General features: G+C 49.8%; 1 protein-coding gene, 1 long non-coding RNA gene and 1 pseudogene across 4 annotated transcripts; 2 read left to right on the top strand and 1 right to left on the bottom strand.

The window, feature by feature from the left end:
* The window catches only part of LOC142024661 (early activation antigen CD69-like), a 12,538-nt pseudogene extending 3,860 nt beyond the window's left edge, over positions 1 to 8,678 (bottom strand).
* Positions 8,679 to 21,259: 12,581 nt separating this feature from the next.
* On the top strand, positions 21,260 to 32,199 carry LOC142025012 (uncharacterized). The gene is made up of 3 exons (XR_012648576.1): positions 21,260 to 21,310; positions 28,881 to 28,997; positions 30,432 to 32,199. It is a non-coding gene; the product is annotated as an uncharacterized LOC142025012 (long non-coding RNA).
* A 3,682-nt stretch (positions 32,200 to 35,881) lies between these two features.
* Positions 35,882 to 64,586, top strand: LOC142024770 (uncharacterized). Of its 3 annotated transcripts, none has more exons than XM_075016974.1 (10): positions 35,882 to 35,971; positions 39,495 to 41,529; positions 43,483 to 43,781; positions 50,964 to 51,152; positions 51,261 to 51,436; positions 51,767 to 51,891; positions 57,067 to 57,372; positions 58,926 to 59,003; positions 59,876 to 59,948; positions 63,358 to 64,586. In XM_075016974.1, exons 2-3 carry the CDS (start codon positions 39,587 to 39,589, stop codon positions 43,613 to 43,615), a joined length of 2,076 nt encoding a protein of 691 aa, XP_074873075.1. In that variant the 5' UTR covers positions 35,882 to 35,971; positions 39,495 to 39,586; the 3' UTR covers positions 43,616 to 43,781; positions 50,964 to 51,152; positions 51,261 to 51,436; positions 51,767 to 51,891; positions 57,067 to 57,372; positions 58,926 to 59,003; positions 59,876 to 59,948; positions 63,358 to 64,586. The 3 variants fall into 3 exon arrangements, with proteins under 3 accessions (XP_074873075.1, XP_074873074.1, XP_074873076.1); XM_075016973.1 differs by having other exon boundaries at positions 59,876 to 60,064; XM_075016975.1 differs by lacking the exon at positions 63,358 to 64,586 and having other exon boundaries at positions 39,495 to 41,495; positions 59,876 to 60,574.
* Positions 64,587 to 70,644: the final 6,058 nt, after the last annotated feature.

The following is a 70,644-nucleotide window of genomic DNA, read 5'->3' as shown; positions in this document are numbered from 1 at the left end:
TTCCCCGTGCAGGGCACCGTTGTTTAGGCTGTGCAGTTTGCCGGGCAAACCCTCCGGATAAAAGAACCGGAGCCTTACTAGTGATTTTTTTCTCTTTGTAGACTGGAGCTTTTCTGGTCTTCTGGCTGGAGCTCTTGTGTTCTTCGTCGGCCCACGGCGGCTAGCGAGCGATGACTGACACGCAGGTCAGCTTCGGCTCTTCCGCCAGCGATGTTCAGCTACAGGCTCAGTCCAGCTCTTAGCTCAATCCTTCTCTGTAGTCTTCTTTCTTCTTCTCCTGCTCTCCTCCGAGGTCTGGTCTGGAATGCCCCAAGCAGCGCTGCTCTCCTGAATATATGCTGCCTGGGTGGACCTGTTTGACAACTTCGCCTGCTAGGTCCTCCTCAGTGCCACAATGTATCAAGGGGCATTTGACTATTACATATGTATAAGGATTCTAAATTGACCAATCTGTTTGAAACCTTTCAAACCATAACTTCGTACATATTCATAGCCCGCCGAATATTAATTACAACTGTCATTTTCTAACTGTCATTTTCCAGCGGCCATTTTGTGTATCTAAACACCATTTTAACAGTAAATATATTTTTTAATTTATTTAATTTTGATGTGGTTTGTGAGGGAAATATGTCACCACTGCTGGTAAAGCAGATTATAAAATTTAAATGCTTAGCTTAAGGGCTGTTTGGTCAGGATGCAGGGCAACCACACAGACACCACGGCTCATGGACAGGGACATATAAATCACCTCAGAAGAGGATTTTTCTACACCGTAAAACAGGGAAGACCCAAACTTGACATTCCTGTATTTCTGGAGAAAAAAAAATCTTTACTTTTCCCCACATACATCCCCCCACCCCCGACTTTTCAGGCACTTCCTTATCCTTAAAGGGATTTTTTTTAAAAAAAAAGAGCACAAGGCCAACTTTATTTCCCAACCCTTTGCCTGTTAGCATTAAGAACATGGTAAGTCCCTGAAGAATACGCCCATCAATAGCTATTAGCCAGGATGGTCAGGGATGCAATCGACGTTCCCTCTATTTTTTTTTCTACCCAAGGGTAGAAGAAATTTTGGATGTGCACCAGCTGTAGAAACACAGGCTGCCCACCAGGGGTGCGCTGCTAATCAGCTGGGCGGCACCTGCATCGCTCCTGGGTGGCCACCCATGTGCTCGGCTTCCAGAGACCATTGGACGCAACCCCTGGTTTGCACCCTAAGCCTCTGTTGGCGAGAAGGTGGGAGGGGTGGAAGAGAGGAGAGTGGATCACTCAAGAACTGCCCTGTTCTGCACACTCACTCAAAACTCTGGTATGGGTCACCATCCGAGACAAGATACTAGATGACACGGCCCATTGATCTGGTCCAATATGGCCGTTCTTCTGCACACTGATGGATTTTTTTTTTAATATGAATAATTGCATCTGTCTAAGGTTTGGCTAGTGCTGCCAGAGCTTTTGTTCCATCTGATCTTCACTCACACCAGCACGGGAAGGAGCCCTGAGATAAGATCATGCCCCCATGCTACTGGGTCCCTCTATCAGTCTTATTTTTCATTTTCTCTTACCAAATCTTTTTTGGTGTCGATCCCAGCCAGGGAGGCATTGTGTGAAAAGCAGAAGCTCTGGCTGGAGTCCCAGGTCCCTTCAGCCTCTGAGAAATAGTAGCATTTCCTGCCACACCCAACCCAGCCATTCGGGCAGCAGGGCATTCTGCATTTAGCTGGGCTGGTGCAGAGACATTGGACAGCTGGGATTCTGGCGGGGATCTTGCTGAAGTGAAGAGAGTTACAATAATAATTGGACATACACACACCTGTACACATCTCCTAGAACTGGAAGGGACCTTTGGAGGTCATCTAGTCCAGTCCCCTGCCCTCTTGGCAGGACCAAGCACCATCCCTGGCATCTGTTTGCCCCAATCCCTAAATGGCCTCTTCCAGGATTGAGCTCACACGCTTGGGCATAGCAGGCCAATGCTCAAACCACTGAGCTATCCCTGCCTGCATATAAAATATGGCAAGGAGGCACCTGGATTTGAACCAGGAACCTCTTGAGCTGCAATCAAATGCTCAGCTACTGAGCTATATCCCCAGTACAAAAACAAAAAGTCCTGCAGCCACTTAAAGACTAACAGATGTATTTGGTTATAAGTTTCATGGATAAAAACCCCCTTGGTCAGCTGCATGGCATGGAAATCACAGAGTAACAGGGAGAAGAAACCTTGTTCTTTTGCTTTCTCTAAAGCCAAGGGAGGAAGCCACTCAACATGCCACCCTCGGTAACATGAACCCTTGCCAACATGGTTGGCATGAACCCAACCCAACATGCCAACAAATCAACCAGGTTCATATGTGGGGTTGAGGTGGGCGTGGCGGAAATCTCTAGTATCTTTTCCTTCCTCTCTGCTGCACTGAGCAGAGGAAGGGCATGATGGGGTGAACGCAAGGCACCCTGGGAGCTGTAGTTGCTTAGTGCTCTCCCTGCCCAGAGCAGGGAAAGGACTACATTTCCCAGCATGCCCTGGGTTTCTAGTAACAGGAAAGAGACGGGGACAAGCGAATATTGTTTTTCACTTATAATACTACAGCAAGATAATTACAATAATAATTGTAATAATTAAGATACTTACAGAAGATAATTTCTATAAAACCTTTATCACTGTACAAATTTTAGTAGGTTGTAACAAAATCATTTTACCAGTCACTTTTTCTGCTCAAAGTTTTCATTAACCTCTCTTATGCAGTAACAGAGTGGTAGCCATGTTAGTCTGTACTCCGACAAAACAAAACAGCAGAAATGTAGCACTTCAAAGATGAACAAAACGATTTATTCAGTGATGAGCTTTTGTGGGGCAGACCTACTTCTTCAGATCAGTCAATGCACACTCCTTGGACGAATAGTGACAGAGAAAGAGCCATGTTAGTCTGTATCCTAACAAAACAAAAAAGCAGTCCTGTAGCACTTCAAAGACTAGGAAGGTAATGTATGAGGTGATGAGCTTTTGTGGGGCAGACCCTCTTCAGATATGGAGATCGTGCTGTACCAGAAATGGTGATGAAAGGGGACTGGCATGAAAACTATATAACAGAGGCATACAGACAAAAAAGAATTGAAATGAAAACTGACAAATTAGATACATACGACAGAAGTGGGGGCAAAGGGTGAGGAGGAGGTGGGAGAGAAAATTGCTAACTGCAAGTGTCTGTTAAGTATCCTGCCTGAGACCACTATGAATAAAGATGGGGAAGCTGTCTTTGTAATTCGTAAGGTAATTGCTGCCTCTATTAAAACCAAGTATCAAAGTATCAAATTCGAGCATAGACTCTAGTTCACACATCTCCCTTTCCAATCTGCTGTTAAAGTCTCTTTGTTGTAGGACACTTATTCTCAGGTCTTTAACAGAACGGCCCACTCCATTGAAACGCCCACTGACAGGTTCATGCATATTCAGATTCCTAATGTCCTCTCTGTGCCCATTCATTCATTGGCGAAGTGAATGTCCAGTCTGTCCAATATGCATAGCCGAGGGGCATTGCTGGCACAAGATGGCCTATATAACATTGGCTGAGGTGCAGGTGTCTCCAGAATAAATATGTGGACAAAGTTGGCATGACTATTTTGAACTCTTTTATTGTGAAAAAAACTGTGGTCCACGTTTATAAAAAAGGCACCACCACTCCACTGAAATTTCTGCATAGCCACTGACATGGAGATTGCTCACGGCAAGAGGAAAGACCAGATTTGCCTGTTTTAAAGGTGTTTTGGTTGTTTGCTCATTAGGAATGTAGGAATAATTAAAAAGAATAGAATGTTAGAACTCATTAAAAGAGAATAGAGAATAAAACAGAGAATATCTTATTGCCTCTGTATAAATCCACAGTCTGCCCACATCTTGAATACTGTGGCCAGAGGTGGTTGCACCATCTCAAAAATAAACTACCTTGGCACTGGAAAAAGTACAGAAAAGGTAAACAAGAATGACGAGGGGTTTACAAAGGCTGATGTATGAAGTGAGATTAAAAAGACTGGGACTTTTCATCTTAAAGAAGAGGAAACTAAGGGGGGATAGGATAGATGTCTATAAAATCATGACCAGTGTGGAAAAGGTAAATAAGGAAAAGTTATTTTATCTCTTCCCGTAACACAAAAACTCGGGGCCACCCAATGAAATGAATCGGTAGCAGGTTTAAAACCAACAAAAAGGAAGTATTTCTTCATACAATACATAGTCAACCTGTGGAACTCCTCGCCAGAGGATGTTGTGATGTCCAAGACTTTAACAGGGTTTGGAAAAGAACTAGATAAATACATGGAGGATATGTCCATCAATGGCTGTTTGTCAGAAGCTGAGAATGGGGATGGATCACTTGGGATGCATCTACCCTAGGAACTTACTTCAAAGTTAACGTCTAGGTTAGGTATCAGAAGGGTACCCAGGTTAGTCTGCATCGTCAAAAACAACAAGAAGTCCTGTGGCACCTTATAGAGTAACAGATATTTTGGAGCATGAGCTTTTGTGGGCAAAGACCCACTTCATCAGCTGCATGAGTGGGCAGGGTTCCAAAGAGGGGTTTAAAGAGGGAGTCTCAGTAAAGATAAGGGCCAGAGGTGGCAAAAGTCTGTTCAGTCACAGAGGATGTGGCCCATTATCAGCAGTTCATGTGGAGTTGTGAACATCAAGAGAGATCAGGTCAGTTCAGCCAGGCAGGATGTGGTTCATTATCATTAGCTAATGTGGAGGTGTGAACACCAAGAGCAGAGAGCGTGCTTTTGGAATGGGTCAGCCACTGCCAGTCTCTGTTCAAGCCTTGGTTGATGGTGTTAAATTTGCAAACAAATTGCAGCTCTGCAGTTTCTCTTTGGAGTTTATTTTTGAAGTTTTTTTATTGTGGGCCTGCTACTTTTAAATCTGTTACGGAGTGTCCAGGGAGATTGAAGTGTTCTCTTACGGGTTTTTTTATGTTACTGTTCCTGATGTCTGATTTATGTCCATTTATTCTTTTATGTAGAGAGTGTCCAGTTTAGCCAATATAAATTGCAGTGGGGCCTTCCTGGCACATGATGGCATATATTGTATTAATAGATGTGCAGGTAAAGGAGCCCCTGATGGTATGGTTGATGTTCGGTCCTGTGATGGTATTGCTGGTGTAAATATGTGAGCAGAGTTGGCAGCGAGGTTTGTTGCAAGGATTGGTTCCATGTTTAGTGTTACTGTGTTGTGGTCTATAGTTGCTGGTGAGAATTTGTTTAAGGTTGGCAGGCTGACTGTAGGTGAGGACTGGCTGCCTCCCAAGGTCTGCCTCCCATAAACCTGGGAATCCTGGATGCCCCATCATCTCATTGGCACTCTCACTACAGGATTGTCTGGATATGTAGACTCTCTACTCAGACCCTACACTTCCAGGGCTACCAGCTTTCTTCTAGATACCACTACGCTCCCTGGACACCACTGTACAAATAAGTGCTGGTCACATAAATACCACCCTATATTGGAAACCCATGGACCGCTATGCTTACCTCCAGCTTCCTTCCAGGGCACACGACACAATCCATTGTACACAACCAAGCACTAAGGTACAACCACATTCGCTCCAATCCCTCAGAGACAAACACCTACCAGAATGTTACCAAGCTTTCCTGAAACTACAATACCCACCTAAGGAAGTGAAGAAACAGATTGACAGAGCTCAAATTTATTTCATGATAACAGCGTTCAAGTACCTACGAGCAGGTTAGATAAACACCCATTAGGGATAAAACAAAGCAGCAGAAATGTAGCACATTAAGGACTAACAAAATGATTTATTCAGTGATGAGTTTTCATGGGACAGATCCACTTCATCAGATCAATTTCATTTCCAACACAGACTGACATTTATAAGTACAGAGGACCAAAAAAAAAAAAATTGCAATAAAAACTGACAAATCAAATAGGATTGAAGGACGGGGATGAGGTGTGGGGGAATGTTAATTGTCTCATCTGAGATAATTATGAGCATCAAAGGAAGGGAAGCAGTCCTTGTAATGCATGAGGTAGTTGATATCTCTGTTCATACCACGTGTTAATGTGTCAAATTTGAATATGTGCTCTAAATCTCTCGCTCTAATCTGTTGTTAAATTCTTTGTGTTTCAGGACACAAATTCTCAGGCCTTTAACAAAATGGCCTACTCCGTGGAAGTGTTCACTGACTGGCTTATGTGTATTGAGTTTCTTGATGTCTACTCTGAACCCATTTATTCTTTGGCGAAGGCTTTGCCCCATCTATCCAATGTATGTAGTGGCAGGGCATTGTTGGCACATAATGGCATACATAATGTTGCTGTGCATGAGAATGTGCCTTTGATCTTGTAACTAACATGGTTAGGTCCAGTGATGGCATCCCCAGAATAAACAGGTGGACAAAGTTGGCAGTGGGGTTTGCTGTAAGGAAAAGTTCCAGGAATAGTATTACTGTGGCGCAGCCTGTGATTGCTGGTGAGACTCTTTCTCAGGTTAGGAGGTTGTCTGTAGGAAAGGACAGGCCTGTCACCTAGAACCTTCTGGAGTGTAGCATCCTGATGCACTGTAGGTTCTAGATTTTTAATGATGCATTGCAGGGGTTTGAGCTGGGGGCTATAGGGGATGACAAGTGGTGTTCTGTTGTTGATATTCTTGGGCCTATCTTGAAGCAGCTGGTTTCTGGGCATTTGTCTGGCCCTGTCAATTTGGTTTTTCACTTCTCCCGGTGGGTCATTCACTTTTATAAATTCTTGGTAGAGGTCTTGTAGTTTTCGGTCTCTGTCAGTAGGATCAGAGCAGATGCGATTGTACCTAAGGGCTTGACTATAATTGATGGATTGTGTGGAGTAAGCTGGATGGAAGCTGGAGGCGTGTAGGTAAGTGTAGCCATCAGAAGAAGTGGGTCTGTCCCACGAAAGCTCATCATCGAATAAATAATTTTCTTAGTCTTTGAAGCGCTACAGTTCTGCTGCTTTGTTTTCTTGGAGTACAGACTAACCCGGCTACCCCTCTGTTACTATCTATCAGGGATAACCCCTTATGGACTGGAACCCCCCACTCATGCATCTAATGAGGCAGGTCTTTGCCCACGAAAGCTTATGCTCCAAAATATCTGGTAGTCGATAAAGTGCCACGGGACTCCTTGTTGTTTTTGAAGTTAAGGGCTACTTCAAAGTAGCCAGCAGAGCATCTGCACGTTTCCCCTCACTTTGAAGTCCCTTATTTACTTACCTTACCTCAAAGCTTCAAAAGCTTTCAGGGCCAGATTCCCACAAGCAGTCGGCTCTGCCCGGCCCCCCAAAATAAGCCCCAGGCTTACCGAAATGGCTCCACGCATTGGGTGCTGAACGTCTGGCCTGGAACAGTTTGAAATCAAGGGGGAATCAGCCTGGGGCAGCCAAGGCCGATAACTCACCAAGGAAAAGTATCAGGGGAACAGCAAACGTCAGCACAGCGGCTGTGACGACCACGCAGAAGCTGAGCCGGCCTTTCCTCCCAGCCGCTTCCCAGGGTTTGCCCTGAGGCAGGTTGCCTGAAGGAGAACAACACCTGGTCGCATTGTGGTACCCGATGGAGTCAGTCTGCATTTACCTTGTGAGCGGTCAGGCGTGCACGATTAGCCGGCATGTTACCATGACAACTGGCTTCCCAGGTGGAGAAGAGATGGTAAAGAATAGACTGTGGTGACTGGTGCAGATGGCTCTGGGGGGGGGGTGGGGGGGACCAGCCATCAGGCCTGCTGATGGGGGGGAAGGGAGCAACCGCCCGCAGGCATTCGCCATGGCTGAACCTCTGGGCCTCTCTGAAATGCCGCAGAGCCCTGGGAGCAGCTCAGAGGGACCGTGGGGGCGGAGCCAGGGCTGACTGCTCCAACCCCCCACCTTCTGCCCTTTGCAGAACTGAAGCCCCCCTCCCATCCTGCCTCCAGGCCCACGGCGCCTCCCGGTGCCATTGCTGGCCACGTGCATCCTCCTCCCGTAGCCTCTGTCTGCCTTTGCTCCGCCCACACACCGCCCTCCTCGTCCTTGCTCCGCCCCCAACCTGGCTCCGCCCCTGCCCCTTCCCGAAAGGTGGGAAAAGTACCCGAAAAGTTACTTGAGTAAAAGTGCAGCTGATTTCACTTGCGGATACTTGAGTACAATCAAGACCTGGCACGTGTATGTGCCCTTTTACTCAAGTAGTTTTCCAGAGGGACACCGGTGACTTGTACTCCCACTGCAAGCAGTTGTACTTTTACTCAAGTAACTTTTGGGGTACTTTTGCCACTTCTGCCTGCCCCTGCCTTCTGCTTCTGGCACGTGCAGGGGCAGTCTCCCCCTCCCTTGGAGTGGTACGGCCCGAGAGCAGATTTCGGACTGTGCTACTCTGAAGAAGGGACAGGACTGTCTCCATGCTGAATAGAAGTAGTGCTGATGATGAGTGTGGGGGAGGTGGGTGGGCATGGGGGGTGCATGTGGCCCCATCACTCCCTGAGGATTGACGCTGCGGGAGAGCTGAGAACACGCTCCCGGTACGGAGCCCCTCCCAGTGCGACGTGAGTGGGTCTGCACAACCGCACAGAGCACCAGGAATCAGGGTCATGAAAGGCAGCAGGAAGACAGGCAAACCCCAAGGAGTCTCTGGCTTTGCACTGCCACAGACCCCGTCCCTCCCGTGCTCCAGGTTCTCTGCCTCCATGGCGGTCGTTTGCACGCCCATGAGGCAGGCTCCTCACCCATGTTGCAGTTGGGGAAACTGAGGCAGACGAGCACTGCAGCCTTCCCTGGCTCCCTGCGAGTCAGCGGCAGAGAAGCAAATACACACCCATGAGCTCCTGACTCTGACTGTCCTGTGTTAGCCACAGGATGCTCCCATTTTGTTTCCTTTTAGCTTCCCAAGGCGCCTCCTCTGACTACTCCCTGAGTTACTTCCATCCAGACAAATAACAGAGGCACCAAAACTTCAGCAAGAAGAAAAAAGAGCATCGTCCTTCCCTTCACCAGTGCCCCCAGGACCTTCAGAAAGCAGGTGAGCCAGCTCCCAGCAGTCTAGCTGGATAGGGAGACCACAGCACCCTGTCCCAAATATGGGACAGGGAGATACGGTGGGAGTGGTGGCTCCACCAAGCCTGGGGGGAGCTGGGAAGGAGGCAGAAGCCCCTGGTGCTCCCCAGGAGCTGCAGGAAAGTGGCATCCGCCAGCGCTCCCTGAGCCTTGGGAAAGCAGCAGCGGGGAGCAGCCACCCACTCTCCCTCTAATTCTCTGAGGCTTTGGGGAGGGCCCAAATATGGGACAATTCATCCCATTTAAAACAAGAAGTGGGGATGGCTTCTTGGCATCCCATATATGGGACCATCCTGCCCAATATGGGACAGATGGTCACCTATGGCCTGGTCAAAACAGGACCAAGTTAGCCAGTCCAGCCCCGACTCCACCACAGACCCTGTGACACCTGAGGCAAAGCACTCAGGCTGGAATCACAGAACCCCAGGACTGGAAGGGACCTCGCGAGGTCATCGAGTCCAGCCCCCTGCCCTCACGGCAGGAGCAAGTGCGCCAGCTCTGAGGGACACAGGAATTTAAACCCCATTTAAAATAACTGCACTGGGAGATGAAGGAGCCTACGTTGTGTTGTGGGTGTATGTATGGGAGGGAGGGAAGGGGAAATCGATGGGATTTAGGCTTCTAAGGGTACGTCTACACTACCAGGAAGATTGACCCGGGCAGGGTCGATTGTTCAGAGTTTGACTTTGCGTGTCTGGGAGAGATGTGTGAAAATCAAACAGTCTGGGGTGGGCAGCTGACCCCTGTCACCCTCGGCATCACTATCGCTTCTTGTAGCATCCTTTCCGGTTCTTGAAAGCGGCTGTGTCCCCTCTCAGCCTTCTCTTTTCCAAACCAAACAAACCCAGTTCCTTTAATCTTCTCTCACAGGTCATATTTTCTAGACCTTTAATCCTTTTCGCTGCTCTTCTCTGGACCTTCTCCAGTTTCTCCACATCCTTCCTAAAACGCAGTGCTCAGAGCTCGACACAATACTCCAGATGAGACCTAATCAGTGCAGAGTAGAGCAGAAGAATGACTTCTCGTGTCTTGCTCACAACACTCCTGTTACAGCATCCCAGAGAGCCGCTTGGCTGTTCCTACTCAGTAACACACCAGTTACCTTGTTTTCCATTGAGTGGCTGCTCTGAATCCATGGGATCCACTCCTTTGCTGATCTCTCCTCTCTCCCTGTGCTGGGCTCTAAACAGTTCCTCTTCAACTAGCATCCAATTCCAGAGACCCCAATCCACTCACAGAGACCCCCAGCGCCAGATCCTGCCCTTGGCAGCTACTGGACCAAACTGCAATCAAGAGACACAGCAGCTGTGTGTACACTTGCATTCCTCTTGTGAAAGAGGCATGCAGATGATGGAAATTGAAAATGCAAATGAGGCACACATATACATATAATTTCTATATTCTTCTTTCAAAAGAAGAAAAGCCCTGTAGACGTGGCTCTTTCGAAATTAAGCCTCATCTTCCAGAGAACCCTTCTTCCTATGTTGTTTCAGGGAGAAGGGTTCTTTTGAAGACGGGTTTTATTTTCGAAAAAGCCCCATCTCCACTGCTTTCTCGGTTTTGAAAGAAGCTCTTTCCAAAAGAGGTCATGCAAATGAGGCCCCAGGCATGTAAATCAGTGCCTCATTTACATTTTCAATTCCCTTCATTTGCATGCCTCTTTCAAAAGAGGATTGCCAGTGTGGCCCCAGCCTTGGAAACTAGAATGGATAGAAAGAAATGAGACACAGTTTCCGTCACCCTCCACAATGGGAAGCCAAAAGAACCGCTGGGGTCCAGATACAACTAACAAGGGATTTCAAGGAGGTGAGGGGCCATGTGGCTTTTCAACCAGAATAATCCTCTCTTCTCCAGAAAAGTGGCCAAGAAATAAACAACTCCAACCAGTCAGAGATTTTGACAGTAGCTCCTGCTTCCTAGCCACAACATTAAGTGAACAGAAACTTGCGGCCTGGAACCAATACTGTCCAGTCGAGCAGAACACTGGCGGTTCTGGCTGGCATTTATTGACAGCCTTTTTCAAAAATAAAATAAAACAACCAGCATCACCCTGACCACCAGCATCTCCGTTTCCCAGGGAAAACCCCTGTGATTCAGCACCACAGCCGGGACTTTTGCTTCTCAGCCAGCCATCAGATAATGTCAGCTTTTGGCTGTCAACCCACAGCAGGCTAAGAAGTGGAAAATGGTGCCTTGCTGATCTCTGGGCCTGTCTTATTAAGAAAGTTGTAGCGGTGTATCTGAATCCGTTTCAAAATGGGTCTTCTCATTAGCCCAGTGTATGTCCCTCAGGTAGATGTTTTTCAACTGGTTTAAGTAGTAACAGAGAGGAAGCCGTGCTAGTCTATATACTATTAAAACAAAAAGCAGTCACGTAGCACTTTAAAGACTAACAAAATAATGTATTAGGTGATGAGCTTTCATGGGACAGACCCACTTCTTCAGCCCATAGCCGTACCAGAACAGACTCAGTATTTAAGGCACAGAGAACCAAAAATAGTAATCAAGGTTGACAAATTAGAAGTCTTGACTCTTCCCCCCCACCCAGCCCCTCTGCCCCTGCACTCTCTGATTTGCTCACCTTGATCATTTTTTTCTGATTTGTCAACCTTGATTACTGTTTTTGGTTCTCTGCGCTGAAACACTGAGTCTGTTCCGCTACGGCTGTGGGCTGAAGAAGTGGGTCTGTCCCAGGACAGCTCATCACCTAATAAATTATTTTGTTAGTCTTTAAAGTGCTACTGGACTGCGGGCTTTAAGCTGCAAGAACTAAAGCCGAGCCCCGCCCCGCCCCCCAATCTCTGCAGCACAGCGCCCCCTAGTGGCACACTGGGGCCAGTCCCCACCGGCTCCCTGCAGCACAGCGCCCCCTAGTGCCGCACTGGGGCTAGCACTGACTGCCGGGGAAGAGGAGCCCAGAGCCTCCTCGCGCCTCATTAGGGCAAAGCAGCCCCTGCTGAGCTCCCCACCCCACTCCCTGCAGTGCAGTGCTCCAAGCACAACAGCTGTGACTGCAGACAACCCTCCCACCAAGGGCCAGTGCCACTGCCCCTGCAGTGGGTCCCCGCCTCCCCACCCCCAAGCAAGCAGCTGCTGAGCTCAGCCAGAGAGACGCAGCCCCTCCCCTTAAACACCCACACATAAACACTCAAGGCAGGAAGTGGGCATCTCCCACTCCCAGTGCAACGCTGTGGGGCTTCCCCCTCTGCAGGAACCTTAGGAGGAAGAGAAGGAGCCTTGGCAGGAGCAGAAAAAAACCACAACCCGCAGAGCTTCCAGGAAAGGAAAGAGAAACTAACCTGCCAACCAGGCCACGGAAACAAGCCCCCCTGCCCTGCAGCTCCACCCCCAGACCCCTTCCTCCAGGGGCCTTGGCTAAGCCCTGAAGGCAGTGGTTTTAAACCCATGTGCCTAGCACAGTGATGGGCTGAAAGAACTGCCCAAGTGTGCCCTGAAATTTTGTCAGTTTCCCCTTGCCAGTGATCTTTGTTGAGCCACCATGGGGTGAGAGGCGAGAAGGGGATTGAGGACCCCAAATTAGCTGGGGCTTAAATAGCAAGGCTGCCTCTTACCACTGGGTAAGTTGTGTGTGTGTGTGTGTGTGAGCGAGAGAATGACCTCAGTTTTTCTATCTGTGAAATGGGTCTAATGGGGCCCGACAGCCTTGCCGCACCCCTGGGCTAAATGTGGGCAGGGTCTAGCACCATGCTCTCAGAAGGGTCGGCACCTCTGAGTCCCAGATGGCATGGGGTTCATCAATTTCTCCTCACAGGGCGTCTCAACATCTCTGTTGTGGCAAGTCGGGGAGGCAGGGAAGCTGGAAGCTTGTTGGATCTGGGACAGGGTTTAAATGCTCACGCCTTATCCCCTCCCCTCCCTCACGAGTAAAAAGAGGATGTGAGGTGGAATTGTCTCATTGAAGTGTGTCGTGTTACTGAAAAGACTGGGAACCATCCATGAAAAAATAAACAATCCTAGAAAATAACTTTTAAATAAGTTGCAAAGTTACAATCAATGATTATTTTTAAACTAGCAGAAATACTCAACATCGCCTAGGGAAAATATAGTCAAAGCTGTAATGAATGAGAGTGTCCCAGAGAGACTGATTGAAGAACTGAAGGAGATATTCTCCACCGAGCATTGAGAGCGAGGCCAATATTTTGAAGGAGGAAGTAGAGAAAGCAGTGAAATGACTAAAGAACAGCAAGAGCCCAGGAAATGATAAAATCATGGGAGAGATGATCAAATACAGCAGAGAAAGCAGGATTCAGGAAATACACCAACTATATAATATAGCATGGAAAGAAGGGAAGGTGTCTAAGGAATGGACAAGATCTGTGCTAGTGACAATACATAAGAAAGGAAGTACATTGGAGTGCAAGAACTACAGAGTGATTGCCCTAACGAGTCATCTAGGCAAGGTGCTGACGATGATACTGACGGAGAGACTAAGATTGCAGGTAGAAGAACATATGGCAGACAAGCAAGCGGGGTTCAGAAAGGATAGAAGTACCATACAGCAGATATTGGCACTAAGACTGATAGCGGAGAAAGCTCGATGAAGGAACAAGAACGTATACACTTGCTTCGTCAATTTTCAAAAGGCATTTGACACTATAGATCAGAAAGTGACTTGGGTGGTGTTGGAGTCATACGGAGTGGATAGCAGACTGATACGGTTGTTGAAGGATATCAGTGACAATGTGGAGGCAGCGGTGAGAACATGCGGGGAGTTGGGAAGTTGATTTAAAACAAGTAGAGGTACAAGACAAGGAGATCCAATATTGCCAAGTATCTTCATCGCACATCTGGAGAGAGGTATGGACAAGATCAAGGAAGAGGTAGAAGGGATCTCTGTGCACGGGAAAAGAATTAACAACTTGAGGTTCGCAGATGATATAGTTATCATGGAGGAAGATGAGAAGAAGCTAGTGAAAATGGTGCAGGTGCTAAATGAAGAAGGGAAGAGGAATGGACTGATTATGAACATCAATGAAACAAAACCAATGGTATTTGGAGATAAGGTAATAGGAAGGAAGATCAGTGTGGATGATATTGAACTAGAAAATGTAGAGAAGTTCACATATATCTGGGGAGCAACATACCGTATGATCTAGACTGTAAGAAGGAAATAGCAATTAGAATAGCGAAAGCAAGAGTGAGTTTGAAGGCGATGGATAAGATCTGGAAAAGCAAAGCGATTAGCTTAGGGGCGAAGCTGAGCGGCTTGAAAATGTGTGTGTCCAGCAGCATGTTGTACGGATGTGAGATGGGTGATAACGAAAGATTTGAAAAGAAGAATATTGACGTTCGAGAAGAGTTGTTGTAAAAAGTTTCTGAGAATAGGATGGATGCAGAAGGTCACCAATGAGGAATTATGTAGAAAGATACAGCCAAAAGAAAACCTGCTGCAGAAGGTTATAAAACGGAAGCTACAACTATTTGGGCACATCTGTAGAATGAACGACAAATGAATAATCAAGACCCTGGTATTCGGCATAATGGACGGTTTGAACAGGAGAGGCAGACCCCACAGAGAATGGGTAGATGATATGTTAGATTGGTGCGGAGCTAGTCTACACAAACTAAGCCACTCCACACTGGGCAGGGAAAGACAGAAGGAATAGTGAGAGAGGCATCAGCTGAGCCCACAGTTATTGATGATGATGATGATGTGCTGAATGAACTACGTCAATTACATTAACGTCGCATACTTTTCTCTTCTGTATTACTTTAAGAAATTAACGTTGCTAGCGATGTGCTTACCAAAGGCATTTACAGTTAACTCATTTCTTGATAGCAAAAGGTGTGGTGAATGAACTACATCAGTTACTTTACCATAACATTTTATTGCAAACACTTTTTCTTTTATTATATTACTTTCAGATGTTGACATAGCTAGTGATGTGCTGACAAAAGCATTTACATTTAACTTGTTGCCTAACAATAAATCATATTTTCGTTTTTCATACTTGAGCAAGAACATACACGTTTTTCCCCATTCCAGCTCTTGAAGCAGCTCCGTACCAGTCACCACAACTGAAGCCGTCGAACCTCAAATCCACTCCAGCAACTTTGAATGTTAGCCCTGTGATTTGTTAACAGACATAGCAAATGCTGGGGGTGTTGATGTGACACGCTTACCAGAAGAGTCCAGCAAATGCCAATGATCAGCTGCTATTAAAAGCTCATTATCAGTGGGCCCAACTGGGGCTCTGGGGGAACCAATTTCGAGATATAACCAATCCAGTTGCTTAAGTTAGAAACTCAGTAGTATCCGTGCCAAATGTGGTGTTTCTAGCTCACACTGTTTCGAAGATCTTTCAGGACAAACAAAGAAACTTTCTAGAATATTGATAAGAAGAGTCAACCTCTTCCAATCGTGTTATGAACAGCTGGCTGAAAATCTGTGCTGTGGTTTCCTTTTCCATTGAATGAAATGTATACTGTGGACCGTCATCAAAGTCAATTCTAGCCGCGAATGGTTTGGGGGTTACTAGGCGTCTGCACTAGTGAAAAGGTGGGGAACCTGTGCACTCAAGGATTGCACGGCTTGTTGCAGGCAGAAGTGGAGCTTTTCTCCCAGGTGGGAGCATGGCGTGGCCCATAGAAAAGGCTCTCTGTGGGCCTCAGTTTCCCCTGACTTACACCAGTGAAAGTCAGGTTTTTCCGGCTTTCCCCCCCCGATCAGTAGGGTTTTGGCCATAGGGTTCCCCTGATCAGTAGCCAAACACCTCACAGTCATCAGTGATAATAAAAATCTAGCTCAGATCTGGTGCTTTTCGTGAAGGAGATCTCTTAGCACTTTACAAAGGAAGGCAGAATCATTCACACCCAGGCCAGTCAACAGGGGGAGGGGGCAACTTCCCTGGTTCCCACTGATCCAAAGGGGGCTGGGGCTCCTGGCCACTGCTGCTGCTTCCATGGCAATGGCACCGGATGGAGACTCAGACCTTTTTAATCACAGCCAGACCCCTGAGTGCATGCTCTGGGGAGCACTGAAGGGCTGACAGAGAGAGGCTAGCCCAGCCTTACCCCTTCTGCCAGAGGTCCTGACCCTCCTGGGAGCATGGTGCTGGACCCTCCCCACATTTTGCCCAGGGGCCCAGCAAGTCTGTCAGCCCCCATTAGACCCATTTCACAGATAGGAAAACTGAGACACTTTACAGCAATCCATCCACCCCTCCACCCCCACACGTTACCCAGTTGCAGAGCTTGGAATTTACAGTCTTGAAACCTTGCCTCTTTCCCCAGCAGAAGTTACTCCAATGAAAGATCTCTCACCAGCCTTGTTTGTCCTGAGACTGACTTGGTTATCAGTTCTGCAGGGTCACGTCTCAGTGACTCATCTTTCCTTGTGACTGACTGCTCCCTCCTTGGGTCGGTCATGGGGTGACTGTGGCAAGGACTCAAGAAGCTGGAAGGATGAGCACAGGGTCAATATTGGGACAGACAGACCGGTCGTTTGATGTCTGAGCCTGCCCTGCACCGGCATGAAACACAGCACCCGAACCTTGGCAGCTGGCTGGTACCACCTGACTCAGATTGCAGCGCTCTCTCATTGCTGGGTAGGGCAGGGAGTCCAGGCTCTGGTCCTGCTGGGAGCCAAACACAAAAGTCTACGCAGAAATGAAACAGCGTCGCCGCCCAAGCCCTGTGAGCCCGAGTTGGCTCTTGTGGGTCAGCCACAGGTTTGTCTGTGTTCTGTAGAGGTCTTGGAGGGCCCCCTGCAATGTACGTGGGCTGCAGCCTGTCCCTCTGTGGGCCTCAGTTTCCCCTGGCTCGCTGGTGTCTCTTAACCTTCCCAGACGACTGTAGCCCTGCCAAGAGGCTGATTTGCACACTCCCAGTTTCAGTGCACATCAAGACCAGACCGTCTGACGGGCTGGGCGAAGGGGGCATCTGCCCTGGGGCTGGGTGATTCAGAGGGGCCTGGGGCAGCGCAGTGACATCCAAGTGTGAGCAGCCCAGATCTGCTGCGGGGGGCTACTGGAGGGCAAGTCTCTGGCGATGTTCCCTCTCGTCTTTTCCATTCATGCGCGGCATAAATTTTTACGCACCCCGAGACGTGCAAATGGGCCTCACCCGGAGCGCGGTCCAGGCAGTGCTGAAGGCTGACTGCCCTGGCCCCTCCCCTGCCACTCAAGGCAGCTAGCCCTGCACCAGGCACTCCCGCTGATTTTTTTCCCATTCAGGGCAGAATAAATTATTTTGTGTGCGCCAAGGCATGGGTGGGTGTGCACCACCCAGAAGAAACACAGGCTGGCGGCTGTGGGAGGCGGTGGGTGCTCTGCTAAGCAGATGGACAGCCCCTGAACCTGAATCCCTGCGTTAAGCATCTCCACATAACTTTGTATCGTTTTCATATCACTTTGCACACTCATCCCTCACTACAGGGGCACAACGGGGTCCCAGCTTCCTGCTCGTGGGCGGAAACCAGTAAGAGGGACACTAAATTCCCATTAAATACATGTCAGAGTCTCTGATTGGTTCCTCGCTTGGCGAAGGAGTGGCAGCTCGCGGTGCTGCTTTGGAAAGGTGGGTTGGGGGTGGGTGGGGGTGGTTAAAGGCTGGGGGCAGTTTGGGGCCATGAGCAGGAGGGAGGGTTAAAACATGGTGGCGGCTCCAGTGCAGTAGGTGGTGGCTTGTTCCTCCAGGCTGCAGCAGTGGTACCTGTACGGCGGGCTGGGGGGTTTGGGACTCGGCTGGGGTGGCTGTTGGAAGTGGGCCAGGCTGGGGGGTGTGCGTGGAGCTGCAGACCGGCGGAGTGTTGGGAGAAGGCCGGGCTGGGGCTGCGGATCTCTCCGGCCCCCAGCCAGGGACCACACAGCTGGCTCATATTAGTGGGGGAAGTTCACTTGTCTAGTGAACACAGGTGCATATGTGTGTCCCTCGTTTTAGCGAGTACTCGTAAGTAAAGCACTCGTTAAACGAGGGATAAGGACTTTAAATCTTTTTGTATGTAACTTTCTCATCTCTGTATCATTTGCTTAGGACCTATTATTAAGTCTTTTTATGTAGAAACTTTGTAATTTCTGTATCATTTTCTTCTTATAGAAGCTTCGTATTAAACCTTTTTTATTCTAGAAATACACAGGACTCTGGAGTAAGTCTTTGGTAACAGCTCTCTGCCCTTTTCCTTAACTGATCGCCCTGTTGGATGAGAGGTGTGGAAGCCCAGCACCTCTGAACAGCAGCAACAGTTGGAGAGGGGCTAGGACCTGATCCTTGGATCCTAGACCTGTCAAGTGGAAAAGACCAGATATATTGAATACCCTCAGGAGTCAGAGGCCAGCACCTTCTTTTGAAAGCAGATCCAAAGGCCGTCTTTGAAGATGGATTGGGCAGCACCCAGCAGAAGGCACCAGGGGTGCCTGACTGGCAAGGTTGTTGCATACGCATGGGATGACAAACTAGATCTGCGTGGGAGAGAGGCTGCTATGAACTCAAGCATCTTGCAGAGGGACCCCAGGATCTTGTCAAACATCAGAGCATCAATCTGGATTGGTAGAAGCCCAGCACCTCCCTCCCCATCTCACTCACCTGATCAATGAAATTAGGGGAAACAACTAATTGCTAACAAGACAGTGTGTGCCCGTCTGAGGCTATGTCTACACTGAGATAAGGTCAAATTTATTAAATTTGATTGTTTAACAGTGGGTTTAATAAATTTGAGTATCTTCAACTCCCCACAAAGTCGAGTGAGTGCTGTCACACAATCACCAAAGATTGACAGTTGCAGCAGTGCATTGTGGGAACCTATCCCATGGTTCCCTCAACCTTGTAGCATTCTGGGTTTTTTCCACTGCAGCAGTATGGGAAAAAATTGCCCCATGAGTGGCAGCTGTGTGGCAGAGGCAGGGTTCAGGCTGCCAGGGGTGGGGGCGCATCCCTAGAAACTGCAAAATGACCCTAAAAGGTTTCTAATTGGCTCCTCATCAGTCCTGTGCAGATGAAAAGCCACTTAAAGCTGGGAAAGCCCATACCGGACGTGCCGGTGTCCATGCAGGGTCAGCAGCTGCGTGGCGGGGAGGGAGGGATCGAGCTCACCACCTACTTCCTGCGTACCTGGAAAGCACTGGAGCTGAAAGTGGCCATAATGGACAACTGTGTGGCATTGTGGGACACATGTGGACTTCTCTGCAGACCAATACAACCGGCTTAAACCAAAGCTGTTTCCACATTACCATTAATACGAATGCTTACATTTAAAACTTCCCGCTAATCTGATTCGGGTTATCAAAGTAAGAATATCGGAGGCAGCGCCCCCTAATATCGAAATAATGGTATTTGCTGTGTGAATAGTCACAATTTAAGATTGAGCTCAATGCCTTAAAATCGAATTTATGCTGAAGCGTAAACCTAGTGTAATATCATAGGTATAGAATAAAGCAGGGATTGATATTCATATTACTGGCCAATGTGGTGTTTTCCCTTATCTCCCTTGCAAAATCAGGTGTAAAAAATACCATAGAGATAATAAAATAAATCGATTGGCATATAAATATTGTACTTCCATTTCAGTGTGCCATATGCAGAGCAGTGTGAGAAAGTCATTGTATAAAATTTTGGCTTGCACTGACTTTCGGAAGTTCTTTTTATGTAGGCTCTTGCAAATCTAGGCAAATGGCTAGATGATTTGATATACCCCTAGCACAGGGGTCTTCAGCCTGTGGCTCTTTAAGGACTTCTTTGTGGCTCCCCGCACTATACTTGCAAAGTAAAAAAAAAAAAAATGCTCTGGATTATGTTCAATAAACGGTGAACGTCCGTCCTGCAGTAAACTCAGCTCATGCATCTGATGAAGCGGGGCTTTGCCCACAAACACTTACGCTCCAAAATATCTGTGAGTCTATAAGGTGCCACAAGACTTGTTGTTCTCTGCAGTAAACTTGTATCATGTTACAAACATTGTGTGCATGCAGTTCTTGTAATAAAGGTGACACAAAGTACAGTTTGATGTTGTTTATTCAAGGCTGTGCCGTATTCACGTGCATTGTAGCTCTTGAATTACTGAGTTTTTTAACCAAATTAAAAAAAAAAGGCTCTTCTGGCCATTGCGGTTGCTGATCCTTGCCCTGGAAGATCTCTCTGTACCCCTCAGGGGTACATGTAGGACGGCTGACAGAATTGCTGGGTTCCTGGGCAAGGTGGCTTTGTGCCCCTGAAGAGATTGGGTGGGAGGGACGGGGTCGGGACTCTTCTAGCGAGCCCAGAGCTGCAGCACAGACACGCAGCAATAACCCCAAAGTGCCTGGGCTGTGAGGAGCTAAATCGGAGGTAGAGGCTGAGCCTCTGTTCCTTTACTCAAGAAGCAGAAGTGAGCGGGGGGTGGAGGGGTGGGGGGCAGCTCTCCCAGCTGCGCAAAGCTGGGCCCCACGTGGCTGCTTGGGTGTTTTGGTGGCAGCTGGGGGAGAAGGGAATTCCAGACCTTTCCCTCTGGGAGCAGAGCTGAGCTGCTGTAGGAAATCTCTGGGGGCAGGTCTCTGCCCTGTGCAGTTCAGGTGGGCAGACCAGATCACTGCAATGTTATTACAGAATCCTGCTTTCAGTAACACGTGCGGGTGGTGGCTGGTGCACAGGAAGAGCTGCCCAAGGGACAGGGGCCACTGTCAGGGCACCTGATTTAGCAATTAAAATTCTGGCAGGTGTGGGAAAGGTGCTTGGTGCACCTCCCCAGGGCTGCCAGGGGTCACCTATGTTGATACCTGCATGTGGGTGTCAGTTTTGATACCATTTCCCAGCTAGCAGCACCAGGGGAGCAAGGCCTGGCTGCTATGCTCTTGGCTCTGAGAGCAGCGCTGTTACCCGGGGAATCTGTCTATGGACTCCCATACAGCAACTGTCTGGGAGGGAACGCAGAACAGCTCCGGCTCCGCCCACCCTGCAGTTTCCCGCGCTTTATGCTGATCCTCTTTGGTCATTACACTCTGCTCTGGGAAACCTGATACACTCACTATCCTGTGTCCAATCAGAGGGCAGTATGCTAATAACCAGCCAATCACCAAGCTTCCAGGGCGGTGCCGTAAATCCCGCGCGTAATGCAGATCACTGTTAGCACGCTACTCCCGGCTCTGTGACGCTATTACACACGCTACCCTGTGTCCAATCAGAGGACAGTATGCTAATGAAGCCAGTCCCACGCTTCTCGGGTGTAGTAGAATCGGCGCGTTTATTTCTCTACGTTGGGACGCGTGTGGTCTGGTGGTGTCCAAGGGGAGATCTTGTGCTGGGGTGGCGGAACGGAAACGGGGAACCTTCCAGCCGGTAAGCCGTGAACTTCCTTTGCAGCAGTGCCTTGGGAAGCTCTCCCTCCCCTTCCCCCTTGGAATAATAGCTGGTCTGCGTGCAGGGAGGGAGATGGATCCAGGGGAACAGGGGAGCTGTTGTAGGTGACCCTCCTTCTTCCGGGGAGCAGCCCTCACCCGTCTATCTCCTTGCCAGGCTGTCCCCCGGCTTCTAAGCCTTGGGGAAAGCCAAGGAAATCTCTGCTCTGGGGGTTTCCCCAAAGCAGCTGCTTAGGTGGGACTGTAACCAGACAGGAGGCCCCGCTGGTTTGAGTACTGGCCTGCTAAACCCAGGGTTGTGAGTTCAATCCCCGATGGGGCCATTTAGGGGGAAACAAAAGGGAGGGTGCTTGGTCCTGCCAAGAGGGCGGGGGACTGGGCGGGCTTGCTGGCTGGCCTCCCGAGGCCCCTTCGAGCGCTAGGAGAGGTGCATCTCCGCTCCGGGAAGAGAGTGGCGTCTCGTGGTTGGGGCATCAGGACGCTTGGGTTCTCTGGGTGCCTTTGGGCGGGGGGTGGGCACAGATGCCGTGTCCGAAAACTGCTGTCCCAGCGACGGCCTGGATCCTGCGAACCCCCGTGGAGTGGAACTGCCCCCGGGGGGGATGGGTGGGTAGGGGCCCTGAGGGGGGGAGGGGAGAGGTGGTCTGCGGCGGGGGCCCAGCGCTACACCCGGATCGGGGCCCGAGTGAGCCCAGTTACACACGTGGCTGGGCGCCCGCGGGGCGAGCGACCGCTCGCAGCCGCAAATCCCTTCTCAGCCTCAGGTTGCGATTGCAGCTGTCGCGGGAGTTGGGTCAGTGGGTCGCGATCGGTCCCGATGTCGGACCCGCCTGGGGGGCCCCCTCCCCAGGACCCGAAGCCGCTCTCCCGGACTCCCGCCCCCGGCTGTGTCAGCGCTCAGCTGTGCGCCCCTCCCCGCCCGGTCACATGGCGCGGCGGGAGCCTTTTCCGGGTCCCCAGTTTCGCGGGAATTTCAAGCCGGGAGCCGAGCAATGCCGGGGGGCGTCGTGGGGCTGACGTGGGGGCTAACGAGCCTGCTCCTCCTCGGGTCCTCCGCGCTGACTCCATGGCCCTGCGCGCTGGCAGGTGAGTGGGGCTGGGGGCAGCCGGAGATGGGAACCGGGAGTCCAGCGCTGGGCGGCTCTATTCCATTCCGGGGGAACCAAACTTTTTAAAGCTGCGCACCACTTTTCCTCCCCGCAGTTAGCAGCGACTTCCCCCTTCGGCCCCCAGCTGGCTGATGTCATCCACAGCCGAGAGAAATTTCCACTGTCTTCATGGGGGGGGGCAGCAAAGCAAACAAATCCTTTGAGCCACTGCCAGAAATTGGCTGTAGAGTATCAAAACTGCCTGGCTCGGTCTGGCAATGTGAATGCACAGCCAGAAAAACAGTCACACCGGGCAACGTGTTTAATGGGCTGGATGAGCCTGAGCCACAGCAGCTGGTGGTGTTGCGCAGCCCCCCCCTCACACGACTTCACACACACACACACACACACACACACACCACTTTGTACAGCAATGCTCCCGGGCAGTGTTTCTCAAGCTTTTTTTAAAAATCAAGGACCCCTTTTTCTTATACAAAACAAAAAAGATATTCCAAGTACCTCCGGTACCTACAATTTTCAGACACGCATTTCTTTTTCTCCCATTGCAACACAGTTGTTTAAACTACTTGGTTGGGCGGGGCTGGTTGGAAGAAATGGCTTTAGTGGCATCCTTCAGTCTGCATAGACTATGGATCGCGCCCTTTACAGGTTCAATTGAGGACTTCATTTACAGCGTCTACTGTGACTATGAAGGCCCACACGAGAGTGACAGTCCTTGCTGCATCTCTTGCAGATGTGGTGGGTGTCTGGCAAGTCCTTAGTGTGCTTTCTGTGCGCTCGCTTCTCCTCTGCTAGCTGTCTGATCTTCAACTCGCCCTTCTGAAGGCCCTTGTGTAACCCCTGCCTCCATCTGCTGCGGTCGTCTGCTAGCTCTTCCCAGTTGTCCAGCTCGATGTCTACCTCTCTGAGGTCTCTCTTGCAGACATCTTTGTAGTGCAACTGGGGGCGTCCGGGAGGTCTTTTGCCAGAGGCTAGCTCACCATACAGGATGTCTTTTGGAATCCTTCCATCATTCATCCTGTGGACGTGGCCAAGCCAGCGGAGCCAACGCTGCCTGAGGAGGGTGTGCATGGCTGGGATTCCAGCTTGCTCGAGGATGGCGGTGTTGGTCACTCTGTCCTTCCATGATATTCCAAGGATGCGCCTGAGGCAGCACAAGTGGAAGACGTTCAGCCTCTTTTCCTGGTGGGCGTACAGGGTCCAAGTCTCGGTGCCGTAAAGGAGGGTGCTGAGGATGCAGGCTCTGTAGACTTGCATTTTGGTGTGAGTGTACAGCTTGTTGTTATTCCACGCTCTCTTGCTGAGTCTGGACAGAGTTGTAGCCGCTTTTCCGACCCTCCTATTTAGCTGTGTCCAATGACAGGGTGTCAGTGATGGTGGACCCGAGGTAAACGAACTCGTGGATGACCTCTAACGTATAGTTGTCAATGCTGATTGATGGAGAAACAGCAACGTCCTGACCGAGTACGTTTGTCTTCTTTAGGCTGATTGTAAGCCCAAAGTCCTCGCATGCTTTGGAGAGCTGATCCAGCAGTTTTTGAAGCTGGTCTTCTGTGTGAGACTCTACAGCAGCATCGTCTGCGAACAGCATGTCTCTGATGAGGGATGGATCCAAGACACTGGTTAATTTTTTTTTTGGGCCGGTGAAGTGGGGATCTGGACAGGAGCTGGCGCTTTGAAGGTGTGAGGGGGAATTGTCCAGCACGCTGATCTGTGCAGCGCTGAGGGTTGTTGAACCTGGCCCTGCCCCTTCCAGGGTGTGGAATCGAGGTTCCCCACACTCCTTGCCTGAGGGCCCACCTAAGCTATTGCCCCCCCCAGTTGTATTTACCTTTGCATCTTGCTCACCTGCACCACCCACAATCTGGACACTTAAAGCCAGATGTTTTTTCAGAGTGGAGCTGCTTTGGGGCTCTCTGAAGTGCTGCATGGGGCAGTGCTGAGGGCTCTAGATCAAGCGTGCACAAAGTGAGGGGTGGGTCCCCGGGTCAGCATGAAATTTCATCAGGGGGCTGCAGGACAGTTGGTGGCTGGGGTCTATGTCTGTACTTCCCCGGGGGCTGGTATGCCACAGTCAATCTTTAGGAGATCGATTTTTGCCTCACCAGTGAAGACGCAGCAAAATCCATTTCTCTGGGCTCGGCCGTCGACCCTGGTACTCCGCATTGCCTTGTGGAGTTAGCGCGAGCCCAAGGCTGATACGTCAGTTCTAGCTACGCTAACAGTGTGGCTGGAATTGCGTATCTGGGATCGACTTAGTTCCCCAGTGTAGACCAGACCTGGGTCTCAAGCTCATCCATCTCATTAAAGTGCCATCAAAACAAAAAAGCAGTCCAGTAGCACTTTAAAGACTAACGAAATCATGTATTAGGTGAGCTTTTGTGGGACAGACCCACTTCTTCAGACCATAGCCCGACCAGAACAGACTCAATCTATAAAGCACAGAGGTCCAAAATTGTCATCTATTACAATACTGAAATCTGTTTCTGTTTTTTTATGTCCCGCGTATTCCCATTTCTATACTGATTAATGAAGTTTTTACATCCCACAGGCTTATTTTCTTACAAGTGCCAAAAGGGCTTTTTTCATATGAACACAGCTGAAATGTCCATCAGTTCGGACGACGTTAGACAGGTTGGGGAGTGGGCCAGGAGGCCCTGCTAGATGTAGCTCTGAACCAGCTGATTAAATGAGTCGAGAATCCAGCCCTGCAAACCCTGGCCCCTGATTACCACGGGCAAGGCCGTCCTTGAGATTCATGGTGCCTTATGCAGCCCGAGCACCTGAACCAAGCAGGGGCAGCCACTCTGTGGGGCAGGGCTGTGGGGACAGGAGCTGTGGGAGGGGCGTGAGAAACAGGAGAGAGGACCACAGCGGTGCCTCCGATTTAATGGCGCCCTATGCAGTGCAGATGTTTAAGGGTGACCCAAATCCTCAGGGTGGGGCTGAGCTAGGATCACAGCCGCAGGTCTCTAGCAATAGCAGGGGGTATCTCGCAGTCGACTGGGACTGAGGGATGTTGATGTTGCCTTGGGTGAGAGGAGGAGGTCAGAGCTTGAAGAACACCAAGTTTCATCAGTACCCCTTAGTCCTGGTCCCCTCCTTGCCCCGCTGCCGCCTCTCTGTCCTGATCTTCACTCCCTGCTTTTCTGTTAGAGCCTGGGGTCTCCCGCGCCGTGAATGCCCCTCTAGCCTCCCCCCCCACCGGCTCCCACCTCCATTCCAGCCCAGAGTTGCCCTGCAGTGCCCCTCAGTCCAGCCCTGCAGCCCTCTGCCTTCCTCACCCTGAGCTGCCCTTCCACTCCCAGCATTTCTGATGGCCCTCAGTCCCCACCAACCACCTTCCGCTGTCCCAGCCATCACCTCCTACCAGCTCTTGTGCCGCTCCCCAGTCTGGGCCTGCCGCTCGCCTTCCACTGCTTCCTTTCCAAGTGGAAATCAGCTGCTTCCCCAAGAGCAGTTTAGGATCCACTTGTCGCTAATCCAGGTTGAGCCTCTCTTGCCTGGCACTCTTGGGGCCTGAGTGGTGCTGGACGAGAGAAGTTGCTGGATGACCGGAGGTGAATATTGTCTAGCATGTTACCAACACTTCCACTGCTTACTGGGCTCTTAAAAGACACTTAAGGGTAAATTACAGCTGAATAGCAGCACAGAACACTGAGAGCCAGGGACTGGTCACTGGAAACAAACTTTATGGGAGTGTGGGAAACTTGGGCATAGCCAGGCTAACTGAAATCATGCTGGATTATGGGTATTGCCAGACCAGAGAGAACCGGGCTAGAGAGGTTCAACCTGTACACCTTTTCCTTCTAGGGCCTGCAGCCTGTCCCCTCTATGACCTGTTGGTGCCCGAAGGCTCCTCTAAGCATGTTGAAATTAATATAACCGAGAAGTCACGTGTCTTGTGTAAGATGCAGACTGCCTCCTCTAAGTGCGAGGAGCTCATGGCGTTATATAGCACAGAAACCCTCCACTACTACAACAGCACGTTCAAGGGCCGGATCTCTCTATCAGACCACCTCCGCATTACTGTGATGAATGCAAGTAAATGGATGGCTGACGAGTACCGAGTTGTTACTGATCTTCATGAACGTTGCATGGCTCGTATCAATCTGACGGTGCCTGGTAAGTTTCCCAAGTGACTTGCCTGAAGGTTTATGGCCTGTGGGGCTCTGGTTCGATCTCATACAGAGCCTCTCCATCCAATGCGCGGTATAATAGGGCGGCTAATTAATCGCAGTGAATGCACGTCAGTAACTCAAAAACCGAAATGCGATCAGTAACAGAGTCTGTGTCTTCAGAGAACAAACCAGCAGTCCTGCTGCACTTGAAAGACTAACAAAACAATGGACTAGGTGGTGAGTTTTTGTGGGGCAGACCCACTTCTTCAGCTTGCTCCAGCGCTAGTTCCAGAGCTGTAGAAGTGGGTCTGCCCCACGAAAGCTCACCACCTAATCCATTATGTGGTTAGTCTTTCAAGTGCTACAGGACTGCAGGTTTGTTTTGTTAATTGCGGTTAATTGCTGTTTTAATCCCTCTGCTAAACCATAGAATCCAATCGAAATTTATGACATATGTTTTTCCTTCTCCGTTTTCAGTAACACAGGCAGCATTTTAGTACAGTGCTCACTTTATATTTTTCTGACATATTTGCACTGTAAAACGATAAAGGAAATAATGTGTTCCAGTTTGCTTCAATTGTGCAATTCCTTTATCGTGAAAGTGCAGCTCACCAGTGTAGATGGTTACCCTGCGCTCAGAAAACAAAACAAGGTAAAATGCCAGAGCCTACAAGTCTACTCAGTCCTCCTACTTGTTCAGCCAATCACCTGGAGAAATGTTTGTTTACATTTAAGGGGGTGGTCAGGCTGCCTGCTTCTTGTGCTCAATGGCACCTGAAAGTCAGAACGGATTTTCAGGAGCTGGTATTGTCTGATACGTACATGCCCAGTGTGTTAGATGTTTGCATGCCCTGTCATGCTTCAGACACCATTTTAGAGGACATGTTTGCATGCTCCCAATGCTTGGGTATGTGTTTTTTGTGACTTGACTTATTGGGGGAGAATTGTACATCTGCTGGTCTGCTTTACTTGAGTTGTGGCCCTATATCTCTCGTTAGAGCAGTCTTGGGTGATGAACGAGCACAATTTGTTCATACGCTTTCACAGCAGATTTAACAGAATGCAAAGTGGGTACCAATGAGATACTTCTGAAGGTAGCTACAGCGCTCGAGTAAAGGATTAAGAATCCACAGTGCCTTCCAAAATCAGAGAGGGGTGAGGCGTGGAGCCGCAGGTATTGAAAGAGCAACGTCCTGGTGCTGAAACTACAGAACCCAAGCCACCAACAAAGAAAATCACAGCTCCGGCTGGTGGCTGGTGGCCCGTGACTCAGATGATGAAAATGAACACGCATTGGTCCGTGTTCCTTTGGCTTGTTTTAGAGGATGTATTGTATTGAGGATCACTTGTATTGGGTGAATTGAAAAATTATTTTTGGGTGTTTACAGTGCAAATCTGCACAGGCCTTTCACAGCGTGGGGAGATGTTGTGGGGATAAATACCCTGAAAGGACTGTGCAGTGCCCTGGCTTTGGAAAAGGACAACAAAAATGGGGGGTTTGGAATGGAGCCATATGAAGAAGGATTTGTAAGGCTGGGACTTTTCAGCTTAGGAAAGAGGAGACTATCGGGGGGGGATATGATAAAGGTCTACAAAATCACGAGTGGGGTGGAAAAAGTAAATGAGGAAAAGTTATTTACTTGTTGCCGTAACGTAAGAACTAGGGGTCAACCAATGCAATTAATGGGGAGCAGGTTCAAAACTAACAAAATGAAGCTTTTCTTCATACCAAGCACGGTCAGCCTGTGGAACTCCTTGCTAGGGGAGGTTGTGAACACGGGGACTTCAGCAGGGTTCAAAATGGAGCTAGATAAATTCATGGGGGATGTATCCATCAATGGCTATTAGCCATGATGGGCAGGGTGGTGTTCCTAGCCTCTGGTTGTCAGAGGCTGGGAATGTATGAGGGGACCGGTCGCATGGTTGTCCCCTGTTCTGTTCACTCCCTCTGGAGCACCTGGCATCGGTCACTGTCAGCAGACAGGACACTGGGCTAGATGGACTTTTGATCTGACCCAGCGCGGCCACTCTTATGTCCTGTGCTGATTGGCTGGGGAGGAGAAGGGGCTAGATAAAAGCCATTCCTGCTGCCGGTGAGATGCTGTGTCTTGCATCTTCACGCCCCTGTGGAGCTTTTAAATACAGACCGGATGCCTGTACCGAAGGAAGCTGCGCTAGCTCGGCCATCAGATGTGGGCTGGATGCAGGAACCCTTGGATGAGGTTCTCTGTCCTGGGTTACACAGGAATTGGGCCAGACCTGCTGATCTAATGGTGGCTTACGTTGGCTTACGTTCTATGGCCTACTGGTTTGCCTGCAGATCCTGTCTCATCGCTACCTCCTATATGGGAGTCTCCCACTGCCGGAGCAGGGCCTGCTGATTCAGCTGGAGAAGGAGATAGCCGAGGGATGCCTTCCAATGACTCTCCAGAGCGGGGTAAGTATTAATGACCTGAGTCTCTTTACAGGAGCCCTGCCCCGTGGGATGGCGCAGCACCTGGTTAGCACCTGATCCCTTCCTCCCGAGAACTCCGGGTGCTTTCCTCACTTCAGGTCCGTGACCACCAGGCCCTGGGGGCTGTTGGAGAGTTAGAGCCCCCTGAACTTTTTTTAATGTTTGTCTTATTTACGGGGTTTTATTTTATCCACGTGGTGGTAGAGAGGGCAAGATGCCGCCCTGGGGGAGATGTGTGGGGGCAGGGCTTACAGCCACGATGGGCTCTGGGTGTGGGGGGCAGCCCCATATTCAGGGCCTTGGAAGGGGTAGGACTCAGGGCAGCCAGTCCTCTGCAATGTGGGCCTCCCCACCCGAGCCCCGTGGACCACCTGGTGTGGTGCTCCAGCCGCAGTTCCAAGGGACCTGGTACTCTGGCTGCAGCAGTGGTGGTGGCTGGGAGCCTCGGGCCCCTTTTAAGTTGCTGGACTCCACAGCAACTGCCCCGTATCCCACCACCATGTGGGGCAGGCGTGGGGCAGAGTCTGGAGCCAGCCAGGCTGGATGAGAACAGGGCTGGAGAATCAGCCCACCCTGCACTCACCCCACAGTGACAATGCCTGCCCTGCAGGGCTGCCCCTTACCCTGTCCAGCCTGGAGTCAGCCCAGCCGTCCCCCGTTCTGAGCCACACCGTGCACCAGGTCACGGCACTGGGGGTGCAGGGTCAGAGGGACGGGGATAAACCTGCAGCCCTAAACCATTTTTTTTTTTTTTCCTTCCCATTTTATTTCCATGGTGGCGCTCGTCTTTGCAAATTTCTCAGTGCTGCTCAGTGGTGGTGGGCAACCCGCAGCCGACGGCCGCGTGCAGCCCCCGGGGTTTCCACGTGCGGCCCTCGAGCCGTTTTGTTTGCCGCTGCCCGGACGCAGGGTTGCCCAATTCCGCTGGTTTTCAGCCGCGGAGGTTTTTTTTTCCCTCCCGGCCTTACTAAACTGATGCACACAGAGCAGAGCTGCTGGAAGTGAAGGGCAACACACGTTTCCTGGGAGAGCCACGTGCTCCCTCTGCATCCAATCCAAACGCTGCTGCGGTTCAGTCAGCACAACCTGCACATCCTCGGTACCGAGCAGGGTTAGCAAAACTTCCCTCTCCTGGGAGATTGTCTTGCTTTCAACAATCTCGCAGCCTATTGAGATGACAGAGGGCTGCTTGTTGGCTTACGGTGTGGGCATCTGTCAGCCTCCCAGCATCCCCTGGGATAGGGCCATGTGATTACCCACAATGCACAGCTGGGGAATCGAGGTAGGGAGGGGGTCGGAATGGTAGAGCAGAGAACTGCTGACTCCTCTCTCAAGTACCGGGTAAGGGTGTTAGACCCTGGGCCGTCCTTCCGTTCTTCGGTCAGTTGTGTCTAAGATGACTGTTCTCCTTTCCAGAGCCAAGGGGCCATTACGGCCTGTGGGCCTCGCTGGCATTCTCCACTTTCCTTATCTTTGCTGTCTTTTGTGTTTGCTGCAAACGTGAGGAAAGACCACAGAGCCATCATCGTTGTGAAGAGGAAGGGATCTCGAACCCAGGGGACTCACCCACGTGCCAGCTAGCCCGTCTCGCAGCATCATGTGGCCAGAAGCAACATTCCCTCTAATTTTTTCCCATCCATAGACTCCTAGAACACTAGAACTGGGAAGGACCTTGAGAGGTTCCCAAGTCCACTCCCTGTACTCCTAGCCGGACAAAGCACATATTTATCTAATTTATCTAACCGGCTCTTCAATATCTCCAATGATGAAGATTCCACAACCTCCCCGGGCAACTTATACCATGTGCAGAATAAGTTTTAGGTGCATTAAGGCATGTGTAGCTGTATACCACCGTTAGAAACACAGGCTGCGGGCACGTTGCTAATCAGCTGGGCGGCATTTGAATCTTTCCCAGTGGCTGTTCAAGCATCTGCCTCGCAGGGAATGCTGGCAGGAGCTCAGAAACTCAACAGAGAGGCCAGTGAAGAGATCCCACTGAACGGGGAGGAGGTACAGCCCTGAGGACTGAGCTGGCTGTCCCATTGCAGCACTTTAATAGAGCCGAATGGCCGATGTGACAATGTAATGAGATTTCCTTGGGCTATTTGGAGGTGCTTTGCAGCCCTTGGAGAGAGACTTGCAGAAAAATCTTGGAAAAGGCTTAAAAACACTTAATTAATAGTTTGCATTAAATAGTCATTAGTTTTAAGATTAAGGTTGTAATTGAATAGAAATTAAGGATAGTTTAAATTTAGAAAAAACAACATGGCTGACCAAAATGGCCAAGGGAACGGGATGAAGCAGCCTAAATTTAGGTGGAAAATTATCCAGGGAGGCACTTTTCCGACCTCAAAATAGGTCTGGTGTCACAGGGGGAAGCTAGTTAAGAAGTCTCCTCTCTTGGCGGTCCATTGATAACAAGTAGGACGTCTTCCTGTCACACTCCTAGTTGTGAGCTGGTTGATGTCTGACCGTTCCCTGTTTTTGATGGCCATTTCTGATGCTCTTCTTTGTCTCTCCTTGTCTGCACTGCGGTGGGACTTCTCAAATTGTGCCACCCCTTCAGGGAGAACCGCTCTACGGGTATGCTAAGAAAAAAGGAAGGCTTTATATGGAAAAGAAAATAAGCTCATACCTGGAAGTTGGCTTAGCTGGGCTCCTAAACAATGCTGGTGAGTTAGGCTGGAGGGAGAGCCATAGGTACGTAAGACCAACAACCAGCAGGCTGAGAGTGGAGTGGATGGAGAGGTTTGTGGAAAAGCAGAAAGGGTGAGATGCCTGAAAAGAAGAACAAGAAGCCTTGTGGCACCTTATAGACAAAAAGATATTTTGGAGCATGAGCTTTCATGGGCAAAGACCTGCTCTGTCAGATGCATGAGTGGGGGGGTGGTTTCAGAGGGGTATTTAAGGAGGAGGTCCCAGTGAAAGGGAGGGCCAGAGCTGACAAGGTCTATTCAGTCAGGGTGGAAAAGGCCCGTTACAAACAGCAGCCCACCCTAAGCAGAAAGGTCAGTCCCTTATTTAGGAGCGCGTGTGCCTGTCAGTAGAGGTGGACGCCTGCTTCTGAACAGGAGCTCCACTGGCTGGTGCTCCCGGGATGCTCAGGGTTGGTGTTAAGCAGCTGTTCTGTTCTAATGGCTTTTCACAGATGTGGGTATAGAGGTTTTGCTCTATTAAATACACTGTCACCTCTTGTAAATAATTGTTTTTTGGTTTTGCTGCTTCTGTGTCTGTCCTTGAAGGGAGGCCGTGTCCTTCATTCAGGGGTTAGGAAGACAAGCTTCCTGGGGGGAGCCGTGTGCTGGGGAGATACAAGCCCTTTGATCACACCCTGCCAATTCCTTTCGCTTTAGGGTGAGCCACAACCTTATCACCCATCTGTTACAATGCAAGCGCTGTCCTAGAGGCGTTTACTGGCATCTAGATTTTAGGGTAACTGCCCCCTTCTGTGGGTGTTGGGTGGCTGTGATTGTTGCATGTGGTGGTGGTTTATGACTGCATGGGACTTGTCCATCTGAGGTGCTTAAGTCTCCGGGCTGGGTTAAGGCTCTGGGCTGGGATTGGGGGAAAACTGTTTTTTCAAGTCTTCATTATTCCTCCAACTCTCTGGGTCTCCTGGGCACATCTGAGAGACCCAGTCCTGGGCAAATTGCTTAAAATAGAGCTACTTACAGCCCAAGACTGGCGTCCTCTGCTATGAAGCAACAAACCAGCCACCAAGAGCACTGCTGTCCCCACACTGGCCTGCAAGAATAGTAACAGAGAGGGAGCCGTGCTAGTTTATACACTATCAAAACAAAAAGCCGTCAAGTAGCACTTTAAAGACTAGCAAAATAGTTTATTAGGTGATGAGCTTTGGTGGGACAGACCCACTTCTTAGATCAGTTTCATTTCCAATACAGACTGATGTAAGTGCAGAGGACCAAAAAATATTGCAATAAAAACTGACAAATCAAATAGGACTAAAGGAGCGGGGTGAGGGGTGAAGGATGTTAAGTGTCCTGCCTGAGATAATTGTGAGCATCAAAGGAAGGGAAGCCGTCCTTGTAATGTGTGAGGTAGTTGATGTCTCTGTTCATACCGCGTGTTAATGTGTTGAATTTGAATGCGAATTCCAATTCACAAGTTTTTTCCCGTTTTTAAATTCTCTGTGCTCTAAGACACAAAGTCTCAGGTTTTTAACAGAATGGCCCACTCTAATGAAGTGTTCACTGACCGGCTTATGTGTATTGAGTTTCTTGATGTCTGCTCTGTGTCCATTTATTCTGTGGCAAAGGTTTAGCTCAGTCTGTCCAATATACATAGTGGCAGGGTATTATTGGCACATAACAGCATATATGATGTTGCTGGAAGTGCAGGAGAATGTGCCTTTGATCTTGTAACTAACATGGTTTGGTCCAGTCATGATATCCGCAGAATAGGTATGTGGACAAAGTTGGCAGTGGGATTTGTTGCAAGGAAAAGTTCCACGGTTAGTATTACTGTGGTGTAGCCTGTGATTGCTGGAGGGAATCCTCCTTAGGTTAGGAGGTTGTCTAGAGGAAAGGACAGGCCTGTCACCTAGAGCCTTCTGTAGTGTAGCATGCTGTTCCAGAATAGGTTGTAGGTTTTTAATGATGCATTGCAGGGGTCTGAGTTGGAGGCTATAGGTGATGACAAGTGATGTTCTGTTTTTGATCTTCTGGAGCCTATCTTGAAATTGGTGGTATCTGGGTATTCATCTGGCCCTGTCAATCTGTTTTTTTTAACTTCTCCTGGTGTGCATCCTTTGTTAGGATAGGACAGAAATCCTTTCGGGCCTAAGTTCATAGCAAGAACACTCTGAAATGATGAGCTGGAGTGAAGACAAAAATGGAGGTCCTCTCAGGGTTCTCTTTATACCCTTGTCCGTATGGAGGGACTTCCATTGTTCATCCCTGTCAGGAAGCACAGCTGAGATGGAGCCTATCACACGGGCAAGCCACCTATGCAAGTCCTTTTAGGCAGTTTGCCATAGCCCAGCATAGAGGCAACACCTTACAAACTCCTCAGGTGCTGGTTGGAATCTGGTAAGGCCATTTGTCTGTCAAGTACGGCTTCAGCTGGCTAGGAACCGTTCCACAGTAGGGTGCCAAGCCTCCTATGGAGGTCTCCGAGAAACTAAAATTTCAAATACCAGCACAGAGCCAATACTTACAACTCAACATATGAAATGATACAAACATCTGAGCAGCCTAAACAGAGTCAGCGAGGCAGCAACTTTCACTGAACCCCTCCCTTGGCCCACTTTGGACAGGATTTGGTGCAGAGAACAGTAGCTGCAACTGTGTTTTGCGTGTTCATCTTGAAACTCAGTAACATTACACTGCCTGTGTGACTTCGGATGACTGTAGGGCTGGGTTTTAGCCCAAGGACTCACGCTGAGCTGAGCTGGGAGCTGAGCACTTCTGAAAATCTGGCCTTCCACCATCCTGTGCCTTAGAGTCCCCTCTTCAAAACAGGATACACTGTCAGGGAGTTTGTAAGAATTGTTGGACAGCAGGGACTCTGTTTGGGCCTGTCCCCATCAAGGTGAGGCCCTCTCTGGAGCTACAGACTCCCTTGTAGTATTTTAATAATGGCTAATAAACCTACGAATCTGTCACAGGGGTCTCAACCGCTGTGGGTTTTTGTTTTTTAGTTTTAGGTTTGTTTTTGAAGTGAGCCTTCCAAGGCTTTTTGGAAATTCTAAAGGTTCTGCCCTCGTAGGTGTCTCTTACTTGCCTGCACCCGGTTCACAAGTTTTCATAAAAATAACTTTGCCCAGATTGTACCCTTGATCATCTGTTTTTACTGCTGTATTTATCTTTGGGCCTCTCTCCCCTGTCCCGCGTCTGGGCCAGGATTTGGAGCGTCTCGTCATCTTAGCAACAGTGGGATCTTACTTCGGCTGCAGCCCTTTCAGTATGACTGAGATGCACGCACTAAGGAAATCAAATGGGTCTGATTTTTTTTTTTAAAAAAACTTATCAAGACCTTCCTAACTTTTTCAGAAGTTACAACATGGAGTGAACATTGGCTCCAGCGCTCTGGGGTCTTGAATGGAAATGTTTGGTCAGCGTGGGTGCCTCTTTTAATTCCAGGGCAGAATATGAAACTACTGTCCAACAAGGTCACACAAGATACATGCGCGTCTGTCTCAGGTTTTACACCATTTCCTTGCCAGCAGCAGCAGAGGAGCAATGTCTCCAAGCTGGGCTCTGAGAGGAGCATGGCTTTGTGGTGAGCACAGTGGTTTTACCCGGGAATCTGGCTATTAAGTCCAATGCAGGTACTGCGAATTCACTATTTACAGCTATTGGCAAATTTACACCCAGCTGTTTTAAAGAGCAGCTGGCAAAACCTATACAAAAAGACCAGCTGAAGCTCCGCCCACCCCTGCAGTTTCCCGCGCGTTATGCTGATCGCGATTCCATTGTTTATTGTGCTGTGAAACCTCATACGTTTCTACCCCGTATCCAATCAGCGTGCAGTATGCTAATAAAGCAAACCATTCCGCTTCTGGCGGGGGTGGGTGGGGGGTGCTGGCACGGCTGTGGTCTGGCTTGGAGTGTCCCTGGCTGCTTGGGCCCAAGGGGAGATCGTCTTCTGGGGTGGCTGCATAGAAGGCGGGGGGGGACCTTTCAGCCGGTAAGCCGTGAACTTCCTTTGCAGCAGTGCCAGGGGAGGCTCTCCTTGCCCTCCCCGCGTGGTGCGGCTGGTGTGTGTGCAAGGCGGAGGGAAACGCTCTGCCCTGGGAAGGGAGTGGTGTCCAGTGGTTAGAGCGGGGGGGTGGGGGGGCGGTGCACCAGGACGCCTGGGTTCTATGGCTGGCTGCGGGCGGGCGCGGGGCGGAGGCAGAGATGACTTGGAAAGACACGTGTTTGGAAACTGCTGCCCCGGATGTTTGGCTGCTGCGGACACGCGTGAAGTGGAGCTGCCCCGGAGGGGGCCGATCGGTGGGTAGGGACTCCGGGTGCTTGATTTTGGGGGGCAGGGGTGCTCGGCGGGGGTCACGGCGCTGCAGCCGGATCAGAGGGGCCCGAGGGAGCAGAGTTACGTGGTGGGGTGTCCGCAGGGCGGGGAGCGCTTGCCGTTGGGGGTGGGGGCGCCCGGGGGCTCCCCACTTCAGCCATTAAGATCTGGGGGGACATGAGGCTTCCAGGTGTAAAATCTGGAGGGTTGGGGGGTTGTTACTGTTCTGCCACCCCGAGTTTCCCCGGTGCCCCCCAGAAAAGTTGCTTGCTCTGTCCTATGTTGCTGTTTCTTTGGGGTACTCTGCTCTGTGGGTCCCCGGGTCAGCGCCGCTGCAGTAGCCACGTGGGGGGCTGGCGGGTGGGGGCCAGCGTGTGTAGCAGCAGGAGAGGTAGCCCTATATAGAGGGGTATGGTGCCCCCACCCCCCAGGCCTTCCCAAGGGGGCGGGGGGAGGTCTGCTCACCGTGGGGCTGCAGCCCCTTTCCGCAGTGTGATGAAGGAGGGATCTTGTTCCCTTGTTAGGGTACATGCCGGTAGTAACCCCAGGTGTGTGCCTCAGTTTCCCCGGGCCCCCCACCAATACCTAGGATGGGGAGTGGGTGTTTCAGGTGTGAGAGCTTCTCCCACCTGCACAGTGGCCCTGCCCTTGGTAACCTGAGCCGGGCAGGAGGTGAGACCAAGTGACACCTTTTGCCTGGGAAGGAGGGCAAAGGAATGGGGGGGGGGCTGGCTGGGTTTGCTTTGCACGGGGCAGCTGGGAGTGGGGCAGTCTCTGGGGGCTTGAGGAGGGAGTTGGGGAGGGCCAGGCCCCTGGCCCCCCTCTGGGCTTCTCTCCCCGGGGCTGACAGCTGCTGGTTCCTGTGCTGCCAAGTCTGTTCTATGCTGTTCCTGTTGTCTCATAACCCTTCTGTTCTCCCTGATGAGTGAGGGTCCCATCTGCCTGTGGGGGGGGGGGGGCAGGGCCTGGGGACCCCCACCCTCAGTGGCACCTGGCATCCCCCTAGAGGGCAGCAGCAGGGCTTGATTCTGCAAGCCCAGTGCAGAGAAGCCCCCAGAGCTTATGGGGCAGCATCCAGGCTGGATTAACCCTCTGTGGGCCTGGAGCCAAATGTTGTTGTGGGTCCTGGGGGGCCGAAGGAGCATGACCCAGGGAGGCCAGTCCCCAGATAGGTGCCAGCTAGAGGGAAAGGGGCATGGCAGAGCCCCTTCTTCTTGAGGGCATATTCCCCCCCCCCCCCCCAGCTCAATGCTCCCCCATGGCCACACCCCCTCCACAGCCCCGCCCACATTTCCAGCACAGCTACCCAGAACCCCCACTCCCTAGCCCCCCCAGTGCACGCTTCCCTCACAGCCCCCCCCTCCCCCCCCACCCCCTGGCTGCACCCACTGGCACTGCTGGGGGGCGACCATGTCTCCCAGGCTGAGCGGTCTGCGCAGCCAAGGCTCCCCCTGGTGAGGGGAGTCACTCCCGCCCCTTGGGAGTGGAACCATCAGCCAAGCCAGGGCCTGCCCCTATCAGCCCAGCTGAGCCTCCCCGTAAGTGATCACCCCACACGCCTGGCTGGGATTCTGCAATGCTTCCAGGCTGCTCAGCGCTGGGGAGGTGGGCAGGGGCTGGGTGGCGGGATGCAGAGGTGGCTCAGAGCTACAGATGCCCTGGGATTCTGCCCCAGGAAGGGGCTGGGTGCAGTCTGGCCCAGGGGACAGCTCCATAGCCCTCTCTGTGCCCCCTGCTCCTCTGGCGGGTGCCTGGCACAGGCAACCATAGCGTTCCTTCCTCTGCTGCTGGTGCAGGGGGTGAGTCTGCCCCTCAGCTCCAGCCCCCTTTACTGACACATCCATAGAGCTGCAGGGGTGAAGGACCCACCTCTGTGGCTGGTAGACCCCTCTGGGAACAAGGCTCTCCCAAATTTTGAACACCGTCATTATTTTTTTAAAGCCAATTGCAGGCGTCAGGCAAACAAAATTCATGGTTTTAGCAAGTGCTGCTGACTCAAGTGATATACAGATTGAACCTTTTTAATCTGGTACCCTCGGGACCTGACAGGGGCTGGACGAGGGAATTCGCTGGACCATAGGAGGCTGATATCTCTAGCCTCATTGCCAACACTTCCACTGCTTACAGGGCCCTGAGATAACATTTAGGGGTAAAGTACAGCTAAAGAACAGCGCAGAACACAGAGCCAGGACTGGTGGCTGGAAACAAACTTTATGGGGCTGTGGGAAACTTGGCTGCACCCGTGAGAAGTGGTCGTCCGGCTAACTGCAATCATGCCGGATTACGGATGTGGCTGGATGACAGTTCCAGATTAGAGAGGTTCGATTGGGGGGGGTTCTGGAGAGAACATAAGAACGGCCATACTGGGTCAGACCAAAGGTCCATCTAGCCCAGTATCCTGTCTGCCGACAGTAGCCAATGCCAGGTACCCCAGAGGAGGTGAACTGAAGACAATGGTCAAGCGATTTGTCTCCTGCCATCCATCCCCCGCCTTCGACAAAAGGCTAGTCACCATACCTTACCCCTTGCTAACAGCCATCTATGGACCTAACCTCCAAATATTTATTGAGCTCTTTTTTAAACTCTGTTAGAGTCCTGGCCTTCACAGCATCCTCTGGCGAGGAGTTCCACAGGTTGACTGTGCGCTGTGTGAAGAAAAACTTTTTTTTATTTGTTTTGAACCTGCTACCCATTAATTTCATTTGGTGTCCTCTAGTGCTTATATTATGGGAACAAGTAAATAACTTTTCTGTATTCACCATTCATGATTTTATAGACCTCTATCATATCGCCCCTCAGTCTCCTCTTTTCTAGACTGAAAAGTCCCAGTCTCTCTCGCCTCTCCTCATATGGGACCCGTTCCAAACCCTTAATCATTTTAGTTGCCCTTTTCTGAACCTTTTCTAATGCCAATGTATCTTTTTTGAGATGAGGAGACCACATCTGCATGCAGTACTCGAAGATGTGGGCGTACCATAGTTTTATATAGGGGAAGTAAGATATTCTTCGTCTTATTTTCTATCCCTTTTTTCATAGAATCATAGAATCATAGAATAGTAGGACTGGGAGGGACCTCGAGAGGCCATCGAGTCCAGCCCCCTGCCCCCACGGCAGGACCAAGCACTTTCTAGACCATCCCTGAAAGCCGTCTATCTAACCTCTTCTTAAATATCTCCAGTGATGGAGATTCTACCACCTCCCTTGGCAATTCGTTCCAGTGTTTGATCACCCTGACAGTTAGGAACTTTTTCCTAATGTCCAACCTGAACCTCCCCTGCTGCAATTTAAGTTCAATTTTAATTATTCCTAACATCCTATTTGCTTCACTGACTGCCGCTGCACACTGCGTGGATGTTTTCAGAGACCTATCCACTATAATTCCAAGATCCCTTTCCTGATCTGTTGTAGCTAAGGGTAAATGAGGCAGATAGAAGTTTTGTAAGGTAGATACCCAAGCAAATCTTATGGTGCTCACAATAACATTCTTTTGTGTCAAATTTCTGATAGGTGGCAGCAGTTGCCATGAGGAAACTGAGTCGGTGCTGGGTGTGAAGCGTTGCAAAGCTACCGTCGCGTGAAGTGTGATCTTTTTTCCGGAAATGTCACAAAAGCGGGTGTGTTCTTTTAACGATGAGCTCCAGAGACAGTTTAAGTTTTTGAAAAAGGACGCCGATCTGAGCGACAGCAGTCAGGTTACGTGCCAAACCTGTGGGGCACGTTTTTCAATTGCTCACGGCGGCCGTAACGACATCACTCACCACCTTCAAACGAAAAAGCACAAGAGGGCCGAACGAATGAAGCGTGAAATGCCAAGTGTGCGGGAATTTTTGGTTAAGCAATACACAGAGGCTGATCGAATCCATGCGAGCACGGGACTGTTCGCTTACCATTCTCTGCGCCATAGACACAGTTTCAGATCTAGCGATTGTACCTCACAGTTGATTAAAAATCTTTACCACCCCAAGTTTTTGTCTGCATGTGCAAAATCTGAAGCCATAATTTGCAATGTATTAGCTCCATTATCGACAGAAGAACTGCAGAGCGATCTAGAGAAGTGCTCGTTTATCACGCTTAGTGTGGATGCATCCAGCACAAAGGACCAAAAGCTGTTCCCTGTTCTTGTGCGCTATTTTCTCCCAACCAGTGGGATACACACGAAAATTATTGAGTTTTCCTCTCTCCCCTGTGAAGCTTCCGATGTGTGGTGTGAATTTTTATATCAGTTGATTGAGAAACATTCTCTGAGCGAAAAGATAGTCGGGGTGTTTGCGGACAACGTCAACACAAATTTTGGGGGTTCTAAACGGGCCTGGGAAAACAACGTGTGGGAAAAACTGCAAGCCAAACTCGGGAAAGAGATCTTCGGTGTTGGTTGCGGTGCTCGCATAGTTGAGAATTGCCTGCAAACAGCAGCTGACTGTCTTCCGATCGATTTGGAGTCCTTTGTCCTGAAAGTTTGTAAATGCTTTCACATTTACGCTGTTCGTGTTGAAGGACTGGAAGGCTTCTGCCGATTTGTCGACCTCGAGTATTCGAAATTGCTGGAGCACGGTAACATAAAATTCATTTCTCTTGGACCAGCGCTAAACAGAATTTTGTTGGCCTTCGATGGGCTCCAGGCATATTTTCTCTCTCAAGACAAATGCCCAACGCTGCTCCAGAGAGCCTTCAGCAACCCTTGCACCAAACTGTGGCTTGCTTTTGCTAGCAAACAAACAGCCATCTTTCGGGAGACGGTGGAGGCAATTGAGAAGAACGACTTGGCGGCGACAGAAGTCGCACTGCATATTTGTGCCCTCCAAAATAATTTAGCCGAGAGGCTCAGAGACAGATTCGTCACATCCCATGCAAAGATCCTGCTGCAGTCTTTGATTGAGAGTGAGCAAATTACCGAACAGGAATTTTACACTGAAGTTGAGAATTTTTATTTAACATCTCTGATGTACCTGCAAGAGTGGAAACCTGCTTTTGAGGCCCCCGAAAAGCTTGAGTGGGCCCTGCTGAGACATATGCCCGTTTGGGATGACATACAAAGCAGTCTTGTTGTTGGCCACAGAAGGATTCCCAGCCTCAGTTTGATAGAAGAGACTCACCTTTTTGATGAATGGGCAAATGCCAAACCAATAATATCCCGTCGCTTGTCTGACTGGAACGCTCAGAAGACCCCCGTTTCTGAAAGGTGGCGGAATGTTTTCCAAGAGCTGGACAAGAAAGCAGTCGAATACTCCGATCTCTTAAAGGCCGTCGAATTCGTTTTGTGTCTGCCCCGCACCACCGCTCCCGTGGACCGTGTCATGAACGCAGTGTGGTCCCCCGAAAAATCCCGTCTCAGTGCTTCGACCATGAAGGCTGTTTTGTTGGTGCGAGTGAATTTTGACCTGGACTGCAGTGCGTTTTATGAGAAGCTGCTGGGCAACAAGGGGATCCTTCGAAAAATTGCATCCTGTGATGAAAACAGTCTACAAGAAGCGTCTCGGGGTGGAGCACAGCAAAACGAGGAGCGGACAGGTACTTCAGAAGAACAGGAGGCACTTAATTGGAAGTATATGCCATTTTTTCCTTCCTAGTGATGACAATACAGTGTGTCCTTCTTTTGTTTAACGAGTGCTCAGTCAACTTAATATCATTTTCACTCTTCTTGTTCCGTGTCATTCTGATCTGTTGCTGTTTAGCTTCCTTAAATCGGAGCAGTTTTACCAGGTGTCCTGCATTTGGCCTAGGGAAATATGGGCACCTTGGAACCTGGAGTGAGAGTTCCAGCCCAGGCAGAGGGCTTGGGGTGGTGTGAGCCATGGCTGGGGAGACCTATGGGGAAAACAGGCAAACCCACCTCCTTACAGGTAAGCAGGGGTGGGGACCCCCTGGCCTGTGGTGTGGATCTGGACTGTGGGTTCTCTGGATCCAGACCCGGAGGCTCAGGGCTCCCTTCCATGGCATGCAGCCGGAGGTGGGGAGGAGGGTGTGGAACTCTGAGCCTCGTGAGCTTGATCAGACAAGCTGTGGTCCAGATCCACACCGTGGGCTCTGCTGGGGGCTGCAGGGGGAGGAAATGGCTCTGGGTTCCGCTGCTGGTCGCTGCTGTTCTCCCAGCCAGGAGCAGCAGCAGCCACCTCCCTGGAGGCTACCTACCACTCCTCTGATTGGCTGGAATTCCAGCCAATCAGAGTAATGGAGAGTGGTACCTGGGGAGAGGGGGCACAGAGCCCTGTGCATCCAGGGTTCTGCAAAGGTAAGTGCACCCCTGTCACCCAGATCTTGTGCCCCCTCTGATCCAGATCCCCATCCCACATCCGTCCTGCGCCCTCTCCCCCAGGACCTGCACCCCAAACCCTCCTGCCTCCCACCCAGACTCCCCACCTGCCCCCTGCCTCTGCCCCCTCCCCACTCCATCCCAGATTACCCACCCCCAGTCCGCTCCAGCACCGTCCCTCCCACCCGGACCCCATATCCCTGGCCCCCATACAGTAGGGGATCATATCAGTGAGGTGGATTTTTTTTCTGGCTTCTCACTTGTGTGACCTCTGACTGTCTGACTGATTTGTCTGTGAGTCAGAGGCCCCCCCCACCTGAAAAAGGTTCCCCTCCCCGGAGCTAGTGCAGTGTTTGGCTGTGCAGACCCACAGAAAGGCAGGCAGAAGGGTTTGATTGTGCAAGGGCCAGACTGTATTTATTTTGGGATGAGGTTTAATAAATCTCCCTCCAAAGAGGGAGTATTATTACTCCTGGCTGCCTTGGAGTTAAATCCAGAATCAAGAGGGGAAACCGAGGAAGGCAGTGCTACACAGTAGGTGGGGACGTGGCATCGTACTGTGGGCTGCCTCCTTGCATAGAATGTTCTCAGACCCCTACTCCCCCCACCCAGTGAAGTAACCCCGTTAACTGTGAGCAGCCTGGTGTTACAGCAGTGGGACAGAGCTTTGCATGGGTGTCACCATCGTGTTGCACGTAGCTCATGCCATGACAGCATTTTAGCGAATCTGCCTTGATGCAAAAAAGCTTTGCTTTGGATCCCAATAAAGAGTTTGCAGAAGAGAAGAGTGAGCAGGGATTAGACAGCAGCCTTCAACTTCCTGAGGCTGTTCTCAGCAGTGACAGACGGCAGAACAAGGAGCAATGTTGTGAAGTTACAGAGGGGGAGGTGTAGGCTGGATATTAGGAAAAACTATTTCCCCAGGAGGGGGTGAACCACTGGAATGTGTTGCCTAGAGAGGTGGTGGAATCTCCATCCCTAGAGGTTTTTAAGTCCCAGCTTGACAAGGTCCTGGCTGGGATGACTTAGTGGGGGTTGATCCTGCTTGAAGCAGGGGGCTGGACTCGATGACCTCCTGAGGTCCCTTCCAGGCCTAGGGTTCTATGATTCTGATCATTGGAATTGGTGGATTTGGCCTGCCTCCTCCTCCGGGCTTGGAGCCCTTCAGCTCTGGGAAACGTTCCCCTCCATCTCTTCTGGTTCGGTGGATGAACACATCTAACGATTGTTCTTTGCATTCCGCAGAGTTGGTTTCTATTCCATCGTGCTGCAAGGTGACACCAGATTGAGCTATCACCTCCAGGGAAGGGCTGCCTGCATTCAGGTGAAGATTTGTCTGCTGCCATCAGCTTCCTGCAGCAGAAAAGCTGCCTACTGAATGAAGAAGGCACCAAAAAGAATCGATGATGCATCCAGCCAACGTTGCAAAAATGCGTATGTGGGATTCTTCCTTGATAGCTCCCATCTCTCCCTGCAGCGAAGCAAGTAGATTAACTACTGGCTCAGAGTAGCTGGGATTCAACAGATCTGGGACATTCCTTCAGGTTTGCCAGCTTCATTTTGTGACTCTGGGCAAAGAATATCTCTCTGCCTCAATTTCTTCTTCTGTTGATATGGGCAATAGCATCACTAGAGTTGGGTTTTCCTGTCCCATGCAAGCTGGGGGAGTTTGAAAAAATTTCCCACTCAGAATTAGGACAAAGTCATAATCTCAAATATTTTCATGAGCAGAAATCCCAAGCTAAAAAATGGGATCTGCTCAAAATGTTTTGTTTCATTTTTGATCTTTTTCTTGTAAAGTCTTTTTAATGGCAACTTTCAAAACAAAGGGTTCTTTGGAACCAAAAATTAAAATATTTCATCGCAAAAATGTCCATAGGAATGGATAGTTCTGAAACTTGGTCACCGGATATTTGTATTTTTTTCCCCCCAAAACGCACAACTCTTCAAAACTTCCCATGGGAAGCTGGTTGGGATATGGACAAGCTGGTATTTTTTGAATCAAAAAATTCTGAACCAGGCTGAACACTTACCTACCTCTTAAGGATGCAGTGGGAGTCAATCTGCTGTTTGTTATATGTCATGCCCCTTGCTTCCAGTAGAGTTCAGCGTATATCTAAGTTGCATGTATCCACAGTGGTGGTGTTCCTTTATTCACAGGAAATTCCAATGCAGCTATCTAAGAATGAAAATTCAGTAACAAAATCTACAGGACAGATCTTTTCATTTCTTCTCTCTGTCCTCCCCACCCCACCCCCCAAGTGTTTTTGGTGTCAGAGATTCTATACACCTGGGTCTGTACATTGGCTCAGCACCTATTGTCTTTGTATTAGGTGGAAGTCTTGTTAATGTAAACTCTCATGGTCTGGAAGTTGAGGCCCTGGGGTGCGACACAGCAGACTTGGGCTCAGCTAGTGGATTGGACACTTGCTACTAGGGGCAAGTCTCCAGTCCTCAGTTTCCACATGTGTAAAATAGGTACAATAAGGCCTGGACTACGTTGCATCTGCCCATCAATCTAAGATGTGTAACTTCAGCATGATTCCTTCCACGCAGTAAGGTCGGTGGCCCACTAAGTCCCTGCCCCAGCTGAGATCAGGGCCCCGTTGGGCCGGGCGCTGCACAGACACACAGCGAGAGACAGTCCCTGCCCCAGCTGAGATCAGGGCCCCGTTGTGCCGGGCGCTGCACAGACACACAGCGAGAGACAGTCCCTGCCCCAGCTGAGATCAGGGCCCCGTTGGGCCGGGTGCTGCACAGACACACAGCGAGAGACAGTCCCTGCCCCAGCTGAGATCAGGGCCCCGTTGTGCCGGGTGCTGCACAGACACACAGCGAGAGACAGTCCCTGCCCCAGCTGAGATCAGGGCCCCGTTGGGCCGGGCGCTGCACAGACACACAGCGAGAGACAGTCCCTGCCCCAGCTGAGATCAGGGCCCCGTTGTGCCGGGTGCTGCACAGACACACAGCGAGAGACAGTCCCTGCCCCAGCTGAGATCAGGGCCCCGTTGGGCCGGGCGCTGCACAGACACACAGCGAGAGACAGTCCCTGCCCCAGCAGAGATCAGGGCCCCGTTGGGCCGGGCGCTGCACAGACACCCAGCGAGAGACAGTCCCTGCCCCAGCTGAGATCAGGGCCCCGTTGTGCCGGGCGCTGCACAGACACACAGCGAGAGACAGTCCCTGCCCCAGCTGAGATCAGGGCCCCGTTGGGCCGGGCGCTGCACAGACACACAGCGAGAGACAGTCCCTGCCCCAGCTGAGATCAGGGCCCCGTTGGGCCGGGCGCTGCACAGACACACAGCAAGAGACAGTCCCTGCCCCAGCTGAGATCAGGGCCTCCTTGTTCCGGGTGCTGCACAGACACACAGCGAGAGACAGTCCCTGCCCCAAAGATCTGACAAACAGGAATGTTGGTGCCCCTTACAGATGGGCAGTGGAGGCCCAATGAGATACACGGACTTGGCCTTGGGTTGCACAGCAAATCTGTGGCAGAGCCTGGGGTCGAATCTAAGGTTCACATAAGTCAGGCCCTTGTATGGACCCCAGAACTGTCCCTTTCCAGCTGGCCCAAGCCACGCAGATGTGTTGACTGACTCGGGAGGTGTGTTACTGTACGACTTCCTGCAATGGCTCTGAGGGGCTGTATTCCCCAGTGCGGGAAGGAGGTGCAGCCCCCCGCCCCCCACACACACACCGCACCTTGGCTGACCTGCCTGGGATTGAACTATGCAAGGCCAATGTCCTTCCTGCTGAGTGTTCCCCTCCCCCACCTTGTGTATCCATTTGTAGGGCAGCTGTGGGGTTCAGTCAAAACTCACCACATGCAGGGCCCTGTGTTTATTTCAGTGACCATATTTCTCGTACGGAGCAGCTCTGATCCGTCTGAGAACTGGCTCCGCTCAGCCCATGCCAGACCCTTTAAAGAGACCCTTCCCCACAGCAGTGTGTGCAGGGAGCTGGGAGGGAGGGATTCCAGGTACAGGTTGAAACTTCTTCATCCTCCAGCTACTTCTACTGTCCTGCCAGATCAGAGAGCACCTGGACCAGACAGCTCCCGCTGTGCAGGGTGCAACAGAGCCCTACTGGCAGCCCTGCAACCACGGGAACCCCAGTCAGACTGTGGGGAGCCCAGCCACAGTGGTGTCCCCACCTCCAGGCAGCCTGGGGGCCTGATCTCCCTCGGTCGGCAAATCCCCTCGTTCAGGACCTCTTTGGTTCCAAGGGTGCTGGATGAGGGAGGCACAACCTATGCCCAGAGAGAGCTTTCAGGGTGAGGTTTATATGCCACTCCTGTCTCACTCAGTGAAAGGGTGATGGGAATATCCCAGGGTGCCCTGGAGCTGTGTGCGCAGTCAAAGGAAGGAAGAGTGGTGAGAGCCGAGGCATCTTTCGAACCCTGCATGGATACAAACTTAGTACAGGTTGGACCTCTCTAATCCGGAACTCTCATCCAACAACTTCCATAATCCGGCATTATCTTAGTACCAGGTTAATTTTAGCTCAAAAATGTTGAAAGAGGCAGTTATGAAAACCCAGCAAATTCTACAACAAACTGAAGCCCGAGTCAGGAGAAAAAACTGGGCTAAAATCTATAATCCTCAAACTTCTTACAGTATTGACACACTCCACCCAAGGCGTGGGAGCTCAGGATCCATCCCATGCTTTAGGGCCAAGGTGTCCAATACGTTTGTGATAGGACACTGCGTCGTGCCCCAAGTTCCCCACGGTCCCATAAAGTTTGTTTCCAGCCACCAGCCCTGGCTCTCAGTGTTCTGTGCTGTTCTTAGCTGTAATTTACCCCTAAATGTCTAAGAGCCCAGTAAGCAGTGGGAGTGTTGGTACCATGCTAGGCAATATTGATCACCTGTCATCTGACAAATTCTCTTGTCCCGCACTGGTCAGGTCCTGAGGATGCTGTACTGGAGAGGTTCGACCTCTGTTAGTCTGTTTCAGCAAAAACAAGGAGTCTCGGGGCACTTTAAAAACGAACACATTTATTTAGGTATAAGCTCTTGTGGACTGCAGCCCACGTCCTTGTGGGCCGCAAACCCTGTTTTTTCAGAGGGCGGGGGGTGAGAGAAAAGGGAGAGAATATTCCTTTTTGAAGTGCAAACTACAGGCAAAGCAAGAGAGAATTGTAGTCGCTGGGAGGTGCTGAGGAATACTCCCGCTGAAACCAAAGGCGGTAGGGAAGGGCTGTAAAGCATCCTGAGACAGCGCCAGAGGGGAGTCTGAACATGTGTCACCTGGCCCCTGCTACCTTAAATCTCTGGCTATGAGTGCAGGGGGCATCAGCACCTAACGTAGAGCACCCACAAGGACGGCACTCGACAAATGCTCAGAAACTTAGTATCGAGCGTGTAGAATCAGCACAGGAAGAGCCAGGTCCTTGGCGATAACAGCTCAGTTGCCTCTGCAGATGAGGATTTAAAATTCTATGCAGCAGACAGTACCTCAGGCAGCCACACGTCTGGCCAGTCACAGAGACTATCCATCGCATCTCCCTATCAGCCAAAGAAGGATCACCTATTGGAATGGACATGAACAATCACCCAAAGGAGGAAAGAAATATCTTGTTCTTCGAGATGTCTGGCTTATATGCATTCCAAATCCACTTGCCCTCTGTTGGAACCGTCCACCAAGAAAGCACTCAACAAAGAGTGGGATGTGCTACTTCAGTTGAGGCTTAATCAGCGTTGGGTGAAGCACAAGGATTACTTCTCCTGTCTTGCTTACAACACTCAGGCTTGGTCGACACTAGGGAGTTAAGTTGATTGCAGGTATGCAGTTCTAGCTTCCTCAGTTGCGTAGCTAGAATCGACTTATCTGCAATAGACTTACCTGGCCGTCCACACAGAAGGAGGTTGATGGGAGAAGCTCGCCCATTGACCTCCCTTACTCCTCACGATATCGAGGAGTACAGGGGTCAAATGTCAACCCCAGACAGTTTGATTTTGTGCATCTCCACCAGGCACGTGAAACTGAACCTTGGAAGACTGACCCTGACCTGGTTGATCTTCCCAATAATATAAACATACCGTCAGAGCCCTCCCATTTATAGCCCCTTAGTTATAACTAGGCCCATGTCTGTATGTTGCAGTGTCCATAAAATGTGCACCTGAGTTCCATGAGGCATGGTTTGGAAAGGCTTCTTTAGTAATGACAGGGCCTGACCATCAGGCTTGGTGTAAAGGTAAAGGCCAGAGGCCTGAACAAGACCTGAACAATAAAGCAAAAAAGCAAAGCTGTGAGTCCTGCTCACAGGGATTTGGCAAGAGCTGCTGATACTGCAAAATAGCACATGCTTAACACCAGGCACGGGCTGTGCACATAAACATTCCAGGAAGATGGTAACAGAACACCTTGCCGGGTTCCAGAGATAGACATGATGGCCCAGGTTTAGCACAGTCGGGATGACAGCCTGATGGATAGTGTTGTTTTGATCGTACCACCTCGACAAGGTGGATAGGTGGTATCTAGATACATCAAGGGGTGTCAGTTCATTACCATTAGGGGAAGCACCTGGAATGCATAATGTACACATAACTTGTTTGTACCTGTGTATAAAAGTATCACTCAGAGGGCCATGTGGAGTGACCTAGGGGATTGTAGAGTCAGTTGAGTTACGGCGTATGCATGTACTAGTGTAAACTCTGGGCGGCTAATTTAGATGTCTGGAAAGCTAGAACCCATCTGTCAATGACAATAAACCTGGTTCCAGTGCCTTTGTGCCTTGCCTTGATTTATGGTTATTGGGAGCTCTTGTAAGTCTGCAGTGTAGGCTAACTGCAGAGCCTACACTGCACTTGAAGAGAGCACATGCACGCAGCCAAAGGTCGTCACCTAGAAGGGAGCAGAGCAGAGGTTAATCTGACTGCCTCGTCCTGGTTAGATCTTTCAGTGATCGCTGACACGTTCACCTTCCTAATCACAGGGGCTGACAACACTGCACCCAAGGTACCTCTAGACTATGTGGAAGATCAACCCGGAGTTCGATTTCAGGCACCTGGTAGAGACGTGCAAAATCAAACTATGCGCGCAGTGGAAGGAAGGCTCACGGAACCCTTCCGTGGAACACCATTAGGGGATGCTGGTCTAGATGGTGCTTGGTCCTGCCATGAGGACAGGGAACTGGGCTCAATGACTTATCAACATCTCTTCCAGTTCTAGTGTTGTATGAAAGAGCCACAACAGTGGGCGGTGAAGGATACAACAGAATAGCATTGCTATACATTTTACTATTGTGTTGTTGTAACTGTCTAAAATTAACCCATCAACCTAGATGTTAGTTAGCTCATTAGTTACAGGGGTACTAGAGCTGGGATCAGATGGGAAAAGATTTGAGGTGGGTTACTGAACCCGACAGGATTTTTAGGGGGCCTCTGCTGAACCCTAAGGAAGTAAGAAATAAAACATGACTTGCAATGTTCTCTCCATGGTGTTGGTTCCCTGTTTGCACAACGGAAAGCTGAAGTAGTTAGTCTAAATTTAAAAGATGAAGAAGTTGAAACAGGAAGTTTTGAAAACCCAACAAATTGGAGAACAAACTGAAGCCTGAGTCAGGAGGCAAAAACCAGGTTAAAAGGTGCACTCCTCAGACGTTTTACTGCACTGTCACACGCCACACAAGGCATAGGAGCTCAGGCATTTCTAGCACATGCTGTAAGATACTGCTTATGTGTATGTATTAATTAAACAATAGAGAACACACACACACACACACTGTTCCGCCCAGCGGTTTCACTCACCGCTACATACCAGCCACCAATATGAGGAAATGAGAAGCCCACAGCGTTCGTTTCTGCCCCGGCTCCTCCCCCACCCGTAGCCTCCTAGGACTGCAGCAGGGGACAGCAGGAATGGTCATTCATTCAGCCTGGAGGGAGTTGCCATGCACTGGGAGGAGAGAGGGAGGGAAACGGGGCCAGCTTGGGGCAGCCAGTGCGGAGGATGTGGGTGGAGGATGGGGCTGGACAGAATCAGGGTGGGGCAAGGAGGAGAGACAGAGCATCCTTGGTGCGGTGATGAGATATCCTGGCCCAATCTGGCTTTACTCTGCTCCCCATACCTCCACTAGCCTCCTGTAACCCAGCCTGTCTCACAGTCCCATCTACTGCCCACCCTGGACTTAGTCTGCCCTGTGTAGTTCCTTCACTAGTACCTGAGCATCCATCCTATCCCTTAGAACAGCAGTTCCCAACCTTTTCACTAGGGCAGGTCGCCAGTCACCTCCCAAACCATTCACAGATCCCCGGTCACCTCCCAAACCATTCACAGACCTGCTCCAATCACCCCCAAACTTTACAGACCCCCATCAATACCTCCTTGGGGGAGGGCTAGCTCAGTGGGTTGTGCATTGGCCTAGTAAACCCAGGTTGTGAGCTCAGCCCTTGAGGGGGCTGTTTAGGGATCTGGAGCAAATAGTTTTTTTTTTTTAAAAAGTGGGAGTGGTGCTTGCTCTTGTCAAGAGGGCAGGGGACTGGACTCAATGACCTCCCAAGGTCCCTTCCAGCTCTATGAAGTGTGTATCTCCCATTCTAACCACTCTGTATGCTGCATTCAATGAGAAAGGAAGCCACCACACAGCTCCCACAGCCATTCGCAAGTTTGGAAGATGCGTACTTTAAAAATAATCTTGGTTGTAACTTTGCAATTTATTTAAAACTTATTTTCTATGATAATTTTTATTTGTCTTTTATTTTTTTTCCCTGGACCTCCTGCAGTATTTTCACAGTGCCCCCGGGGTACACAGACCCCCCCACTGCAAACGACTGCCCTAGAAGCAGAGGAGGACTGAGTATGCATTGGAAAAGGACCGTGAAGAATGACACAGAACAATAAGATTTAAAGGTGAATGAAGCTGGTGCAGAAGTGATGGAAAAATGCTGAGCTAATGGGAGCAGATCAGAGAGGTAAACTCTTCTTCTTGAGCTCTTCTCTTACCCTCCCTTCCCTTCACTGCTGGAAAGGCCCTGAGTTTGCTGGCTTACATCCCCACTGTACTCTGTTCCCTGCCATAGCTCCTTCTTCTCTGGGCTCCAGCGAGGGGACCTCTAGAAGGGATTGGTTTGCCTCGGTGCAGCACTTGGCAGGAGGCTGAGAAGATACGCTGCTGGGGAAATCCAGGCTCGTTCCCTGCAGCCCAGAAGAGCGTGTTGGTTTTCCGCACTGGAAATTCAAAAAGAAACATATTCAGGTTGAGACACGACACTTTTTTTGTTTTTCTTCAGTTTTTCAGTTCAGCGACTGAACTGGAAAATCAGTCAGGCACAGAGTCCTTCCTACTCAGGTTTGAAGATGAGGGTTATCACCCTGCAAAACTCCTTGGGATTTGGCAGCTTCAAAGGGGGCTGAAAGTAAGACCCTCTTGGCCTGTATACAGCTCTAAAGAAGCATCTAATTATCCTTTCCCAATATCACTGGTCTATCTTCTCTCTCTGCCCATGTCCACCCAGCTTGCTTTTTTTTCTTCCTGGTGATTCAGAGTCATTTCATTATGACCAACACCTACTTCCTCTCATTTAAGGGAACTAACTATTTGCTATTAATGCGTAATCCCATCTGGGGAACTCAGAAAGCCAAGGGAGAATGAGCAGCTACCAGTCTTCTAAAACTGGGCGTCTTCTGGCTCACTCCAGTCCTGCCAAGCAGGTAAGCAAACTTATAGAAGGTTGTGTGAGGGGCAGACAGCCCTGTGCTCTTATTGTAGGAGGGAAGAGAGGAAAAGATGGTCTTTTAGGAGGACACTAAGGAACCGTCTGACTGTCTGATTCTGGGTGGTAGAGCTCACAGGAGCAAGGAGAGAAATAAATAACCATACAAGTCAGCGACAGATGGAGAACAATGGGATGTGTTTAGCAAGGTGATTTCTTGACTCTCCTGAATGACGACATTTCTGAGCCGCTAGTTCCAAAACACCCAAGAGAGGCGGCTGTTCTTGACTTAGTCCCAGGTAACTCAGGTAATTGAAGTGACAGTAAGTGAGTGATTAAATTCTAATGGCTGCTATCTAATTCATCTCAGTATCATCGGGACAGGATTCATTTTAAAAAGTAGCTAAGCTATAGGTGAAGGGATTTCAGGATATGTGTACGTAAAAGTCCAAAAAATCAAGAGGAGGAGAATTAGAATTGTTATATTCAGCACGGCCAGCCTCCTGACATGGATGTCAGTCTCTAACTGATAAACTTAGAAAGATTCCCCTGGATGGAATAAGCTAGCCATGTGTGTCAGAAAGAAATTTTAACAGAAACTTCCCCTAAGACAGAAACTACTCGTATTTTCCCACCATGGATTTATTTGCATCTTCTGAAGCAGCTGTCTCTGGCCAGTCTTGGTAGCAGGACACGGAAGCAAACGGCTCAGTAATCTGATGAGGTATTTCGTATGTCTGTAAATTCCTAGGAGAATGTGCTACTGTGGAAGGTAGGATTCAGAGGATGTGCTGCTGAGCGTGAGGCAGTGGTATATGTATAAGGGCATTTACTGTGTCTCCTACCTGAAGGTCTGACAGTGAAAAATAGGAGTTCTGAGAAGGTCCCAGCTGACTGTGAGGTGGGGTTTACACCTCGAAGGCAGCTGGACTTCACAAAAGGCTTGGGGTAGGAGTGGGGACCTTGCTGTGTTTCCCCTTTCAGTGTTTGTCGGAAGTGGAGCTAGGAAGAAATCACAACTGAGCATGGAGTTGTGTATGGAACAAGTGGGTGGTTCTTGTCATGGATTGCTCAGCTTTCATTTTGCAACAGAAGTTTTCCTGCTGAGAGGCGGCAGCTAAAGAATGGCATGATGTGAATGCAGCTGGGAATGGTTGTGATTCTTGTAACTGGCTCACTTGGCTATGAATTTAAATGGCTTTGTTAAGTAGAGTCCCCCACAGAGGTGATCTTCTTGTTACTGTGGTTTAAATCTGGTGTGGCCGAACACCAAACTCCCCTATTCTCCTTTAAGGCTTGTGGTGTATAGATCTCTGTCCTTCATAGAATCATAGAATTCTAGGGCTGGAAGGGACCTCAGGAGGTCATTGAGTCCAGGCCCCTGCCTGAAACAGGATCAACCCCAACTAAATCATCGCAGCCAGGACTTTGACAAGCTGGAACTTAAAACCTTTAGGGATGGAGATTCCCCCACCTCTCTAGGGCTGCTCCTACACTACCATTCTCCCATTGGAGGTGCCATGGTGAGGCTATTTGAAGCAGGCTAATGAGACACTAATGTGCATATTCAGCACCTCATTAGCATAATAACGGCCGTGTGAACAGACCGAATTTCAGATTGACAGTGCAGATGGGGGCAGCTTCGAAACAAGCGCCCCCCTTCGACATTCCCTTATTCCCACAGAACCAGATCGGAGTAAGGGAATGTCAAAGTGGGGTGCTTATTTCGAAGCTGCCCCCATCTTCACTGTCACTCTGCCATTCGAACTCTGTTCGTGCAGCTGCTATTATGCTAATGAGGCACTGAATATGCATGTTAGCACTTCATTAGCCTGCTTCAAATTTCCTTATCACCATGGCACCTCCAACGGGAGAATGGTAGGGTAGCAGCAGTGGTAACACATTCCAGTGCTTCACCCCCCTCGTGGTGAACTAGTCTTTTTCATAATATCCAACCTAGAGCTCCCCCTCTGTAACTTCAGACCATTGCTTCTTGTTCTGCCATCCCTCCCTACCGAGAACAGCCTTCCTCCCTCCTCTTTAGAGGCCCCTTCAGGAAGCTGAGAGGTGCTATCAGTCTTTCCTCACTTATCTGAAGTGTAGGTGGAGGTATGCAGGGATCCCTAAGTGCGGTATCACCTACTTTTCAAATGATTCAGCCATTACAGTCTGGTCTTCTTACAACAGTCAGCAAGATCCTCGGGGATCCCACTGGGCATTTTAGCATGGTGAGAAAGTGAGCCCCAGGGCTTCCACTGAGCCCCTCTGACCAACCACAGTGTTGACATGATCCCAGATCTGGGGCTCTTGTGGAGAGAAAACAGACTCTGAGGAAGGCAAGAGGCATTCGGTCCTCCCATGTTGTGGGTGGAGTAAAATTTTTCACTCACAGCAGCAACCGCTGTGGTAGGCAGAGTGAAGGGAAACAGTCTCTTCGTCTCTTAGGTCAGGCTTACCCTAGGTGGCAGAAATCAATGTAAGATACGCAACTCCAGCCACGTGAATGGCATTGCTGGAGTTGAAATACCTTAAATCAAATTTTGCCACTGTCCTGGGTGGAGCCCTGAGTTAGCACCGCCCCATGACCCTTTGCGTCAGCACGTCGATCTCTCCGGCAGTGCGTAGAGTGAAATGGCGAGGCTACTTCTCCTCTGTAGCCTTGTGGAGCTGTCTTCCCCAAGCCAAGGTAAGAGCCCCTGCCCTCATGCCTTCTACGTAGCCCTATAACATGCCCCAGTGCGCCCCCGGCTACCTCTGCCTGGCGGCTGGGAGGTAAGATTGCATCACCCGTAAGTGTACTTCCTTTAGCTTGGCTCATGGGCACCGGATATGCCCAGCTGCTCTCCCCGCGTGCCGCAGCTTCTGCCAATGCTGGTTATGAGCTTGGCAAGAGATATTTCCATCATGTATATTATTGCCCATGCTGTGTCCGTCTGCATGGGCAAGCTTCTACCATGTTCTCCCCGACCCCGCTGAGCTGTGCTGGTCCCGGCCCCTCCCACAGCCAGCACAGGGACCAGCCCATCCCTCCATTGGAGACCCCCATCCTGCACCCAGCCACTTCCCTGGCCAGTGTGGGGCCCAGCCCAGCCTCCCTTATGGAGCCCCCCCGCCATGTAGCCCTCCCTCCCTACCCTGGCCAGACAGGGCACAGGCCAGCTCCCCCAACAGAGCTCTGCCTTCCACTGTGCCAGCCCCAGCTCCTTCCAGGCTGACATGGGTCCTGGTCCAGCCCCCTCCCGCCATGGAAACCATCCCCCCTGCACTGTGCCAGCCCCTTCCTCATGCAGCAGAGGGCCAGGCTCAGCCCCAAATGAACCCCCCCACACCATGCCAGCCACTTCCTTGGACAGCATGGAACCTGGCCCAGCCCCCACAATGGAGCCTCTCCCTCACACCGTCTCACCCCTACCCCTCCTCTGGCCAGTGTGGGGCCTGCCCCATACACTTTGGATGTGTATTACAACAAGATTTCACTAGTTCAGGCTCCCAATCACCTCCCCAAGAGGTTCGTGGACCCCCATCAAAGCCAATTGTAGCAGCTATGGGCACGTTGTTCAATGAAAAAGGAAATCTCAAGCCTAGATTTTCGGACAGCCATTCATACCATGATTGGAAGCCATTGAATTTTACAATAATCCTTGCCTGTGACTTTGCAATTTATTTAAACTCGTTTTCTTTGACCATTTTTATTTGGCTTTTAGTTTTTCACGGACTGCCTGCAATACCCTCGCGGACGCCCCAGGGGTTTGTGGCCCCCAGGTTGGGAAGTCCATGGCTAGTCCAGGGCTAGTCTGTACCACCCCAGTCATACATCTATGTTAAGCAACCCAAGGTAGCTCAGATATGTTTATTCAAGCTGTGATCACACCTCGCCATTGCTAGGTAGACATAGAGGGGAAGAGTCTATTTAAACCCTTCCTTTTTAATATGTCATTGACAGGTAACGCCAAGGTGCAGTGAGCCTGGTTTCCTTCTTCAGCTCCTGCTGGTAGTCTGTTCTCCTCTTTAATATTGATATTTAACAACTTTCCGTGAGCTAGTGCCTTGGTACAGATCTTCTCATGTAATAGCTTGGGGAGGGGCGGGGGTTGAAGCCTTTCTGTGTGTGTTTTGAAGAGCTCTCCCTGGGCTTGTTGGGCTGAAGCAGCTTATGTACATGTCGTACTTTTTTTGTAAGAACACCAAAAAAAAAAAAAAAAAAGAAACCAGTGCTCAACCAGCTCCCTGCCCTCCCTTCCTCTTCCAGCCAATCCTGCAGCTGGGGCTACTGAGGTGGCAGTACTCAGTATTGCCAAGTACCCACACAGAAAAAGCACTGTGTAAACGTTTATTTCTTGGACAAGGAGAGGAGACGTGTATTAGCTACGTATGAATATCAGAGATCCCGCTGAGGTTGCGAGGCAAAGGCGGAGGACAATGGACCTTATAAAAGCCAATATGAGTTCAACTGGGATTTAAAAGTCCCGGGATGGGGCAGGCTCTGGAGCAGGGGTGAGAACCTAGCTCTTAGGTGACCTCCAGGTGGATGGCTTGGAAAGGGAGTACTGCTGGGAGGAAAGTGTCTTCTGTGGGAGCCCCTGGATCAAGGGGATGCTCTGGAGGCAATGGAAAAGCCTCTTGAACTATACCCCATGTTGGGCTGAGGAACTAGTTTATTTTAGTATTTTTCCCTAAATTTTTTTTTTTACCAGTAAATTGTGACCTAAAACAAGGGTGTGAGGCAACGGATGTTGTGTTATCGATCCTTAGCCCATGACCCCCGCCCCAGCTGCTTGTGTTGTACTGAGCATGCTCATACAGACTGAGCGTGCTCAGTTACATCTGCTGAAGCCGCGGCCCTCGCTCCGCACCCCTCCCCCAGTATTGGCAGGTAGGGGTTGTCTCTGAGCCCATGGGCGTACACCTTGAACCCAACCAACATTGAAAATCCCATCCCTGGTGCGTGGATTTTTCATTCCCATGTGGCCGAGTATCTCTACTGGGTTGGGGGACTAGCCAATTTTCCTAGGGCATAAGGAAGAGGAACATCTGTGTAGGGAATTCTTGACTGTAATGTATTATAGAAACCTAGAGCTTTATAATTAATATCAATTCCTGTCTCCGTCTGCCCTGCACCAGCTTCACAGTCTCTTCCAAACTAAATATAGATTTTATTTTTGTTTCCGAACAGAGTATGGAGTTTGCTCTCCTTATATTGACCTGCCTGTGACGGAAAGATCCTCCGGGCATGTCCCCATCAGCATCTCCAAAGAGGCTTTTGGGGTGAAAAAATGGAACAACTCCACTTCTCAATGGGATGACGTAATCGGCTCTGTTAATGGGAAAACAAGGTCTTTCAACAGCTGCATCAGAGAGCAGGTGTCTGTCGGGGAGGGACACTTCAGTGTGAAAAATGTGAGCAAAGCAGCCGAGGGATATTACTTGATACAGGCGCTGTCTGGAAAGCGTGTGGCCTGTGTACATCTGAGGGTGCTGGGTAAGTTCTGTTCCTGATGTTCCAGGAGATGAATGGTCCCTACCCCCGAGAGCCTAGGTGACTCCAGTGTACGATCACGCACTAACTCTGCTCAAGGGTGCGGAGGCAGAACATGCCCTATGCCTGCGACTTCCTAATGGAAACACGGACGGTAGCTGGTAGATTTTGGTTCTGCTCCTGTAAGTCACACTCCGTGCCCCAGAGAGCCTGCTGGAAGTTCTGATGGGTCGGTGAGGGCGTGTCTACGCTTCAGGGTTATTCCAGAATAGCTGCTGGAGTTGTTATTCCAAAATAAGATATTCAGAAATAAGGGGTCCACTCTATAGGGAAGTCCCCAAAAGAGCAAAATTTATTCCACAAGAGTAACAGAGAGGAAGCCGTGCTAGTCTAAATACTATCAAAACAAAAAAGCAGTCCAGTAGCACTTTAAAGACTAACGAAATAATTTATTAAGTGATGAGCTTTCATGGGACAGACCCACTTCTTCAGCCCATAGCCATACCAGAACTGACTCAATATTTAAGGCACAGAGAACCAAAAACAGTAATCAAGCTTGACAAACCAGAAAAAAAATTATCAAGGTGAGCAAATCAGAGAGCAGAGGGGCGGGGGGCGGGAGTCAAGAATTAGATTAAGCCAAGTATGCAAAAGAGCCTGTATAATGACCCAGAAAATTTGCATCCCGGTTCAAACCACGTGTTAATGTGTCAAATTTGAATATGAAAGAGACCTCAGCAGCCTTCAGCAGATGCTAATGAATATGCAGCGCCTCATTAGCATAACATTGACTGTGGCAATTCGAAATTGCTGCTTTTGAATCTCACGCCGACTGTGTAGATGGGGACCTTTTGAAAGGACCCCCAGTCTTCAAAAGCCCCTTAGTCTATTTGGTTTTAGGAAGAAGGGGCTTTCGAACTCTGGGGAGGTCCTTTCGAAAGGCCCTCACCTACATGGGCAGTGCAGCCCTTTCGAATTGCTGCGGCTGCCATTATGTTAACGAGGTGCTGCATATTCATGGCAGAGCCTCGTTAGCATCTGCCGAAGTGTCTCATTAGCATCCCCCTTTCAAAAGGCGGGGGCTAGCATAAACAGAGCCAGAATGAGGTTTACAGAATTCAAAATAAGCCAGCTGCTATTTCGAAATAGCAGTTGCATTGGGTAGATGCTCGCAAAGTTATTTGGGAACAGCAGACATTATTCTGAAATAACTTTGCTGTGTAGACACACCCGGAGCGAACAAATTGCCAGTTATACTCTGGCCTTTCACCCTCCGATTCATCCAACAGAATGTGACCTTTTTGTCAGTTGCGGCTGAGGTCCTGTGATCTCTGCTGGGTCCCGACCTTGAGCCACGGAGGAATACAGCATTTCCCAGCTGGCACTTCCAGTGCTGTACTGGGACCCTTATCTGGCACAGAAGGGAACACGTTTTCAGAGGTGGTGTCAGGAGTATTTCCCTGGCCCCGAAGCAGAGCCAGATGCCAGGATCACGGAGGTGGGGTGCACCTTGTGATTGCGTGTTGAACCTTCACTAAAATTCCTCCCTGTTTCAGAACTCCCCTCATCCTCCCCTCCTGCAACACAGACCCCCAGAGTGAGCGAGGAGCCCATCGCTAAGAGTGAAAAGGAAGGTAAGTGAAAAGGAAAGCATCCCTTCCCTAGAAATGGGCCCCCACACCCAAGCCGTCATTAGGCATCTCCCTAGTGTGCTGAGGCCCACAGCGAAGAGAGCAGAGTTTTGCTGCCTGTCAGCCCTCGTCTTGTCCAGGGCAGTCAGTCCTTCCTATGTGCTGAGCTTCGGCTTCAGAAATCTTGTCACTCCCTTCGATGTCATTGCTTGACTATATCTCCTGTCACAATCGGGCCTGCACAATCAGAGGGACAAAGGGGGCAGTGGCCCTGGGGCCCAGCCACACAGTGGACCTGGGGCATCTGGCCACTGCTACTGTGGGAGTGACGGTGGCCCAGAGCCCCTTGCCTCTTCAGTCATCACTGGAGCACCATGCTGTGGGCTTCAGGTGGCCCTGAGCATGGTGTAGAGGAGGTGGGAGCATTCCCAGCTCCACCCCGTCACCTATGTTTCCCCCCCTTGCAGCAGCACACAGGCCTCCCACAGGCTTTTGCCGAGAGCCCTGCAGAGGCTGTCAGCTTAAGGTGACCATACTTGACCTACAACAGCCCTGAGAAGGAGCATGTCTCTATCCATCTCCACCCACTCGTGTTGTATGAATGTACTGAATAATCAGCTCCCTGCTCACCACAGAATCTTTCTGAATTAATGGTAGGAAAAAAAAAGCCAGTCCCCTCTTCCAGTTTGGTTTTTGTACAAACGTTCCAGGCTGCTCTTTTCTGCCATAAAGATGCAGAAAAGGACACAAGCCTAATCCCCCACCTGACGCCTCTAGTGACATTTAAGTTCAGTGGGATTCCATGGGCTTTAAGGTGCCAATGAAATGTGGATTCGTGTTAATATACCAGACACTCTCTGCTTTTCTAATTACAGGGCTGAAGACTTGGGCTTGGCCCCTACTTGTTCTGCTCCTTGCTGTGGTGCTGGCGTTGTTCTGTTAACGAAGGTCCAGCTTGTAAATGCCTATCCTGGGTCTTAGTGCTCAATCTTTTATCCTATCATTATTCTGAAGAAGTGGGACTTAGTCACAAACATTGGAGGGGGAAGCTTAAAGAGTAAAATGTACATGTCCTTCTTCCACTTGGGACTTGCCTCCTGTTCTTTCAGGCAGCACTGTACCAGTTTCTAATAGGCAACAATGGCCCAAAGTCCTTTTCCTAAGGGATCTGAAACTCATTTCATCCTCATTGGTGTCATTCTCTAAGTATTACCTCCCATACCACACCAGACCCATATTTTCTCCTAACCACTGGTTGGATTCTCAACCTTTGCAGAATGGGGAATAAAAGCCAAGTGTCCTGACTCCTAAACCCTGCTCACCCACCAGACCATACTATCCTCCCAGAATCATAGAGTCATGGAATACTAGACCTGGAAGGAAACCTGAGAGGTCATCGAGTCCTGTCCCCTACCTATACAGCAGGTCCGAGAACCACCACTGCCCCGACAGATGTCTATCTAACCTGCTTTTAAATATCTCCATAGTAAGAGAGAGAGAGCCATGTTAGTTTATATACCATCAAAACAAAAAAGCAATCCAGTAGCACTTTAAAGACTAACAAAATAATTTATTAGATGGTGAGCTTTCGTGGGATAGACCCACTAAACCATAGCCATACCAGAACGGTCTATCCCACGAAAGTTCACCACCTAGTGAATTGTTTTGTTAGTCTTTAAAGTGCTACTGGACTGCTTTTTTGTTTGAATATCTCCAGTGATGGAGATTCCACAACCTCTCTAACAAAAGGAATAAAGGACAGCTTGAAGGTCCCCCCAGATATACAACAGAGGAGACCTCGTCTGACCAGGGATTTGAAACCCCAGTCTTGAGATTAAAAGGCTGATGCTCTATCCACTGAGAAAGCCAGGCTCATGCAGAGCAGGAAATAGAGCAAAAGAATCCTAGGACTCCTCGGCTCTAACCAGTAGATAGTATTTTTTCTCTGTAAGGGAAGGGGATAGAGCTCTCTAGTACACTTCATAACAAGCTTGTTTTTTAAGTGATGTTTGTCACTGAACTCGTTTCCTGCATTCTCCTTCTGAAGAGCTGAGGATCAGTGTTCCCCAAACAGGAGCATTAGGTAGTGACATTGAGAAAAGTGTGAATTGCTCCACCTGAAAATGCCAGACTGGGCCCCCTCTTCTTGAGTTCGGTACTGGCCATGGTGTGAGCTCCAAGGGCAGGGCTGGGCCAGAACGCTTTCCCTGGCCACAGTGTGAGCTCCGGGGAAGCGGACTGGGTCAGGATGCTGTCCCTGGTCCTGGCCTCAGCTGCTGGGATGGGATGAGGCTGGTGTTCCCAGCTTCGGTATCTGTGGAGAAAGTAATACCAAGAGGGGGACCTGGGCCAGCAGGGATCTTCCTGTCTGGTGCTGAGGTTGACAGCCTAGTGGAGGGTTTGGAGCAGGGGGGCATTTACTCTGTCCTGGGGCCAACAGGTTTGAGAGCCCTGATTTCAGCAGACCCCGGCTTCTCCTGCTGTGGTTGCTCCCAGTGGTGACTCCCCAGTGTCACTGTTCCCTGCACTTTACTGCCCCCCAGTGGTGACTGTGAAGTATTTCTTCCTCCTACTGGTGCCCCTCCCTTTCCATGTTCTGGGAAACCATCAGATTCCAGGCACTTCCCCATTTCCAGGCACAGCCAAACCCTGACCTTGGTTTAAGTTAGGGTAAGAGGAAGCTGGGTACCAAATTTGGTGGTCCTAGCTTTTACGGTTTAAGAGGAGTTTTTGAACAAACAGACTCACAGATGCATAGACAGATGGCCTCACAGACAGACAAATGCACCCTAACAGATATGGGTAGATTGTTACTGTGGGATTGAAAAGGGGAGTAGACAAGCCCTGAAGGAAGAATCCTACTGCAGACCCCAGGGATAGGTACTTCCCCCCATTATCCCCTTTGAAATGCTGAGACCTAACAGCCCACCACATTTCTAACTCCCACGCCTGGAAGGTCCTGAGGAGAAAGGGGAGCTGCACCTAGCAAAGGCCTCAGCAATACAGAACTCAGAACAAGCCTGGAGGAGGCCATAAATAATCCACATCATGACAAGTTGGAAAGAAGAACAAATCACAGCAGCTGAGCTGGTGCTTTGCTGAATCCCTGCCCACCAAAATGAGAAGAATTGAGGCTTTCTGCAAAAGTTGTCCTGCCCAGACCAACCTCCTGTCTGCGGTTGGTGAGGCCCCAATGTACATCTGCCCTAAACTTCCACCCCTGTATCGGCACCCCCACAGCTATTTATTTGCAGAAGTGGGAAAGCGTAACCCGCCCCCCCGCCGGGTTACTAGAGTGAAAGTACAGATTCTTTGGGAAAGCATGTAATTAAGTAAAAGTCAAAGAGTCTTTCCGTTTCTACTTGAGTAAAAGTACAAACATGTCACATCTTAATTCTACTCAAGTATCTGGCAGTATCCATAGAATGGCCATCTTTATACTTCTGGGCACTTGGGTACAATTACAATTATGAAAGTACTTTTGTACTTTTACTCAAGTAGTTTTCCAGATGGACATATTGATTTTTCTTAATTACATTCCCCCCCGTGTCACTGTACTGGTACTCAAGCAACTTTTTGGGGCACTTTCCCCACCTCTGTTTAATTGTATCCAAATTATCTCCCAACTGCTGTTTCCTGTCTCAGTGCTCTTGAATAAGACTATAAGAATGACTGTACTGGCTCAGACCAAGGGTCCATCCAAGCCAGTAGCCTGTCTGCTGACAGTGGCCATTGCCAGGTGCTCCAGAGGGCATTAACCAAACAGGTAACAATCACTCTGCTGCCATCAATCTCCAGCCTCTTACAAACAGGTTAGGGACACAATTCCTACCCAGCCTGGCTAATAGCCCTTGATAGACCTAACCTCCATTAAGTTATCCAGCTCTTTTAAACACTGTTACAGTCCTGGCTTTTACAGACTCCTCTGGCCAGGAGTTCCACAGGTTGACTGTGCGCCATGTGAAGAAGAACTTCCTTTTATTTGTTTTAAACCTGCTGCCCGTCAATTTCATTTGGTGTCCTCTAATTCTGATATTATGGGAACAAGCAAATAATTTTTCCTTGTTCACTTCCTCCACGCCACTCATAATTTCATATACCTCTAACATATCCCACCTTTGTCTGCTCTTTTCTCAGCTGAAAAGTCCTAGTCTCTTTAATCTCTCTCCATACGGGACCCATTCCAAACCCCTAATCATTTTAGCTGCCCTTTTCTGATCCCTGTGCATCTTTTTTTGAGATGAGGTGACCACATCTGTATACAGTATTCAAGGTGTGGCTGCACCATGGTTTTATATAAGGGCAATAAAATACTCCTTGTCTTATTTTCTATCCCTACGCAATCCGTTGTATACAGCCAAGCACTAAGGAACAACTGCACTTGCTCCAATCCCTCAGACAGAGACAAACATCTACAAGACCTTTACCAAGCTTTCCTCAAACTACAATACCCACCTAAGGAAGTGAAGAAACAGATTGACAGAGCCAGATGGGTACCCAGAAGCCACCAGCTACAAGACAGGCCTTGCAAGTAAAACAAGAGAACACCACTGGCCATCACATATAGCCCCCAGCTAAAGCCACTCCAGTGCATCATCAGTGATCTGGAACCCATCCTGGATGATGATCTTTCACTCTCACAGACCTTGGGAGGCAGGCCTGTCCTCGCCTACAGACAACCTGCCAACCTTAAACACATCCTCACCAGCAACTTTAGACCACACATAGTAACTCCAAACCTGGAACCAATCCCTGCAACAAACCTCGCTGCCAGCTCTGCTCACCTATCTACACTAACGATATCATCACAGGACCTAACATCAACCACACCATCAGGGGCTCCTTTACCTGCACATCTACTAATATAATATATGCCATCATGTGCCAGCAAGGCCCCACTGCAATTTACATTGGCCAGACTTGACAGTCGCTACATAAAAGAATAAATGGACATAAATCAGACATCAGGAACTGTAACGTACAAAAGCCTGCAGGAGAACACTTCAATCTCACTGGGCACAGTCTCATGCTCCTCAACTAACATCATATATGCCATCATGTGCTAACAATGCCCAGGTGCTTTGTATATTGGACAGACTTCAAACTCTCTTAGACAAAGAATTAATGGGCACAAAACAGACATCAAAACATTCCTGATCCACAAACCAGTCAGTCTACATTTTAATGGAGCAGGCCATTCTGCTAATGACTTAAAAGTCTGTGTTTTATTGAAGAAGAATTTCCAGTCTGCTTTACAAAGAAAAGCTGCTGAACGCTGTTTCATATTCAAATTCGACACATTAACATGTGGTTTGAACCAGGATGCAAACTTTCTAGGACATTATACGGGCTCTTTGGCATACTTGGCTTAATCTAATTCTTGACTCCCCTCTTCCCCCTGCCCCTCTGCTCTCTGATTTGCTCACTTTGATAATTTTTTTTTTCTGATTTGTGAACTTTGATTACTGTTTTGGTTCTCTGTGCCTTAAATATTGAGTCTGTTCTGGTATGGCTATGGTCTGAAGAAGTGGGTCTGTCCCACGAAAGCTCATCACCTAATAAATTATTTTGCTAGTCTTTAAAGTGCTACTTGACTGTCTTTTTTGTCCTGGACACTCAGTATGAGATTTAAAAGTAGCAGTCCTACAACAAAAACATTTCAAAAATCTGTTCTGGTCTGGCTATGGTCTGAAGAAGTGGGTCTGTCCCACCAAAGCTCACCTAATAAACTATTTTGCTAGTCTTTAAAGTGCTACTTGATTGCTTTTTGTTTTGATTTCAAAAATCAAATGGAGAGAGAAATCTCTGAGCTGCAATTCATTTGCAAATTTGACTCCATCAACCAAGGATTAAACAGAGACTGGGAGTGGCTGGCCCCTTACAAAAGCAGCTGGAAGTTCACACCTCCACATTAGAATCTGACAATGGGTCACATCTCCCCTGACTGATGTGACTTGTTTTTTCTCCGCTCTTGGTGCATACTACTGAGAATGGGCCATTTCCACCCTGACTGAATAGACCTTGCCAGCTCTGGCCCTCCCTTTTACTGGGACCTCCTCTTTAAATACCCCTCTGAAACCCTGCCCCCATGCGTCTGACAAAGTGGGTCTTTGCCCACAAAAGCTTATGCTCCAAATTATCTGTTAGTCTACAAGGTGCCGCAGGACTTGTTATCCCTTTTTTAGTGATTCCTAACATCCTGTTTGCTTTTTGACTGCCGCTGCACATTGCACGGATGTTTTCAGAGAACTAACCATGATGTGCAACCTCTTGATATGCAAACAAATTACACCAGCTACTGAGACAACAGAACCCTGCTGCCAGGAAGGGTCTTTTATCACCCCAGCTGTGGCGCTTTTCAGCTTCCCCATCTTTGTCTTTTCTCTGAAATGGTGTTAATGGCTATTTCCACTGTGTCCCCAATGGTGTGAATTGGTTTAGAGTATCCTGTGGTAGGCATGTAAGTCACTGGGCCTGAGACCACATCCTGTGTTACTGATGCCTCCAGTGATCATGGCAATAAGAAGTATGGCCCTGTCCCGGGCATTTTTGGCAGAGGAAAGGTAACTGGGAGGTTAGAAGCTGCTCCTTCATAGGAGAAGCCGAAGAGGACAGAGGGAAAGTCGGCCACTGGTGGTATCAGGTGATGGAGAGGAAGGGGAAAATAGATTATGCTGGCAGGCATGGTTTTAGCACAATTAGCTTTTCCTCCGTGCAGGGGGCTGGAGCAGGTGACCTCTCAAGGTCCCTTCCAGCCATACATTTCCATGATTCTGTTACACTCTGGGCAGTAGAGCTGGTATGAGTTGGAGCAACTCTTGTGCATGGCTCTAATGTAAAATGCAATAGGAACGGCCTCCAGAGAGCAACACTGAGATAGTTCAAATGTGAACTTGGAAGCACCTCTGCTCAGTCCCTGTTGACCTGTGCACTCTGCAGGTTGCCTGTATCCAACATCCTCATCCATGTCACTTTTACTCCTCCCCAGAGCAAGTAGAGCCGGGCAAATCTTTTTCCAACCAAAATGATAGATCCAGGTTGACCAAGATATTTTAGAAATCCAGGTGAACTTTGACAAGTTGGTCACATTGAAACAAACACACACAGAAAGAGTTTGGGGAGAAATGTCAATGTGATCATTTCTACTGCTCTTTGTTCCTCCAACCCCGTCATCTAACAACCTCCATAGTGGCTGGTGCCCTCCCCAGGTCCTGAGTAGATCTACTCCCCTTTGACAGGCCAGGTAATTGCAAGAAGAGCAGCAACAGAGAACACAGTATCCAACTGCTGAGAATCATTATATATAATACAGGACAACCCTGATTATCCAACCCCTGGTTAGCCAACATTCCATTTTATCCAACACTCCCTGGGCCGGGGTGGCATCCAACTTAATGTTGGACAACTGGGGGTCACATAAGCGCTCCACCAGCCCTGTGGCATCTGGCAGCCCACCCCAGGGACCCAGCTCCACAGCAACCGGTCCCAGGGAGCCAACCCCAGGCAGCAGGCCCTGTGGCAGCTGGCCCTCGGAACCCGGCAGCCTGCCCCGGAACCAGGCCTGCAGCCAGCAGCCCCTCCACCCACCTTCCTTTCCACGTCCCCTCCTGATTACCTGACATTTCAGATTTTCTGACTATCCGTTGTTCCTGTTTATGTCAGCTAATCGGGGTTTTGCTGCATATCATCAGTTCATAACACAGGAGTCTCTGAAAAAAGTGCTGGTGGTAGTTGATGCCCTGCCCTTACCTGACCAAATGAGAGCTCAGGGTAGCTTGCTGTGCATGCAGATGTCAGTGGGCCTGAGACCACATCCTTTCGAGCTGAGGCCTGAACTATCACATTAGAACTGTAAGTTTGACCTGGCACAAGGCATGCCTTAAATTTCCTCTGCAAACAGGAGGTATATTCATACTGAAGAAATACGCCTTACTTTATCAAGAGGACCTGAAACAGAATGAGGAAGATCTGTGTCTCTCTGAAGGTTGGGGGCTGAGTTTGTAGCTTGAACAAGGCTTGGGGAGTGTTCAGCTGTGTCCCCCTCCATGGCGATGATTGGTGTGCTACTCCTCTGCATTTTGACAGGTGAGTAAGGAGTATTGTTGCCTGTATCTCGGTAGCTGCTGTTTCAGGGAGGATGAGCAGAGAAGAGGGAGGAAAGCATTTGGTAGCTCACAGAGTAGTTTTAGATGGAGAAACTCCATGAAGTCTCCTCTGTTCCTTGTTGCTCAGGGGCCGGTGGGGCACTCTCCTTTGTTCAGTATTTCTGCAGCAGTGAAGCTGCTTATTGAGGGGATACTGCATTTCCCCCCTGTTGTGAACAAATGCCTGGAAAGGATTAACAGAGGGCTCTTTGCCGGGGGGGCAGCCAGGAAAGCCAAGGGGAGGAAGAGAATTTCTTTTAAACTGAGAGGAATTGCAGTCCGAGGGGTCTTTGTGTAGAAGACAGCCAGAAATGATTGATCCTAAGCAGTTGGAGAACGAGAAGTCCTGTGGCACCTTATAGACTAACAGATAGTTCAGAGCCTAAGCTTTTGTGGGCAAAGACCTGCTTCATCAGACGCATCTGATGAAGCGGGCCTTTGCCCACAAAAGCTTAGGCTCCAAAATATCTGTTAGTCTATAAGGTGCCACAGGACTTCTTGTTCTGAAAGATACAGACTAACACGGCTGCCTCTCTGATACTTAAGCAGCTAGAATGAATCTAGTAAATCGTAGACTCAGAGAATCCTAGGGCTGGAAGGGACCTTAAAAGGTCATCAAGTCAAGTCCCCTGCCCAAAACAGGACTGACCCCAAATAAATCATCCCAGGCAGGACTTTGTAAACAGGGGTAGGTTCATATAAAATCCCCTAGTCATCTCATAATTAGCCATAGGTACGTGAATAGAAAGGAAATGTTTAGTTAAATGCAATCAGGTTATGGTTATTTTTGGATTTGGGGGGATTTCTCAGGCTCGTTGACTCTTTCCCCCATACACTGTCACTCGTAAGCTGAATCCCAGGGAACTAATTCTGTCTGTGTGCTAACTGGAAGGTTTTGAGTTGTTTTCTCTCGTTTGTGAATAAATTACCTTTTTTTTTTTAAGCAATGATTTGATTCCTGTGTCCTAGAGAAGGGTCTGTGTGTGCCTTAAACTGAAAGGGTGGCTATCAGATTACAGCTCTTTTTTTCCAAGCTGGCTCTGAAGGGAGGGTTTAGAGCTTGGGGTTACCTCACAGAAAGACACCCCAAATGTGTCTTCCTGGGTTAAAGGGGGTTTTCTCACTTGGGGTGCGGCAGCGACTACCCCTAGGGTCAGGGAATCTGCGAACTTGAGCATTTTAAGCAGCCTGTAGAGACGAGGTATTTTTAAAGATTTTGCAGGCCCCCCACTTTCTGCACTCAGAGTGTCAGAGTGGGGAGGCAGCCCTGGCACCTTCTTGTGGGCAGGCCCCCTACACCCTAAGCCCAGGGTGGAAGAGCTGACTCTGTTTCCCAGCTGCTGTTCCTTCCGGTGGCTTGCACTCACTGCCGTTCAGCATGAGTTTTAGAGTCACAACAGACAATTACACGGAGCAAACCTGGTTCACTTGCTGCATCCAAACAGGCAATGGCATGGTCTCTGAGTCACAGGGGAGCCATCCTCCCAGTGGGATGCTGGTGGGATTTTGCTGCTTTACTACAACCCAGTGCAGGATACAAGCTGACTGAAAGCTCTGAGGAGATAAAAGGAGACCACGGGGGGAAACCAAGTCCCCAGTTAAGGACTCAGTCCCTGCTGCCCTCACTATATAGATCTAAAACCTCCCCTCTTCTGGAATGGCAGCACAGTTTGAAGGCAGTCGGCTGGGTAAAGAGCTCACTAAATTTAGGCACTGCAGCCTGGTGTGCAGAGGTGGAAAAAGTACCTCAAAAGTTACTTGACTAAAAGTGCATCTGCTTTCACTTCTGGATATTTCAGTACAATGGAGATGTGGCTGGGTGAGTGGGTGGGTGAATTTTTAATCAAGTAATTTCCAGAGGGGCATCAGTGACTTGTATGGAAGTACATTCCTCCCAAAGCAGCTGTCCTTTTACTCAAGTAACTTTTGGGGGACTTTTTTCCCACCTGTGCCTTGTGCAGAGGAATTTGTTCACTAGGTTCAGGAGGCATTCGAACCGATTTTCTCCCCCGGAGTAATTCCTTCCTCCTTTCTTTCTCATGCAGATGCTTCAGCTGTCTCTGTAATTCCATTAGCGAACCCCATCCGAGCCACCCCGGGTGGGACTGCTGTCCTGCCCGTCTCCCTCCAGTTCCAGAACTCTGCTTGGGAATTCTACCACGTCAAGTGGGAGTTCATCACAGGGAATTGTCCTGTCTTGGTCTATATGGTGGCTGATTGTAAGGGAGGCCCTGGCTCACAGGAACGCGCCTGCCAGCACAGCGTGGAGCAGGCAGAATCTTACAAGCAGCGGGCGAACATCTCTTTCGAGAACCCTTCACTGGTACTCAAGGCTGTCCAGCCAGAGGATGAGGGGACCTATCAGATAACTGTGCGCAGTTTGGATGTATCAGGCAGTGCACTAGTGAACCTGACTGTAGAAGGTAACAGAGGGGAAACCAGCCCACTGGTGACAAGAAGTGAAAGAGGGGGAGCCAGCCCACCAGTGACAGGAGGTAACAGGAAGGGAGTCACCTCACTGGTGACAAGAGATGACAGAGGGGAAACCAGCCCACTGGTGACAAGAAGTGACAGAGGGGAAACCTGCCCACTGGTGACAGAAGGAAAAAGGGGAAACCAGCCCACTGGTGACAGGAGGTAACAGAGGGAAACTAGCCCACTGGTGACAGGAGGTAACAGGGGAAACCAGCCCACTGGTGACAAGAAATGACAGAGGGGAAACCAGCCCACTGGTGACAGAAGGAAAGAGAGGGGAACCCAGCCCACTGGTGACGGGAGGTAACAAAGAAGAAGGTGCAACTAGGTGTTCATCCAATATCAGAATATTTAGGTGGGGAGGGGGCAGAGAGGGACTCAAGGTCTCCCACAGTCTGCAGGGTGTTGGAAGGCTCCATTTCAGCCTGCAGTCCTCTGGCCAGTGTAGCTGGGGTAAACTAGAGAGGCCCTCCTAGAACTTAACGTGTGCCAGGGCTGAGCAGCAGCACCTCTGAGTCCTTGCTTCCCACCCCTTCCTGGCACTGGGTTTAAAACTGCATTGTTACAGGTTGAATCTCTCTCATCTGGCACCCTCAGGACCTCCCCCCGATGATGGGCAGTCAATATTGTCTGGCACATCACCAACACTTCCACTGCTTTCTGTGCTCTGGAACGTATCAGAGAGGGAACCATGTTAGTCTGTATCTTCAAAAACAACAGGAAGCCCTGTGGCACTTTATAGACTAACAGATGTTTTGGAGCATAAGCTGGGGAAGACATTTAGGGATAAATTACAGCTAAATGCCATAACACAAAACACTGAGGGCCAGAATTGGTGGCTGGAAACAAACTTCATGGGACCATGGAAACTTGGCTATACCCATGATAGCTGGTCTTCCAGCTAACTAAAATTGTGCCAGATTACGGATGTTGCCAGGTGAGTGAGATCTGGATTAGAGAGGTTCAAACTGTCACAGCACTTTATTCCTTTTGAGTTTCAAACTAGTATTGTTGTGATCTATAAA

This window comes from Carettochelys insculpta, chromosome 22, assembly GCF_033958435.1.
Source record: "Carettochelys insculpta isolate YL-2023 chromosome 22, ASM3395843v1, whole genome shotgun sequence".
Lineage (NCBI taxonomy): Eukaryota > Metazoa > Chordata > Testudines > Carettochelyidae > Carettochelys > Carettochelys insculpta.
This window is presented reverse-complemented; position numbering and strand designations above follow the sequence as displayed.

Bases quoted from the DNA above. Each gene is read 5' to 3' on its own strand.
- LOC142024770 (XM_075016974.1), top strand. From the start codon at position 39,587: ATGTCACAAAAGCGGGTGTGTTCTTTTAACGATGAGCTCCAGAGACAG. The intron at 41,530-43,482 runs GTATATGCCATT...TGCATTCCGCAG, and splicing joins CAGGAGGCACTTAATTGGAA to AGTTGGTTTCTATTCCATCG.